This window comes from Helianthus annuus, chromosome 5, assembly GCF_002127325.2.
Source record: "Helianthus annuus cultivar XRQ/B chromosome 5, HanXRQr2.0-SUNRISE, whole genome shotgun sequence".
Lineage (NCBI taxonomy): Eukaryota > Viridiplantae > Streptophyta > Magnoliopsida > Asterales > Asteraceae > Helianthus > Helianthus annuus.
In genome coordinates this window covers 111,001,427-111,073,515 of record NC_035437.2, presented here as the reverse complement: position 1 = coordinate 111,073,515, position 72,089 = coordinate 111,001,427, and the positions used below count along the sequence as shown (strand labels likewise).

General features: G+C 36.9%; 4 protein-coding genes and 1 long non-coding RNA gene across 6 annotated transcripts; 3 read left to right on the top strand and 2 right to left on the bottom strand.

Moving 5' to 3' along the window:
• Window positions 1–14,591: 14,591 nt before the first annotated feature.
• Window positions 14,592–17,778, top strand: LOC110940944 (steroid 5-alpha-reductase DET2). Its single transcript, XM_022182514.2, has 3 exons — window positions 14,592–14,681; window positions 14,814–15,151; window positions 17,190–17,778. The coding sequence occupies exons 2-3, from the start codon at window positions 14,822–14,824 to the stop codon at window positions 17,658–17,660; spliced, it is 801 nt and encodes a 266-aa protein (XP_022038206.1). The 5' UTR covers window positions 14,592–14,681; window positions 14,814–14,821; the 3' UTR covers window positions 17,661–17,778.
• Window positions 17,779–25,368: 7,590 nt separating this feature from the next.
• On the bottom strand, window positions 25,369–31,689 carry LOC110940945 (ubiquitin carboxyl-terminal hydrolase 13). 2 transcript variants are annotated; one of them, XM_022182515.2, is made up of 10 exons: window positions 31,491–31,689; window positions 29,846–30,536; window positions 29,353–29,472; window positions 29,139–29,261; window positions 27,003–27,089; window positions 26,804–26,892; window positions 26,323–26,431; window positions 26,168–26,236; window positions 25,981–26,088; window positions 25,369–25,618 (listed from the first exon to the last, which is right to left on the bottom strand). In XM_022182515.2, exons 2-10 carry the CDS (start codon window positions 30,446–30,448, stop codon window positions 25,613–25,615), a joined length of 1,314 nt encoding a protein of 437 aa, XP_022038207.1. In that variant the 5' UTR covers window positions 30,449–30,536; window positions 31,491–31,689; the 3' UTR covers window positions 25,369–25,612. The 2 variants fall into 2 exon arrangements, with proteins under 2 accessions (XP_022038207.1, XP_022038208.1); XM_022182516.2 differs by having other exon boundaries at window positions 25,981–26,058; window positions 31,491–31,685.
• Window positions 31,690–55,685: 23,996 nt separating this feature from the next.
• On the top strand, window positions 55,686–56,783 carry LOC110943402. The gene has a single exon (XM_022185151.1). It carries the CDS (start codon window positions 55,686–55,688, stop codon window positions 56,781–56,783), a length of 1,098 nt encoding a protein of 365 aa, XP_022040843.1.
• A 39-nt stretch (window positions 56,784–56,822) lies between these two features.
• LOC110943403 lies at window positions 56,823–57,983 on the top strand. Its single transcript, XM_022185152.1, has one exon. It carries the CDS (start codon window positions 56,823–56,825, stop codon window positions 57,981–57,983), a length of 1,161 nt encoding a protein of 386 aa, XP_022040844.1.
• A 3,631-nt stretch (window positions 57,984–61,614) lies between these two features.
• Window positions 61,615–64,360, bottom strand: LOC110939000. Its single transcript, XR_004892752.1, has 3 exons — window positions 64,184–64,360; window positions 62,278–62,335; window positions 61,615–61,798 (listed from the first exon to the last, which is right to left on the bottom strand). It is a non-coding gene; the product is annotated as an uncharacterized LOC110939000 (long non-coding RNA).
• Window positions 64,361–72,089: the final 7,729 nt, after the last annotated feature.

Sequence of the window (72,089 nt, the reverse complement as noted above, 5' to 3'; positions counted from 1 at the left end):
TTCAATGTTGAAATATATTTATCTTTATGCTTCCGCTGTGCATTCATATAATTGTGTGGTTTGACTATACTGTTGCCAACTACGTCACGGTAATCCCCCACCGGGCCCACCGGTGAGACACGTGGAAATCGGGGTGTGACAGGTTGGTATCAGAGCCAACGTTGAGTGAATTAAACGCTATCCTTAAGTGTTTAATCTCAATGACACAATTGCACATACTTGAGTCTAGACAAGAACGTAAGACGAATTCGAACTTGTTATTCCAGTTTGTCTTTTATTGTTTATTGTGATTTAAAGTTTGGAAAGCAGGAAATATGCCACCAGCAATTAGAGGAGGAAGAGGCAAAGGGGCGATCACTACTCACAATGATCACGAGGCCGGACCTTCGAACATGCGAGCTCCTTCCAGTACAAGGAGTGAAGAACCTCAGAGACGTAAAAGAAACCTCTTTGAGCCTGCAAGACATTCTACCTCGCACAGTTCGACACCTTCATACCGTCACTCTTTTGGACCAAATTCGGAAAACGATCCCAGTAACCCTCAACCTTCGTTTATACCTCTCCAGCGATCTACTTCGCACCGTTCGTATGGCGATCCTACTCCTTTCTTTCAAGGCCGATTTAACCCGGCTGATTATGTCCAAGAACCAATAGGTTATAACCCATTAGGACCGGAAGACCATTTCTCCGAAGATAATGCGGTAGATATGGACGAGGATACGGATCCCATAGAACCTGCAAGAGGTACTCCCAATCATCCAATCGAGATCTCTGATGGGTCATCATTCCACGGAACACCCTATCAAGGTTCCGACAGTTATCAGGCGAGGTTTGACCAATGTAATTGGTACTTCACACCTTCTCATCATTTCTCGCCTCATGACCAACAGCAGCAACAGGATCCTTCTGAGGATTCGCGGTTCGTGGCAGTTACGCCACCGCCTCCACCGCCAACAGTTCAACCAGTACTTCCAGATCCGCCAAGGCGTAGAAGATCAGGTGCGCGGATGTCCACCCGAGGAGGGGAATTCCATTTCAGCACCCCTCGCCACTCGAGTGCGAGTCACTTTCCGTCAGTGCCTGAAGAACCACAATTAGGGGAACCTTCGGGTCATCCTGTAGAGGTGAATTCTGCACCAGTTGCACCACCTCCGCCACCTTTCAGCTATGATAACCCTATACCAGCATATGGCGGTTTCACCGCATACAACCCGTTTGAGCAGCCGACTCACACGCACTACAACTATAACTATGATGCCGATCCATACGTGGTAGCGGCTAATTACAATGCCCTTCATGGAACCTCTTGGAGACCAGATTACTCAGCTCATGGGTATCCAATACCTCCTAGACCTCCGGTTCAGCAACCGTCGCAGCAGCCACGTTTTTCTCCACCGGAGCAAGAAGAAATCCTCCACCGTCTAAACCGAGTGGAACGAGACTTCGAACAAGAACGTAAGAGTAATCGTGGATTCCTTAAAGGCCTAGCAAACCTACTAAAAGGAAGGAAGAAACGAGATCATTAGTCTCTTTATGTATTACACTATTTACTATTACAAACAAAATCCCTGCGAGGACATTTGTTTTGAGTATTTTAGTCCCTGCATAGACATTTATCGTGGTTAGTCCCTGTGTGGACAATTACATTTCAGTCCCTGCATGGACTTATCTTTTAGTCCCTGTGTGGACATCTATCTATGTATTTGGTCCCTGCGTGGACTTGTTTTCTGTAAACCTCTGCGTAGGTAATTATTTATTTAAAAGTCCCGTTTAGGGCAATGTGTAAGGCATTATTATGATTAATGGAATGTTATGTATAAATTTCATTTTTATTAGATACGTTCTTATATGAAATAAATCAAAAATCATTCATTTTAAATTAATCTGCTTAAATAAAGGATCTTAATGGTGAAACCTAGCCTGGTATCACTATAAGACCCGGCCAAGATGGTAAGACCTGATTAAAAGATTCAGATTCCTGTAACCATGTTAACGTCTTGACATCTGTGATTCGTTAAAATCGCACACGTCATTCTTATATGAGAATCCTTCTAAGGATTCTAAAGCCCAAATCAATGATTTGTAAATCATGGGTTAAATCATCAATGAAGATGATCACTTATTAAACATCCATTAGCGATGTAGTGCCTACGGGCCAAAATTATTAAACATCCGTTAGTGATGTAGTGCCTACGGGCCATACTTATTGTAATATAAGACAAAAGACAGTTGTAGTCTACGACTCCCTGTCAGAAAAGGGTAAAAGGACTACGGTTCAAACCTTCATGCCTCGATTCTCTGTAATCCCGGCTTATATTATAAAAACGTCCTTGTGACTAGGCTTTTGTGCCACTAACAATATTGTTGTAATTAGGATAAGTTATATTCAAATCCTAAATAAAAGTGAGTAACAAATTAACCAGATATGGTCTATGGTTACCATGGTTAATAAATTGCCATAAAAGACAATTCCATAATAAACTCCTAAATAAAACCTTGTCATTATCTTCTGTAGCATATTCAAGTTACAATGGCTGATCCAAATGAAGAGAATAGTCATTCAAAAGAAGATGAAAATGATAACGCCCAGATTCATCTAACGGGCGCGGAATTAAAAGCTCTTGTCGACGGTGCTGTTAAGGCAGCCTTGGATCGACAATACGAAGAGTACACCGAGTCCCGGAGCAGAACCATATCTAAACCACACTCAAAGCCGAAAACCCACTCAAAATCTCACAGCAAACCACCGTCTAATCCAAAAAAGGACGATGATAAACACTCATCCAATGAAAACAGTGTCAGTCCTAAGGAAAAAGTGTTTACTGATGCATCTCGCGCCAGGGGTTGCACCTACAAGTATTTCGTATCTTGCAAACCCCGAGATTTCACTGGGGAGAAGGGCGCGATAGATTGTAGGACTTGGTTAGACGAGATGGACACCGTGGTGGACATCAGTGGTTGTGCAGAGAAAGATGTGGTGAAGTTTGTTTCGCAGTCATTCAAGGGTGAAGCCCTTGCATGGTGGAGGTCTCTGGTTCAGGCCTCGGGGAAGGCTGTTTTGTACAGCATGACGTGGGAGGAATTTATTTCTCTCATCAAGGAAAATTTCTGCCCTCAACATGAGGTTGAAAAGATCGAGTCCGATTTCCTATCGTTGATTATGACAAACCTTGACTGTCAAGCTTACCTAACGAGTTTCAACACAATGTCCCGGTTGGTTCCGTATCTGGTAACCCCGGAACCAAAGAGAATAGCTCGTTTTATCGGTGGTTTAGCCCCCGAAATAAAGGCAAGCGTGAAGGCCTCTCGGCCAGCGACCTTTAGATCTGTAGCTGACATATCTTTATCCCTCACTTTGGATGCGGTCAGACAAAGATCGCTGAGAAACAAAGAAGCTGAGAAGAGAAAACGTGAAGATGATACTTCACGAAGGTCGAGCAAGAAGCACCGTGGAAACGGTGATAACAAGAGGGGGTCTGAGTCAAGGAGAGATGGGCAACATTCTGGTGAGAAGCCCAAGTGCAAGATTTGCAAGAAACAACACTTTGGAAAGTGCAGACTTGAATCGAACTCGCAGACTCAGTCGAAGTCATTTGCTTGCAGGATATGCAAGTCCAAGGAACACAAGACCTTGGATTGCAAAAAGCTGAAGGATGCAACTTGTTACAGTTGCAATAAGAAAGGGCACATTAAAACCAATTGCCCTAAATACGCCAAGAAGCCTGAAGAGACCAAGAAGACCAATGCAAGAGTCTTCAGGATGGATGCGAAAGAAGCGGTACTAGACGATAACGTGATCACAGGTACTTTCCTTGTAAATGATATCTTTGCAAGAGTACTTTTTGATTCAGGCGTTGATAAGTCTTTCTTAGATCATAAATTTTGCAAATTGCTGAATATGCCTGTCAAAACCTTGAGTATAAACTATGAGGTAGAGTTAGCAGATGGCACCATAGAAACCGTCTCTACTGTATTAGATGGATGTGTGATATCCATTAAGAACCACTCTTTTCCTCTGTCTCTACTTCCCTTTAAATTGGCCGGTTTTGACATAGTATTGGGTATGGACTGGTTATCTCACAACCAGGCCCAAATCGTCTGCAACAGAAAGCAAGTGGTGTTAAAGACTCCGACTGGTGAATCGCTTACCATTCGGGGAGATACCCAGTATGGATTACCTAAGCAAGTAACTATGCTCAAGGCTTCAAAATGTTTAAAGAAGGGTTGTGTCATCTACATGGCACAAGTGATTATTGATGAGCCTAAACCAAAGATAGAAGACATTCCCGTCATTTCTGAATATCCAGAAGTTTTTCCGGAAGAACTACCTGGTTTACCACCAAGTAGGCAAGTGGAATTCAGAATTGACATCATCCCTGGAGCAGCTCATGTTGCAAGAGCACCTTACAGGTTAGCACCAACCGAAATGAAGGAGTTGAGGACACAACTAGATGAACTGCTAGCTAAAGGTTTCATTAAACCTAGTTCATCTCCCTGGGGAGCACCAGTCCTGTTTGTCAAGAAGAAGGACGGATCGATGCGTCTGTGCATCGATTATCGCGAGCTTAATAAAGTCACGATAAAGAATAGGTATCCTTTGCCAAGGATCGACGATTTGTTCGATCAATTACAAGGGGCAAGTTATTTCTCGAAAATTGACTTGAGGTCAGGCTACCATCAACTGAGAGTCAGAGATGAAGACATACATAAAACCGCATTTAGGACTCGTTATGGTCATTATGAGTTCCTAGTGATGCCTTTTGGGCTCACTAATGCACCGGCTGCGTTCATGGATCTCATGAATCGCGTTTGCAAGCCATACTTAGACAAATTCGTCATCGTTTTCATCAACGATATTCTTATCTACTCTAAGAACCAAGCTGACCATGAGAAACACCTTCGCTGTATTCTCAAACTCCTACATCATGAGAAACTCTATGCCAAATTCTCTAAGTGCGAATTCTGGCTCCGAGAAGTCCAATTCCTTGGACATGTTGTTAGCGAGCGTGGTATCCAAGTGGATCCCGCTAAAGTGGAAGCTGTCATGAATTGGCAAGAGCCAAAGACGCCTACAGAGATTCGTAGTTTCCTGGGGTTAGCAGGATATTACAGGCGCTTCATCGAAAATTTTTCAAGAATTGTTGCGCCCCTAACTTCCTTGACCAAGAAGTAAAGTTCGTTTGGGGCCCTAAGCAGCAAGAGTCCTTTGATATTCTGAAACAGAAGTTGAGCAACGCTCCTGTGCTGACATTACCTGAAGGTACCGAAGAGTTCGTAGTTTACTGCGATGCATCACATACTGGCATGGGATGTGTGCTTATGCAGAAGGGCAAGGTTATTGCCTATGCTTCAAGACAGTTAAAGGTGCATGAAAAGAATTACACCACCCATGACTTGGAGTTGGGTGCTGTTGTGTTCGCACTAAAACTGTGGAGGCATTATCTGTATGGTATCAAGTTTGTGATCTATTCTGATCATAAGAGCCTTCAACATCTGTTTGATCAGAAGGATCTAAACATGAGGCAACGCCGTTGGATGGAGACTTTAAATGATTATGATTGTGAAATCAGATATCATCCCGGCAAGGCGAATGTGGTCGCTGATGCCTTGAGTAGAAAGGAAAGGGTGAAACCCATCCGAATCAATGCCAAGAGCATTGAAGTGAAGAATAATTTGATTGAAAGGTTGTTAGCTGCACAGAGGGAAGCTATGTTGGAAGCTAACTATCCCAAAGAAAAGCTAGGAGTAACTGAGGAGCAGTTAACTCTTAGCAAGGACGGAATTTTACGATTAAATGGACGAATATGGGTTCCAATTTACGGAGGACTTCGAGATGTCATCCTCCGGGAAGCCCATAGTTCTAAATACTCCGTTCATCTTGGAGCCGATAAGATGTACCAGGATCTAAAGGTAAATTATTGGTGGATAGGCTTGAAAAAGTCTGTAGCCGCTTATGTAGCCAAATGCTTGACTTGTGCGTAAGTCAAAGCTGAGCATCAAAAGCCGTCAGGCTTGCTACAACAGCCTGAACTTCCCGAATGGAAGTGGGAAATGGTAACTATGGATTTTATCACCAAGTTACCTAAGATGAGGAAAGGAAATGATACAATATGGGTTATAGTGGATAGACTGACTAAGTCAGCACATTTCTTACCCATCAAGGAGACTTATAGCTCTGACATGTTGGCCCAGTTATACGTTGATAAGATTGTAGCCTTACATGGCATACCTGTGTCTATTATCTCTGACAGAGATACTAGATACACGTCGCATTTTTGGAAAAGTTTCCAGCAATCCTTGGGCACACGTTTGAATTTTAGTACGGCTTACCATCCTCAGACAGACGGTCAGAGTGAGCGTACTATTCAGACGTTGGAAGACATGCTACGTGCATGTGCAATCGATTTGGGTGGTAGTTGGGATAAGAACCTACCATTAATCGAATTCTCCTACAACAATAGCTACCATACCAGCATTAAGGTTGCGCCCTTCGAGGCATTATACGGTAGAAAGTGTAGATCGCCCGTTTGTTGGGCGGAAGTTGGAGATGTCCAATTAACAGGACCAGAGATAGTCTTCGAAACGACGGACAAGATTGTCCAGATTCGAGACCATCTCAAGGCTGCCCGAGATAGGCAGAAAAGTTACGCAGGTCCAAAGCGTAAGGATTTTCACTTCAAAGTAGGTGATAAAGTGTTGCTTAAAGTATCACCCTGGAAGGGGTGATGCGTTTCGGTAAGAAAGGCAAACTAAGCCCGAGATACATAGGACCTTTCAAGGTTATCGAACGTGTCGGATCCGTTGCCTACAAGTTAAACTTAGCGGAGGAGCTCAGTGGAATTCACAATGTGTTCCACATCTGCAATCTGAAGAAGTGCTTCGCTGATGAATCACTGGTAATACCCCATACAGAGGTGCACATAGATGAGAGCTTAAGATTTGTGGAAAAACCTGTGTCGATTGAAGATCGACAGGTAAAGAAGCTTCGAAGGAAGCATGTACCTATTGTTAAGGTCAAATGGGATGCCCGTAGAGGTCCCGAATTCACGTGGGAGGTTGAATCCACGATGAAAGAAAAATACCCTTATTTGTTTCAGTAAATCTCGGGTCGAGATTTATTTTAAGGGGGTGAGGATGTAACACCTCGAAATTTTGTGTCCAATAATGTGTTGACACGTGTCTTAGGTTTACACGTGGTATTAAATACTAAATAAAGGACTAAAGTTGACAAACCTTGAAAGTATGTAAATTCGAGGGTTAAAAATGTCAACGAGGGGTAAATATACTGTATAGTAACCCTAAATGATGCTCGCACCTTCAAACGAATGAATCATGGATCGTACGGAGCGAAATGCGGAAGAAAGTGAGAGATTACAAACTACAGGGGTTAACTGTGTCAACATGTTTAATTTATACCTCTGAGTGACCCTTTGATGAACCCGGGACTTTGTAACAGTAAAATACGCTCACTAGAATATATGATATAAATTTCGCGAAGTTCCGTTTTAAAACGAGAAAGTTATGATCGAATTTGTATGCGAGGGGTTAAAAGCGTCAACAATAAAAGTTAAGGCTTTTCGGATAGTAATTAAACTAACCGGGGACTTAACGGCACGGGTAAAAGTCACGAGGCCCTCATTCGTAAATAACCGAGGGCCAAATCGCAAAGTTACCCCTTCGAAACAGAAAGGTCAGGCTAATCATGGCAAAAGATTTGAAAATCTTGATTTACAGGCCTCAGGCGGGCCGCGTTAATGAAACAAGCAAGCTAACGTGGGCCGCGAGCCACCTGCAGATTCGGTTACTGACATTAGGATTCAGGCGGCCCGCGTAAGCCTAGCATGAATCTTAATGCGGGCCGCGTGAGAGTGCCAGATGCAGAAAACATGGGCAGATTCACTGTTTGAGCTTGTGAACGATCTTGTGTGCATTAATTGAAGCATGGGCGCCCTCTACATGTCCCCTAGCACTATAGGACACCTGCTGATCATCCATGAGCAATTGTAGGATGAGTTGTGATGATCTTGGGCACCATATTTCACTATAAAAGGCAATGCATTGCACCAATGATCAACACACCTCAAACCTGCCTTCTAGTTCACTTCTGGAGCTCCAAAGAATTCCTCTAACATCTCTAGTCGTGCACCAAGCTTCTGTAAGTATGCCTACCCTTTTGTGGATTAGTCTTTGCATAGTTTAGCTTAAAAGTCAATCCGTCGTAATTAACGATTGACTTTGCGATAAATCACAAATGGTCTAGTGGTTTGTCGAATCAAAGGTAGTTATACGTTGCTAATCATGTGGGCTTTAAACCCCTAAAAGGGCACCCTCTGATTCCCACTCTAACTAGTCCGAATGTCGAGTCAAACGTGCTTAGAAAAAGTCAACAGAAATGCTATTTTGCGATTTCATGCATAATCAGTAATGTAGATGATACATAACCTGTTTTAACACTCATAAAACATGATAATAAGTATATTAACTAGTCTAAGCTTGTTTGATCCGGCCATTTACTGCTTTGACCCGGTTCGGAGCCGAAAGTCGCAAAACTTTGACTTTTGCTTTGACTTCAGTTCTGACCCGTTAAAGTATGATTTAGATATGCCTTAGGACTCTCTTAGGACCAGGTTACATGATGGTATAACCCTCTGTGACCGGTTCGTTGTTTGTCCGAGTCTTTTACACCTTTCCGTTAAATGCTTAAAAGTTGACCGTAACGCCCTTTTCAAATTAAAACGAGAATTTCGGACATATGAAAGGACCATAACCTTAGTTACTGATTTCTAAGCATGTCCCTGAAATTTCACGTCAATCCGAGGTCCAGAATCGGAGTTATGCTAAATAGCGCAATTACGGAAACTTTAGTAATTAAATAGCGCAATTAGCATAACGCCTATCTAAACCCAGATTTCGACACCAAACCTTTTACACACTGATGTAAAATAATATTTTGGGATTTTTAAATATTTTTAATTATTTTTAACCTGCTCATAACCTGCGCTTATGACAACGGTTCGGTAAATACCGAATATACCCTTTTCGGCCATAACTTGAGTTCTACAAGGTCTTTTGACTCGATTCCAGTTGCTACTGATTTTAAATAATAAATAAAGTATTTTGGACTTTATAAACTATTCGGGAAACTCGGATTTCCTGTAGAACTCAGAAACCTCTTTTAAACTAGCCGAAACGGGTCAAACCTTATTGTTTTGACCCCAAAATCCAGAGTGTGATTATTATACCCATATAAAACAAGTCTTCAAACTTGTTGGGTCCAAATCACATTCCATTCCCGGTTTTCGCCTTTCACGCGATTAAACCGTAGCTATCCATTGAAACTGACCGGTCTAAGCTACGGCTAAATTAAAGACCCGTTAGGATTCTAATAGGTTATTTTAAAACCTTCGTTCCAGAATAGGAGACCAGTAAAAGCTATTTGCAATTTATTTGATTAAGGATTTATACTTGCAAAGGTAAATACTTTTAACTTATTTTCCGTTATACGGGCTTGGGTTACGGTATTTAAAATACCGCTTGGTCGGGCAATTGACCCCAACTCATTAGTGGTTGGGTATTATCAATGTGACCCATTTGAAAATTTGTTTTGTTGGCTTTACGCCTTTGGGGGCTTAATGACCATGTCCCGGATATCCTTGGCAGCATTTTACGAAATGGCCACGACCTTGACATCCGGGTGTAGGCGTACACCCGGCATTATGTCCATGATTATAACGGTATAGCCGTTGGTTTTCCCGCCACGGTTTTATGCTATGTGGTGTGTCTATTAAACTTTAACCCGGCACGACCCGGGCGACCAAACGCATGTAAGCATGTAATTCTTTACAAGATTTAATTATAAATTATCCCAAGTTATAAAGAGTTTGTGCCTTGTGCATTCAAATCAATTTTATTAAACATTTTACCAAAGTGTTGGTTGAATGTATTTACCAGTGTAAACTGACGTATTTTCCCAAAAAGACTAAATGCAGGTACTAAGCGTAACTGGCTGGATATTTCTCCTTAGCATCAATAAAGAGTCTCGCAAGCTTAAGATGCCTACGTCTGTTGAACAATTATTTTTTTATCTTATTATTGATCCCCTGTGGATTTTATTTCAACAATGGTGATACTTTGATATTACATTCAATGTTGAAATATATTTATCTTTATGCTTCCGTTGTGCATTCATATAATTGTGTGGTTTGACTATATTGTTGCCAACTACGTCACGGTAATCCCCCACCGGGCCCACTGGTGAGACACGTGGAAATCAGGGTGTGACACGATCGGATTGCCATCCGATCGAACAGCCACCCGATCGGCTTACACTTGGTTCTACATTTAAACTTTTATTTCATTCATTCAAGGATCTGAACGTCGAACGGATTGTCGTCCGATCGGATTGTCGTCCGATCGAACGACCATCCGACCATGTGACATTTGGGACTTCCACATTTAAACAATTTTCAACATGTTCAATGCATAGTCAGTAACCAACAGATTGCCACCCGGTCGGATTTCTATCCGAACGAGTGACAATCCTGCTGTGAACTTGTTCTCACTAAGTGTCTTGCCAATTGGATCGTTATCTGATCGAACGACCGTTCGATCGATCGACATGAAGGGTAGAGATACTTCTCTGTTTCAAAATGCTACAACGAAAACTTCAAAGCCATCATACACAAACAGATCCTTACCAAACAAGATGTCAATCCAATCGAATGGCTATCCGATCGGATGACCATCCGAACGGATTGATATCCGATCGACTGGCCATCCGATTGGATTGCCATCCGATTGGATTACCATCCGACACTACCACCTTTACACCGTGTTACGTGTTACGTGCCGCTTATCGTTTATGCTATCGTTAACTGTTCAGACTAATCTCTCTCAGCGCTCCCTTCAATCCAAGAGAGTGTTTACTTGTTAAACACAATCTGTGAGTATACTCGATCCTTTTTTTTTTGCTTTACGCACTTTTGGGTGTTACATACGTTACTTATTCAAAGCACATCGACACAGAACCCAAACACTATTTACACGCTAACCGATATTGCATGCTACGTGTTATTCGATGAATGCTAGTATGTTATGTTAACACAGTGATTGTTGCCTGACACCTTAGCAACGATAGTACTATAGTTTGGACTCAGCACCTGTCGTGGACAGGGGTTGTTAAGGGCTTTACTTCACGTGCCCCAGTGGGGATATGTGTTGCGCATACTACAACTCGCAGTCACGTCTGTGCATATTTTTCTGTCGATAACCTACTTGCCTTCACTTTATACATGTTACATGCTGGTTATGCGTAAACTATTTTGAACTCTATTATGCTATATCAAACTTGTATGCTCACCTTTACACTATATGTATTGACTTTTATTTTAACGTATGTGACAGGTGTTTGAATGCTTAGGATGTTGTGCTTTATCTGCTTTTGTGGAAATCAAGTAGGATGGAGTCTAGAAACAAAGACAATTCATTTATTTGAATCTGAGTTGTCGGAACATGTTTTGTTTTGAGAATATCTATGTCTGTAATAATTAGATTACTTAATGGGTTATGGTATGGGACATAATATTAATTATTTGGTAACTTAGTCGTTATGGAATTTCTCTTGACAATCTGTTTCGCTCAGTGCCATGCCCCGATGTTTCCGCCATCAGTTGGGGTGTGCCATAAACATATTGAAATTTGAAACCCTATTTTTTTCTAAGTTAGCTAAAATTTGGAAATTCTAAGACATTTTTGGGGATAATTATGTCTAAGTTAGTTAAAGTTGATTCATCGTTTGGTGGTGTATTAGACTTCTTGTGTTTTGATTTATTATTTGATGGTTGTATTTAACTACTTATATCCAATGTTTAAGGATAACAATATTATTATTTTTTTATTTTCAAGTTAAATGTTCGTTTGCGTTCTTTTGTGTTCGCTTGCGTTCGTTTGTGTTCGAGACCAGTGCTCACGAACTGTTCGTGAACAACTGAATTTCTTTAACAAACGAACACGAACATAAACTTATGTTCGATATGCGTTCGTGAACAGTTCGCGAACATTTTAATTTTCTTAACGAACGAACACGAACATGGCCTTGTTCGTGTTCATTCGGTTCGTTTACAACCCTAACCACTGTGTTTTCCGACACTTGGTATAGGAATCAAAAGAGACGCACACGAGGATATCGACATGTGTTTTATATCTATCAAAAACAAGAAAACAAATATGGTACCAGTACCGATGTTGTGCGACTGATATTGGTTTGGTTACTGACATTCGCTATAGCTTACGATACAAAATAATACTCTATTGTGATACGCTGAGAAACAATAAGAAAAGAATAATGTGCCGGTACCAATATTTGGATAATATTGGTTGTGTTCGTCACGGTAAAGAACAAAAAAAGCTTATTATATTTTGACCGTGTTCGGATTATACTTATTATTGAACTATAGATAAAGAATATGCACGTCCCAATGCTATTCCAAATTTTACATGTTATATTATATTACTAAAAAATGATTAAATGACATCACTTTATAAAAAAAACTAGATGGCCAAACAAGTTTGAATACATACATATACGTTTATGCTTATCACTTGTATATCACTATTCATAACTCGATTTTGAGTAAAATTTATATCTAGACGCAGATAAGAATAACACGTCACAACGACATGCATACTTAGAATTTTTTAAAATATCTTATCTAAAAAGCTATAAATGAAAAATAAAATATTCTTAAAATAATCATAAAAACTAAATATTATAATAACTAAATAATTAAATACTCAGAATATTTTTAAACATCTTATCTAAAAAGTTATAAGCGAAAAATAAAATATTCTTAAAATAAGCATAAAAACTAAATATTAATAATTAAAAATATAATAAACAATTTAGCTACATACCAAACACATTTCATATTCGAACTCTAAATTATTGTAAGTATATAATACTAGGTTATAATCCCGTGTATTACACGGGTTGAGTAAATAAATTTTATATACTAAATAATAAAATAATATATCTTTAAAAACTTCTTTATTGCACGGGTTGAATAAATATAATTTTATATATTAAATAATAAAAATTTATATCTATAAGAACAATATTGTACGGGTTGAATAAATGTAATTTTATATACCAAATAAAAAAGTGATATCTTTAAAACACGTGTATTGCACGGGTTGAATAAATGTAATATTGTTTACCAAATAATAAGAATAATACATCATTAAAAACCTCATTTATTACACAGGTTGAATAAATATAATTTTATATACCAAATAATAAAAAAATACATCTTTAAAAATATGAGTATTACACGGTTTGAACAAATGTAATTTTCTGTACTAAATAATAAAAAAAATATATCCTTAAAAACCCCATGTATTGTACGAATTGAATAAATCTAATTTTATACATCAAATAATAAAAAGTTATATCTTAAAAACCTCATGTATTACATGGGTCGAGTAAATGTAATTTTGTAGAGTGAAAATAAAAATATTTAATATATTTACACAAAGTTTGGTTTTCGTGATTAAAATAGATTATTCTGTTATTGCAAAATTTGTTAACGAAGTATCAATAAATTTAAGTCTTTATTTAAAACTACGTAAATTTATAAATGATAAATAATATTAGTTAATTTTATATTAAGTTTCGTAAAACCTGTTTGATACCAAACTAAACAAAATATTCAAATATATAGTTAAGATCAAATTAGATAATTAAGTTTGAATTTTAAGTAAATAGATAAATATAAACGTAATAATTAATTCAAATAAATAATAGAGTAAATTACGATCTTGACCCCCATGGTTATATTACTTTTACCCTTTTAGCCCAAACAATAATTTTTTAACATCTAAACCTCCAACGTCTAGCCCAAACAATAATTTTTTAACATCTAAACCCCCAACGTCTTTTTTTCTAACCTTTTTGGCCTTTAACGTCTTTTTTTCTAACCCTCTTGGCCCCTAACATTTAATGGATGGGGTTAGTGTTAGGGGCCAAAAGGGTTAAAAAAGAAGACGTTGGGGACTCAAATGTTAAAAATAACATTTAATGGATGAGGTTAGTGTTAGGGGCCAAAAGAGCTAGAAAAGAAGACGTTGGGGGCTCGGATGTTAAAAAAAAATCTTTTTTGAGGTAAAAGGGTAAAAGTGATATAACCACATGGGCCAAAATCGTAATTTACTCAAAATAATATTATAAATTAGAAGAAGATTAAACTAAATAATAATTATCCATAACATATTAAACTAAATAATATTTAGTAGAAGGATCATTTATAACTAATTAGAAAAGATTAAATTAAAATAATAATTATCTATAATAGATGCCCTAATATGATGAAAAGTGTCCAAAATAGTTATATAGTATAGATTGTTAAAATCCAACATCCAATAAAATTATTGTTTCCTTTCATACGATCAATCCTGATAATGCCTTTTTTCGTCGTGTACGATTACGTTACGTGTGTGTCCACCGCCAAACCTCACGCGTCCACACATGCTTTTCAAAACAACATATTTATCACATGCAACCTAATCTTCATATAAATAATATGCAATATCTATAAGACAAAAGGCATCTTAAAAAGTGTGCCGAAGCTTAATTTTTCTATCCTATCACAATTCTTTCGATTAGCATATATAAAAAGAACTATACGGTCAGTAGTAATTTCTTCTACGCTACAGTAATAATTTTATTTTATCAATTATCCTCCTACTAATACATTTTGTTTACATACATAGAAATAAGTTTCTATTTTAACGGTCTCATTTTTACTTATCTTTCCTAGAAAACAAGATGGAGATTGCGGTGTTGTCGAAATTCATGTTCGATGAACCATCGGTTTGGGTGACAGTTGCGACGGTGATGACATTGTTATCTACGGTTTACTTGGGGTTTGCGGAGATTATAGGGAGTCATCTTCAGTATTCCAAATTTACAAACTCTTCAGCTAAACAAGCTGTTGCTGCTGGTACAAAGGTTTCGAGCCGAACGGGTATGCTGATGCTTTATACGCCTGCGTTTGTTGCCGGAGTTGTTTCATTCTTTGTCTTCCCGGGTGGTGGTGTTAGATTCTTCTTGCTCAAAGTTGTTGTCACCTTTCATTTCTTCAAGAGAGATTTTGAGGTAATTATTTAATTATGGTGTTTAATATTTATATAATTATATACTTTAGAGTAAACCTCAATTTTCGTCCATGTGGTTTGATGATTTTAACACTCTTAGCCTAATAGTTTAAAAATTCCATTTATCATCCACTAGTTTGCTGATTTTAACCGTTTGAGTCCACATCAGTGTTAGATTTTAACAGTTTCAATCCACACCACTAACACTGGTGTGGACTGAAACTGTTAAATTTAGCAAACTAGTGGATTGAAACTGTTAAAATCGGCAAACTAACAGACGATAAATACAACGTTCAAACTATTGGACTTATAGTGTTAAAATCACCAAACCACATGACGAAAACTCTATCTGATTAGAATATATCTAATTTAATGTAGACATACTCACATACCCATTAATTAATGTAAGGATGTTGACTATTTAATTGGTTTTTTTATATGATATATACACTTTTATAACTACTAAAAATAATATTTTATGAATTTGGTTGTTTAGATTTTTATCATAGTTAATTTTCAACATATACATTTTCAACGGAGTGATTTCCTGTCATTGGTCAAAATGGACGGTCGCCCCTCTTTTATTGGACAAATCATTTTATTATTTTATATCCAATTTAAAATTACAATTTTACCCTCAGTTTAAAATTACGCTTTGCTCCCAACTAAAAAATATAATAACCTTTTTGCCAGCAGCTCAAAATTACGATTTTACCATCGGTTCAAAAATTACGATTTTACCCTTAGCCTTTTATTTTCAATGGCAGTGAATAGTGCTTCCCTACCATTGGTCGAAATGGGCGGTCGCCCCTCTTCTATTGGACCAACCATTTTATTATTTTATATCCATTTTAAAATTACAGTTTTACCCCCATTTTAAAATTACGCTTTTCTCTCAACTAAAAAATATAATAACCCTTTTGCCAGCAGCTCAAAATTACGATTTGCCATCGGTTCAAAAATTACGATTATACCCTTAGCTTTTTATTTTATACTCGCTTTAAAATTACGGTTTTGCCCCCAGTTTAAATTACGTCTTCGCCCCCCCCAGTTCAAAATAAAAATATGTTTTTGCCCCTAACTCAAAATTACGATTTTTCCCTCGGTGCAAAATTACGATTTCACCCTCAGTTTAAATTTACTTTTTTGCCCCCAGGTAAAAATAAAATTATGGTTTTCCCCTACCTTAAAATTACGATTTTACACTCGGTTCAAAATTATGATTTTCCCCCAATTCAAAAAAAAAATATGTCTTTACACCCAGCTAAACCGAAAATACGATTTCGCCCTCGGTAAAACAATTACGCTTTTACCGTCAGTCAAAATTACGTTTTCGCCCCAGTTCAAAATAAAATTTTGTTTTTCCCCCGGCTCAAAATTACGATTTCACACCAGTTTATTATTTTATATCCACTTTAAAATTACGTTTTCGCCTCAGTTCAAAATAAAATTTTGTTTTTCCCCGGCTCAGAATTACGATTTTACACCAGTTTAAATTACGTCTTTGCCCCTAGTTCAAAATAAAATTATGCTTTTGCCCTCAGCTAAAATTTATGATTTTCCCCTCGGTTCAAAATTACGATATCACCCTCAATTCAAACTTACATTTTCTTGCCCCCGGTGCAAAATAAAAATATGGTTTTCCTAGCTAAAAATTAGGATTTTACTCTCGGGGAAAAAAAAATTGATTTTCCCCCAAGTAAAAATAAAAATATGACTTTGTCCCCAGCTAAAAATCGTGTCAATGAGCTGCTTAACACTCTTTTTACTTTTTCTTTCTAGCAAAACTATGGTACTGTTTTTTTAATTGATTGAGAGTTATTCGGCTATCGTCCCGCAACGCGGGCGGGGCAACACCTAGTTGAACTATAATATACAAGATGTTTTTTTTATTTGATATAATGTATCAAGATTTATATAAAATATAATAGATTAAAATTTAGAGAAGAAAAACAAAATTATACTTTAAATTAAAAAGATAGAAAAAATAAAATGTCATTTTTGTATTGTTAATGTTGCTTACTATTTGGAGTTTACAGGTTTTGTTTGTTCACAAGTATAGTGGAAACATGGGTTTAGGTTCAACTATCCTCATCTCTATATTCTATTTCTACGTTGCTACAAGCTTGATAGTCGTCCACTATATGAGCCTAGGGCTCCCTGAGCCACCCATCGATCTAAAATACGTCGGCGTGATCATGTTTACCGTGGGAATCATCGGAAACTTTTATCACCACAATCTCCTCGCGAAACTAAGAACAGACAAGGAAAAGGAGTACAAGATTCCTCGTGGAGGGCTGTTTAATCTCGTTATTTGCCCTCATTATTCGTTTGAAATATTGATCTTCTACGGGTTTGCCTTTATTAGTCAGACGCCATTGGCGTTTGCGTGTGCTCTTGGTGATTCTTGTTACTTGATTGCAAGGAGTTACCAGACCAGAAACTGGTATGTAAACAAGTTTGAAGATTTTCCTGCAAGCATCAAGCGTCTCATCCCATATGTTTTTTGAATAGGTTCATAGTTGGGATAGTTTAAATTCTTGAATTAATGTATGTTGTATTTGGAAATTCGGTCGATTGTAATTTCATTTTATACACATTAGTTTGAATTTCGTTTTATTTTGTATATATAACTAGTATTTTGACCCGTCACGTGTTGCTGCGGCGGCGTCAAAACTTTAAATAACTTGGATCTGTACCGTCAAATATTTGACCCGACTCTCTCTTTCTTGAACAAAGCTTACGTCAATATGTAGACCAACTGAAAAAACACAGAAAAGTATTATATTTGTTCTGACTCGTTACGAAGGAAAAAATGATTTTTAAAGTAAAGAATGATGCAACGCGTTAAATTGGATTTATACCGTGATGTACTTAAAAATAAACACGTAAGAAAATAGTTCTTTTAAGTTAAAGAATGGTACCAGTGCAGTTGCGTTGAAGCATAAAGTAACTCGAATTTACAGTGTCAAGTGAAAACGTATTATATTTGACCCGACTCGTACATAATACATAATATAAACACGAAAACATATTATATTTGACCGACGTACATAAAAGTAAAATTCATGACAAAATATAAACCAACCGAAAATGTACATAAAATAAACACATAAAGCTCAATGGGCTAAGATGACATTTTACAAAGTTTTAGATATATGAGGTGTAAGTGACAATGTTGAAAATTAAGAGGTTAAGGTTCACAAAAGACGAAAGAACAAAAATTGTTATATAATTCAATACCACTTTCATCACTGATCCCCGAATAGGGAATTGAATGTTAAAACATAAAAGATAAAAAAAAAGACCTTTCATAATTGTTATATATAATATATATATAGGGTCGGGATTTAGAGAAAACGGTAGAAAGTGTGAGAACGGTGAGAACGCTTATGGATCGTCCGATTAAAACAATCTATGGACTAGATTGGCGTGGTGGCGTTTTCGTAAATAATATCAATTTTATTACGTGGACGCGCCTCATTAAGGGTCTCTATACCAAAACGTCATACTGATGAATAAAACGTCATTACGGACCAAAACACATCGGTATATAAACAAAAATATCCCAGACATAAAAACACACCCCCCAGAACCTGAAACGCCATATTTTCTACTATATACCATTCATTTTACAAACGCCAAAATCCCCAAAACATCAAACACAACTACTAAAAAAAGCCATATTTTCTACTATATACCATTCATCTTAGAAAACGCCAAAACACTCAAACATCAAAGATTCCAAAAAAATCGACGGTTCTTTCAGATACACTATTTCCTCAGTAAAACACCAAAAATGCCAAATATCGTTTCTTGTATATTCAAATATTGTTCTACGCCAAAGTTTCGGATAATGCATTCTTCCCTGAGGTCCTGTGACTCAAATAACATTTTGCTGCATGAGATGGACAAATCATAAACAAAAAAAATGTTGGGGTCACACTTATGTCATATTCTGTGTTTTGTTCTTGATGAATATTATAATGGCATGAAAAGACGAATGACACTAATGAGTTGTTTGAAGATACATATTCAAACAAAAAACGCATGTCATTTTGTCTTTCCAAACGGCCACAAAAACACAAGCATGGCTAAGCCAAACCACCAGTGAACATGATTCAAAAGAAGAAAGAGACTGATGACAGTGAAGATTTGGAAGATGAATTGTTTTTATTTTTATTTTTTTAATTTTCTTTTTCTATTGTTTGCTATGTATTTTTCAACTTAGAATAAAAAAATACATTATATTAATAGAACACCAAACAGTCATAATGCATATGAAACGCCATAAATGGAGTAAAACGCCAAAAACTCCCAAACTATAATGAAAGTAATTTGCAGAAGTATTAATTAATAAAAGCTAAAAATGGAAAAAAAAAACCCAAAAACTACTTAAACCCGTTCAAAAACGCCAAACTTGGGAGATGGAAAGTCTATGACCCTAAAAACTCATAAAAAGCTGAACAAAAAAAAAACAGTAGAAATACACAGTAACTGAAAAGACGGCTACTTTATTAATATCATATATTATAAATAAAATCCCGCCTAAACTACGCGCCAAAAACATCCTATAAGAGAGACGTCTCTGCACAATCAACTGATCACAAACCCAGAAACAAAACGCCATATTTCCTAGAAACCATTCACTTTAAAAACGCCAAAAATAATAGTTAAAAAAACCACAGATGCAGAACCTTGATTCTTCTATATTGAGTATTGATCTGAATAAAGTTTCACTGAATGGATTCTTCTCTGAGTTGGGTATCTCTATAATCTTTTGCTGAATGAGATTGACAAATATTCAAGATAAAGAGACTGATGACACTGATATGACATCAGGTCACTTTGTTCTTGATGGATTTATTGATGGCATGAAGGGATCAATACATTAGAGCAGGTGTTGGTCTTCAACATGTCATCAAACAAGTATATATCCACCCACCATAAAGGATGCCACAAAAAATAAGCATCTTCTAAAAACGACAGTTATGTAGGAAAATAAGGATCTACATAATGTATTAAAAAATAGGTTCAAAACGTCAAAAAGGTTAAAGTAGAAGATGCTGATAACAGTGAAGATTTGGATGAGAAATTAGATTATAATTTTTTTTTTCATTTGTTGTTTATCATTTAATTCTCTACTATTTTAAAAAAAATTAAGTATAAAACACCAAAAACTACAAACACCAAAACGCCTGATAGTGTGAAAAACTGTGAGAACGAATGCTAGCAAAGCACGATGTTGCTATATAAAACACCAAAAAACGCAAACAAAGTATTACTGGAAAAATCAACACTAATTGACAGACGAAAATTGAAAGAAACAGTAAAATAAAGAGAGGGTATCATTATTGCCAAACATTATAGTTATATTAATGCCACTACATGGAAAATTGAAATTTATTTATCTTTTCAAAACGCCATAATTGTCTGTCACATTATAGACCTGTATCCTACATGGCAAAACACTTGATATAATAAAATCAAGAAAATTACTGATGTTTTTTACATTAAAGGCCTGCATCCTGATCTAAAAAACAATAAAAACGCCAAAACAATACTTAAAACGTCAAAATATTTACTATGATTCTGATCTAAAAACAATAAAAACGCCGCGTATTTATTAAACCCCAAAAAAATGGAAAGATGAAGTGACACGCGTTTAAAAAAAGAAATATGAAAGGACAAAAAAGCTCATCCGCTCTTCTCTAAGCGGCGTGACACGTGTTGGGCCAGGAAGCGTTCTCACATTTTTTAGCGTTTTCTCCTGATCCCGTTTATATATATATATATATATATATATATATATATATATATAGGGGAAGGTTCATTTGAGAAGAAATTTAATGTGAGAAGAAAAAGAAGAAAGGGCATATCAGTAAAATACTATTTCATTTATAACTTATATTATTAATTTTTAATTCTTAAATTAATTAGTCAACTAATCATTAATTATCCTACATATAATCTACAAAACCTACACATATCAAAATTTTCCTACATATACCCTACACATTAAAGAATTTTATCCTACACAGTCGAAATTTATCCTACACTCCTCGAAATATATCCTACACAACTCATAATTTCTCCTACATAACTAGTAATTTATTCTATACTTTAAATTAAGTTGTTTTTTTTTATTTGGAAAAAAGTATATATTTTGAAAAGGAGTTACAAATTTAATTTAGTTAATTATTAAAGGGAAAGAATACAAATTAATGATTTTTGTAAGTTTACTAATATACCCTTATATTAAAATTAAATGCAAATATTAAATGAAGTAAAATGAAGCATTTTTATTGGTTGAAACTTCTTCTTTTTCTTCTTACACAAAAATTCTTCTCATTTGAACCCTCCACTATATATATATATATATATATATATGGTAAGGTTCATGCGAGAACCACCTTTATTGCGAGAACCAATGTGAACACAACCTAAAATAGGTAAAAAAAAAAACCTAAAAAAACCCTAAAAAACCTGACTCCCCCCCCCCTAAGCTAAAATGCTAAAAACTAAACCCACAAGACCTTGTTAAGAATCTTGTTCGTGTTCGTTTGTTAAGAAATATATGTGTTCGCGAACCGTTCACGAACACTTATCGAACGAGATTTTATGTTCGTGTTTGTTTGTTAAAGAAATGAACTTGTTCGTGTTCATTTGTGTTTGTTTGTTAATTTTAGGCAACAAACGTTGACGACCACAAATGAGCACAAACTAATGTTCATGAACACAAGTGGAAACAAACAAACACAAACAATCGTTCATGAACATAATATATAATACACTCACACTTATTATATATTTAATTTTTCGGAATTTTAAAGTATTTAAATAAATATAAAAACTAAAAACACTAATGAACTATCAAACACAACCGAACATGTTACCGAACGTTAACGAACATAAACGAACGAACACGTTCTATGTTCATGTTCGTTCATTTAACTAAACGAACAAAATTTCTTGTTCATGTTCGTTTGTTTAATAAACGAACGAACACAAACGAACTTCCCGTCGAACGGTTCACGAACTGTTCGCCGAACGTTTAGTTCGTTTACAACCCTAGTCGGAGGTTGTGGTGTACCGGTTGTGATAGTTGTGTCTGGGGTATAGGGTTGGGTTTTGTATTTGTGGTCCATGTGTGCATCATATGACCAATCATAATAAAGAAAATTGAACAATACTAATGTGAGGGTAAGTATATTTGCTAATTAATATAGGGGAAATAAATGACCAAATAGACACCACTCCTTGGTATATTATAAATTAATATATATAATTAATTTATTGAAAATGAGACCTACTAAAGAACGAACTTTATACGATAGATCACAATAGGCAAATTATTATATATATATATATATATATATATATATATATATATATATATATATATATATATATATAGGCTAGGAGTTGGCTAGAAAGTCCAAATTTTCTAAAGGAAAATTGGTATTTAATAAACCAACCTTTGCCCAGTTGGTAAATAATAATCCAACCCACAGAATTGGTATATAATAATCCTACTTATCAACATGTTGGTACTCAATGAACTTCTGTTAGTTTTTTTTAACTGAAGTTAGTTTTTAAGCTTTATTTATTACACAAACAGTCCCTGTAGTTGTAATTTACTAGTTTTAACTATGAGTTAATAGCCAAAATGGTCCCTGAGGTTAATAGCCACAGCACCGCCACCACCGCCACCGCACCGCCACCACCACAACCACAACCACCGCCGCCACCACCACCACCGCCATAGCACCGCCACCACCACCTGTTTCCCTACATAACTCAGATCTGAGTTAAACAATATTAACCACAACAAATCAATACCATCTTCAATCATCAGAAGATAAAAGGAACCGAAGGGGGTATGTTTACCGGAAGATTTTGACGGAGCCAAGCTCCACCGCCGCTGTCACTGCCGGCCGCCGTTGCTCACCTCCGCCGCCACTGCTCACCTCCGCCGCCGCCGCCCTCCTCTCTTCTCAGCCTCTCTCTCGCCTCTCAGTCTCTTTCTCTCCCGTTTTTTCTCTGTGTCGCACCGCCGCACCATATGCCACCATCTGGTGGTGGCAGTTGTCAATCGGAAATTGGAGGGGGGGGGTGTCACTCATCGGAGGGGACCACCGGCAGTGTCGGCTGGCCGGCTCCTCTTTGGTTCGCCGGATCCTAGATCGAGAGGAGGGAATGAAGATTGAGGGTTGTTCTTTGTTGCTTGTGAAAGTAATCGAGAGAAAGAGAGGAGATAGGGTTTTGTTTGTGAGATGAAGAAGATAAAGTTTGTGTGTGTATGTACAATATGCAGACAAAGAAAACTAAGGGTTTTCTAGTTGAGAAGATTACTTCTCTGTGTTTGTTTGTGAATGAGACTAAAAGGCATTTATGTATAGAGATATTGAAGAGATCTTGTAAATCTAATGTCGCGTTAATCGCTTGTTAATCACGAAATTAAGGGTCGTAAATTACCGCCTTAATCGTGGTGGTGGCTGTGCTGTGGCGGTGGTGGTGGTGGCGGTGGTGGTGGTGGTGGCGGTGCGGTGGCGGTGGCGGTGGTGGCGGTGCTGTGGCTATTAACCTCAGGGACCATTTTGGCTATTAACTCATAGTTAAAACTATTATGGTTTGAATATGGTGTTTTAGTAATTTTCACTCTGTTATTTGTGTGTTTTAGGTGTGTTTTATGGCTGAAATTAGAGTGTTTTATACTTTTTACACTTTTTAGAAAATTTGGACTTTCTAGCCGAACCCCACCCTATATATATATATATATATATATATATATATATATATATATATATATATATCAATTATTAACGTATGTTTGCGCTAGGAGATTTCATGTTTATCTACTTTAGCCACTAACTTTCTTGCCTTCTCACTTAGGCCTACGATTTGCCTTTGAAGGCAGGTTCCACGTGCTCACTTGTCATCTTTTAGTATTATTATATGTTTGACAAAGTAACACAATATTTTAATAAAGGGTAGCCGTAGGAAGTGATTACTTCTTGCTAAGGATGAAAAATTGCAACAAATTATTTTTTTTATAATCAATTTGTAGATTAACAACTACTTTTTTTTGCAGCGTTTGTGCGATTTCTGTTGTGTTTAACTGTTTTTCTCTTCATATACCGCTATAAATTTTGTTAAAAAAGTTGTCTTTCATATAGAGTATTATCTTTCGTATCATAACCTATACGAGTGTTGTACTGGTACCGTGACGAATTAAACCGATTTCGTCCGAACAATATCGGTATACGTATAATCGGAACCGCTACCGGTATTCGTTTTTACAGTTTTCAATCGATGTAAAACACGCGTAGATATTTGACTTTATTTTCTAAGCTTTCTCTTTCGGGTGTTATTGCGAGTGTCGATGCCCTTATGATCCAAACCGATAACGACTAAATTCCCACCGCGTAGCGCGGGGATTCTACTAGTTATATAACAATTGCCAACTTAAAATAAGTTGACACACATAACCAACACCTAAGACCGTAGCTTGTCGCCACTCGCCACCACTGTTGTCACCGTCGCCACCTTCATCGACGCCTCAACTAGCACCACCACAATCACTAACGTCACCACCAGTACCACCAACGCGTACAACACCACAACCACCATCGTGCTGGCTCCACTGTTGACACCGCGTCACCAAAACCACTGCTATGGTCACTACCACCATGCCGCCTACTTTACCAACTGCCACTAAAACCCGTCACCACAAGCCGTTAAAAAAATAGAGATAGCATATGAACTAACTTCGATACTTTTCTTTTTCTAAAACGATTCCATTTAACCCAAGTTATAGTCCCAACTGGTTAAAGTGATACCTTTTACAACAACCCGTTTGGACCGGAGCTCACTTTCACCACACCTAACCCGTCCATTTTACCAAGCTTAACAATGATGTAGGTAATATTGAAGTGTGATCCATCAACCCTAGCCACGGTATAAGTAAGAAATGCTGCTTCACGAAATACCATCAAACTTGTGCCCTAAGCAACAAATTCACTTAACAAACTACATTGTCAAACATCTCGGATCTGGATGGTATGCCCGGTTTAGCTGACCCACATACTTATTCGCCTTTGTGTTTAAGACTGTTAAAACGAACATTTCAGTTTAGCTGAGATTTTATATCTTAAAACCACTCAAACCAGACCGTGAATTAATATAACCAACTTGTTAGTTTTCCTGTGCATACAGTTAAAAAAGAGGATATAATATTAATTTTAGTATCAACTAAAACCAAAAGTAAGCAATAAACAATGCGGCAGGAGAGGTAAAGGCCAACAAAGGACAAATCCTTAAAGAGTGTTTGATGAAATGCCTGAAAGACGATATTTATGTTTTTTTCATTTGGTTAATATGTACCCAAAACGCCCTTGGACATCCTCTATGAAGTCAACACTTGGCCCCATCGTAGTTAGTTGTCGATTCTAGCAACGTGTCAGTTCTGCATAAACCAATAGGTAGTCAGAAAACATTTAGTAAGCCGTACGGGTGGGAAAATAGACAAATAGTAAGCCGTACGGGTGGGAAAATAGACAAATAGTAAGCCGTACGGGTGGGAAAATAGGCGGGTTGAGTAGCGGGAAAGATACCAGACTACGCCGAAATGTGGTTCTTCTATATTAGACAAAAGCTTTTAAGGCTTAACCGATAACCTTGTATTAAAAGCAGTATATTACCGAAATCACAGACTAAAACATTACTAACATGGCTGTTTGCAGTTACTGACTGACGTATTAGCAATTGGTAGCAATCCGTATGTATGTTTGAAGATAACTTTTATTAACAAGAATGATGGATTAATACCTGATGATCATGAACATGTTTCAAAAAGGATGGAACATCAGGATAACGATAGGTTTTCGTTCCAGCCTGAGCATGTTTCTGAAAGCAAATGATGTCCCCATTTTCAATCTATAAACCAGCATAACTTAAGTCATTTCTGTGACACTCCGTTAACGAAAGGCATTGTTAAAATGATACAGAAAGATACCATACTACGCCGAAATGTGAGCTCTTTATCAACACGCTCGCACATAACATAGGGTTCAAACTGAATTTCCTGAATGAGAAAATGGTAACTCAGGATTCATACTAAATGATTCATGATAACATTATAAGAACATAATTAAAGATTAAAAGACCGACCTCAAAGAGTTCTATTTCTTGACCAGGAGCAAAGCCAGCCAGTTCATTTAGCTTTGCCAGTATTTCTTTAGGCCTTCCTTTACTATTCACCCAGAGTCGCCCGACATAACTTTGACACAAGCGTTAAAAAAATGTTAAAATGAAAATTATAATATTATTATATAAGATATAACCACAGTTATTTAAGTGGATGACATACCTTTCACAGATTGACATGAACACGACCAATTTAATCAGAATTTTGAATTAATTTCTATTTTATTTTCATACTAATACTCTAAAATTTAAGTTTACAACTAAATATACAAATGTATGTAAAAATAATTTTGTTTAAACCAAAAAATTTGATGGTGATATCTTTTATCTTTAGGTTTATGACATGAAACACATTTTCAAAAATTTTATAAAAATGAACGGCCAACTCCAACACATTTATGTGTGTGTGTGTGTGTGTGTTTATATATAGAGAGAGAATAGTTACCGAAGCTCCTCTTTTCTAGGATCATAGAGCTTGAAAAAAAGTAGAATCTCATTCTTGGTTTTGGCAGGTGGGGGAACTGGCCATGAATCCTACATCAGTTACAGAACTACTGATGTTTATAATATTTAATTGTGAATATTAATACATATAAGGAGTTGAAATGTTGAATATATGTTGATGCATATCAATGAAATTTTACCTGTCCAATTTCTACCTCAAGAAACAACTTAAGTTCAGCATATTTCGCCTTTTTATTTGATACCCCAGGCCCACACAATTGTCCGACCTAAATAAACCCATTAGATTCGGCACGTTAATGATCACCAAAACACTATGATAGATACTAGCAAAGAAAGGGCTGATTTATTGAATTGATAAATGATAAGATAGCGGGCCCGATTCGAGAGGGGCTAGCTAGTCTCCAATACAAAAAGACTCTTAATTAAAACAAACAAGACATGAAAAATAAGAACAGGAAATAAAATACTTATATGTAAAATAGAAGAGTTACTATCCCTAAATTTCAGCCCTTAAAATAAGCTTTCTGACATTGACTTTGACTGCCCTAACATTCAGCCTCCTACTAATTCTGCCCTTAACTTTTGCTCTTGATTGACTCGGTTAAGTAACTGAACCGAGACATTTAAGTTGTCCAGCTGATAAGGTGGAGTCTTATCACACTATAAATGAGTGGTTTGAGTTTCTTTTTTTTTTTTTTTTTTTGAACGGCAAATTTGGATCACTGACGGACCACTAGAGTATCATCGTGCCACCAGCGGAATCACCCGATCATATCCATCTCCACTACGCATAACATAATGTCTATACACTAATTCAGGAGGAAACCCAATAAATATGAGAAAACCCCCTTGTGGGAATCGAACCCAGAACCTACTGGTCTCAAAGTCTTATTCCACCCCCCAAGAGGCCACTAGGCTATAAAGCCATGGACAAAAGAGAACTAGCTGATGTGTAAACCTTAAAAAAAACCTCTTATTCATTTAGGAGCAACTTGAATAATTAACTTTTGGGCCATTTCTATTTTGGGTATCAACCCACAAAAGGTTCCTAAAATAATCTTCTATTTAAATAGCTTCCTAATGCCACATTGACAAAGATACAAACATGTCAGCTGCCACATCATCATTTTGACTGATGTGACCCGGTCAAATTACTTTAAATCTAAGCAGTTAAAGCGGTAAAAAAAATCGGATATCGGTCAAGGACCGAAATTTGAGATATAGGTTATCGTTGTGGGATATTGGTAATTATGCAGAATTTATATATATAGCAATTTAACACTAACAATTCAGTATACTCTCCTACCATTAATAAATTAACCTTTTGCAACTTGCAAAACACTAACAATTGTAGCAAGTAAGAACTCATTAAGACCACCCGTAGTGGGGCGTTTTTTTTAAAAAAAATTTAAAAAAAAAACGCCTTAAAACGCCCATACCCCCATTACATGGGGCGTTACTTTTTAAAAAAATTGAAAAAATTGGTGCCTGGCGTTTTAATAATAACGCTGCATGGGGTTGGAAGGAAAATGGATGTGGCCAATGGAGTGTGAGGAGTACTTTGACTAGCCAATGAGGAGGCTTTGACCTGCAGAACTAGTTTCCTTTTTTTTTTCTTAATAATTGGAAGGGGGCATTATAAGGCATTATGCCCACTACACCACTTTTGCAATAATGCCCCATGCTGACTAGGATGACACGTGTCGAATAATGCCCCATGGTGGGGGCATTATTTTGTTCCACCACTACACATGGTCTAAGACTTAAAAGTTAAAACACTAACAATTAAAACTTAAAACACTAACAACAGCAATAAGAAGAATGACGAATGGTAGAGCTAAAAAAGGTACTGATATCGAAAATCGGTGATATATCGGTCATTATCACCGATAATATCAGTAACATATTTTGACCGATATTTGACATCAATATTTTACATGGGGACCGATAACCGAGATATCACCGATATTAACTACGTAGCCTTAGATATAGTACTTTGAAAGTTACTAATCTTTTTTTGTGTGTGTGCGGTTGTGCGCTACAAAAGTGTGTTACCCAAAATATAATGAAATCTATTTTGGTTACCTTTTTACGTAATTAGCCTTTATAAACACAAAAGTAGTGGTTACTAGCTAGTTACATACTTAGTTACGTCCATTCTAAGATTGATTTCCCACTTCCCTTTTTTGTTTAAATAGTCTTTGACTTTCAGCATAGAATTTCCAACAATCCAACCCACCCCACATTGCACCAAGAATGCACATCACAAGAATATCATTAAAGTTAAAAATAATCATAAATGCTAAAATGCATACAGGTTGAGCTTCTTCTTGTGGAGTCAAAGGTTTATAAGGGCGGTAAGTTAGATTTTTGCGGTTCGTCCAATGCCAAAAACGTTGATATTGTACAGGCATCCCAAATTTTGTAGCGACTTCCTCCTGAAAAAAAAGCATTCGAATGTCACTAGAATAAGTTTCATTTTAATATAAAAGTATAATTATAAAGTGGGTCAGTAAGTAGTGATAATACCTTGAAATGGGCAAATGGGATGTGCTTTTGAATACGGAAACTAAAAAGTTTATCATGATCCACTAAATCAAAAAAAATACTTTTCCCTATTTGTTCATGAAGATCCTTATCACGAGCAACCTACTCACATTAATGCATCAGGTAAGGAGAAAATGATGTATAAAGATTTAAGTATTTGTGTAAACTTCCGTTTTGCTCCCTGTGGTTTGGTCACTTTAACGGTTTTGACCCAAACCTTTAAAAATAGCCATTTTACTCCCTGATGTTTTGGTTTTGTTGCCAGTTTGCTCCCTGCGGGGAGCAAAATGGAAAAACAAACAATTTGAATGGAGTTAGAGGCGGGGAGCAAACTGGCAAAAAAACCGAAACATCAGTGAGTAAAATGGCTATTTTTAAAGGTTTAGAGCAAAACCGTTAAAGTGACCAAACCACAGGGAGCAAAACGGAAGTTTACTCCTAAGTATTTTTTAAACCAGTCATTGTAAGTTGTAACCTTTATAACGGTATATTGATGTGCCGCTGCAACGGTTGAAGTATTTGAAGTGGATCCTTGTGACTTCCTTCTCATCTCCTCATTCAACACACTATTTTTAACCAACTCCACTGAAATAATACCATTGGGCGTCGAGTTTAACGATGGAGTTCTAAGCACATCCCATGAATCTGGTAGAGTACCAAGAAGCCACAATCCTTGAACCTCTTCATCAATTTTAATACCCGTTTCAGAAAGCCGGTTAATAATTCCTTGAAAGGTATTCAAGTGATCTGACATTGCAGTTCCATCATGGTACCTCAGACCCATCAGTTGTTTGATCAGAAACAACTTACTATGACATGTTTTTTGAGCACACATCTGTCCAAGTTTATTCCACAAGATATGTGCATCTATTTCTCCACTAACGTGATTTAACAGACGGTCATCAACCCATTGTCTAATATACGCACAAACCCGACGGTGCAACAAATTCCATTCTTCATTCGTTTTGTCTTGAGGTCTTTCAGAACAAACAATTGGTTCATGAAACCCGTTAACGTAAAGAAGATCCTCCATCCTAGTTTTCCACAGCTGATAATTAGAACCATTTAGATTAATCATTCCTGAAGTATTCGTCTCCGTTGTTAACCACTAGCCAAAGAGTTGAATGTCAGATGAACATTCTTACTTGTGATCACCTGTTAATAAACTGGTAAAAATAAAATATTTAGCAACAAATAACCCACTCAATGGAAATAAAAACACTTACTGTAACAAACACTCTCTTCCCGAGCCAAGAAAGAAATATCATGATGGAACATAAACATACCATTTGAATACAACTTATCACTAATAACTTACTCTACGGTATCACGATAAATCAATAACACGTGTTATGCAGTTGTAAATATATATATGTGTGTGTGTGTGTGTCCACACAAAACAAAATTTTTTCCCTATGGGCAATTTATCCAAAAACAGGAAACTAAAGTTCCAAGAAGTAAAGTTTAGTTTTTGAAATATATGGAATCCTTTAGCAAAATTTCAACATTCCAGGGACTATTATGAAATTTTATTATAAACTATGCAGTTCATATCACCGATATATCACCACCGATATATCGGTGATTTATCAGTTATCAGTCCCCTGGGAGATATCGGTGCAAAATACCGGTACCGATATTATCGGCCATATTGACCGATATATCACCAACATTCCCGCTATCAGTACTTCTCTTCTTAGTTCTAGCATTACTCTTTCTTCTTATTGTTGCCATTAGTGTTCCAATTGTTAATTAGTGTTCTACGTCTCAATGAGTTCCTACTTGCATTATTTAACATACGTTGGTTCGATTCTGTTGGAATAATTACACCGATAAACACATTTCAAATGATTTACGGCTTTGATTATGGTCAATATTATAAACCCTAAACTACAAAAATAAACAGTGATAATTTCAACTTAAAGTCTAAATGATAGTAGTTTGGCTTGATTCTGTTCACAGAATAAACACATTTCAAATGATTTATCAGTATAAACATAGTTAAAACGACCTAACATAAGTTTATAAACCCTAAACTTGAAATATGAAGAGCAAATCAACTCATAATCCAGTTCTGATATGTAATACAACAATGATTTCAACCTGAAATGGAGATTTACCTCGAAATCGATACAGAGTTCCTAAACCGGAACCAACTCGAACGATGATTTCTTGCTTGACGATCTTTGTGATTGCTTCTCTGGGGTTATTTTGTTTGATTTTGATTTTACTACAAAAATGTGAGTCTGGAGCCCAAGGGTTTTTTAAACATTCGTAATGATAATAAAAAAAAAAAAAAGTCATTTTCAATTTCACCTCCTATTCCTACATTTTGCGAGTCTTTTTATTCAAGGACTTTCCACTATGTCACTTTAATTTAGGGACACTATGTCGCTTTGACTTTCTCGTTTCAAAATTTCCGAATTTATTATCTTATTTACATTTTTATCGTAAAAGAAAGGCCAATTGAAAATAAACAATTCCATCTAACTCAATTTGGCCGATAATAATCCCGAATTAATTATTGGCCAATAATAATCTAAACTGGTCATTTTTTTTTGTAAAATAGTTCGCCGTTAAAATAGTTTAACGGGGTTAAGTTTTTTTTTCCGAATTACAAACCGATGTTTTAGGGCTTTTGACCAGAACGAGGATACGAGTCGATTGATGTAAAACTTACCTCGAAATTGTGCTCGAAATGACTTTATTTTTGTTAATTGTAAGTTTAAACACCCGAATTGAAACACCGTTTTCGTGGGTTAGGGCAGTATTTCGAGGTAAATTTTACATCAATCGACTTGTATCCTAGATCTGATCAAAAGCCCTAAAACATCGGTTTGTAATTCGAAAAAAAACTTAACTCCGTTAAGCATACCAACCGTAAAGAAGCGAAACCATACTAACCGAATTCTTGCCGTGCAACGCTGAGAATTTTACTAGTTTATTAGATCTACATGTGTGCAAAGTTCTATGCAAAGTTGGTATGCTTAAACAAGTATTATGCAAACACAGAAAGAAAAAAAAACTTTTAGTACAATTTTAATATCACTAATATGCAACTCATAAAACACTTGCCAACTTAAAATAGACTGAGACAGGCAACCAACACCTAAGATCATTTTTTGTCACCACTCGCTACCGCCACCACAATCACTTTCATCGACAACGATACCAATGCCGACAACCACCATCGTTGCTGCCGCCGCCCCCACCGATGACACTGTCGCTTCCAAAACCACTGTTGTGATCACCACCACCATACGCATCATCGTTGCCGACTTCTTTACCGCTGACTCTAATACTCATCGCCACTAGCCGCTTGTGAACTTATTTTGATACTTTTTTGCTTTCTGAAACGACTCCATTCAACCCAAGCTAGCTATAGTCCGGACAGGTTTACCCTCAAGCAAAGTGATACTTTTTACAACTCGTTTTGAACCAAGCTCATTTTCACTCGCACCTGACCGGTCCATTTTGTCAAGCTTAACAAGGATCAATCAACCCTAGCTACAGTATAAGTAAGAAAAACTGCTTCATTACATACCATTGAATTAGTGCATTAGTGCCCTAAGCAACAAATTCACTAACAAACTAAATTGTCAAACACCTCAAATCTGGATGAAATGTCGGGTTTAACTGAACCACATACTTATTCGCTTTTGTGTTTAAGACTGCTAAAACGAACATTTCAGTTCAGCTGCGATTTTATACCTTAAACCGTTCGTTCCTCCACCATGAATTAAAAAACTCAACTTGTTAGATTTTCTATGCAAACATTTAAAAAAGAGGACGTAATATTAATTTTAGTAATAACTAAACCAAAAGTAAGCAATAAACAATGCAGCAGAGGAGTTACAAGCCAACGAAGGACAAATTCTTAAAAGTGTTTGATGAAATGCCTGAAAGATGATAATTATGTTTTTTTCATTTGGTTAACATGTCCCCAAAACGCCCTTGGACATCCTTCAAAATATCAACACTCTGTCCCATCGTAGTTAGTTGTAGATTCTATCTTCTGCATAAACCAATAGGCAGTCGGAAAACATTCAGTAAGCCGTACGGGTGGGAAAATAGGTGGGTTGAGTAGCGGGTCAAAACATGTACAGTTTGTACAGATAAATTTTCTTCTAATATATTAGATAGTGTCAAATATGTTTACAATATTACATTATTTGAATAATGGTAAGTTAAACATAAATCCTACTTTATATAAGATATCACATGTTTAAGACTAAAACCGATAAACCATGTTTAGCAGCGGTACTTTACCAAGATCACAGACTAGAACATTATGGACATGACTGTTTGCGGTTACAATACTAACTGACAAATTAGCAATGGGTCCCTTGTCCGATGTATTAGAAAAGTAACTATAATTTGGTAGCGATCCGTTGGTATATTAAAGGAAATTTTTACTAAGGCTATGCGGTATGGTTGAGAATCATCTTTGGAGGATGACCCGCCACGTAAGCGCCACGTAGGATGGGTGTGAGGATGGGGCAAAGGGGATGAAACTAAGGAAATAAAGATGGGCCTAAAATATATATATATATATATATATATATATATATATATATATATATAGATAGGGGTCAAGTTATTCTACAAAGGCTTCTAATTGTAAGGGGACTAGGGGTGGAATCACTAGTGATGGATTCTATCACTCCCACTCTCCAATCAAATCATGACATGTCATCAACCATATTTCTATCACTAGTGATAGAAATGGACTATGGGTGGAATCACTAGTGATGGATTCTATCCCTCTCATTTTTTTTAATTTTCATTTTAAAATTAGAAAATAAAAATAAAACACTAAATTATAAATTTCATTAAACTTTAAAAAAAATTACATAACCAAATAAAAAAAACAACTAAACCGATGGCATCTCCCAACCCCACTTTGCGCAAATCGCGCGCTTTTGTTCGATGACAATTGACTTGAACGGTTCGTCGAGATGGGCGTGTTTTTCACACAAGATTTTTAAATCATTTTGTCTTTCGATCGTTTTCAAGTGTTCCTTGTACGCCTGCTCCCGTTCAACTTTTAGGGTCATCATTGTTTCTTTTCTTTGTTCGGCCATCTTGTATTGGGTCATTTTCTCCTCTTCGATTCTAAAAATCGACTCCGCCACCGCCTCCTTCCCTTTGCTTGACGAATCACCACCTCGTCTGCGTCGTGGCCTTGTGGGTGTATCTTCCTCAACGGGCTCGTCAAGGGGTTCGTCTAGAGGCTCGTCGTTTAAGTTCATTTGGGGCAAGTTATCCGACGCGGAAGTCGTGTAGTTCCCCGAATCGGATGTCTTTGATCTTTTCGAACCGCCTCGATTTTTTGGAGCCGTAGGACCACGCGTGTCAACCAACTCAACGGGGACCCACTTCGGGTGATGTCTCGCAACTTCCCATGCCGCCACGTGTGGAAAAGTTCTCTTATGGTACGTTGTGCAATACATTTCGGTGGCTTGTTGCATGATCGTCGCCTCGCTCGCTCCACTTTGTGGGTTTCGGCTCTACAAAAAAAATAAAATATTAAAAAACTGTTTTCTACAAAAAAACTGTTTTTTTTATAAAACTGTTTTTTTAATAATCTGTTTTTTTATAAAAAAACTGTTTTTTTTAATAAACTGTTTTTTATAAACTGTTTTTTATGAAAAAAACTGTTTTTTTATAAAAAACTGTTTTTTTTATAAACTGTTTTTTATAAACTGTTATTTATATAAAAACTGTTTTTTTTATAAAAACTGTTTTTTTAATAAACTGTTTTTTTAATAAAAAACTGTTTTTTTTTATAAACTGTTTTTAATAAACTGTTTTTTTATAAAAAAACTGTTTTTTTTATAAAAAACTGTTTTTTTTATAAAAAACTGTTTTTTTTTATAAACTGTTTTTAATAAAAAAAACATACCTTTTGAATGAAACAAGCGTTGAACTGGCTAATTTTCCGGTTCAAATCCGTCCACTTCGACGTCATTTTGTCCATGTTTCGGACATTTGCACCGGGAAGTTTCATAAAATGATTAATAACCCGTCTCCAAAACGCATCCCTTCGTTGCTCGTTCCCGTGTTTCCTACTCTCCGAGATGTGCAAATACGCCTTCGTTAACGACACCTCCTCCTCGCTCGTCCAAGGTTGTCGGCCGATTGGAGCGATTTCTTGAACCTCAACATTTTGTTCTTCTTCCTCTTCCTCTTCCTCCGCTTCTTCTTCCTCTTCCTCTTCCTCGTCCTCGTCAACACTTTGTTGTGGTCACGTGGTTCATGCCACGCTTTTGCAAAATGATGAAGGAGGGTGTTGTCTTCTAGTAGTGGGTCGAGTGCGTGGGGTTGGGTTTGATACGTTTGCGATTGAAATTGGTGAGGTTGAAACGGTGGAACGAACGGTTGGTTATGGTACGTTTGCGATTGAAAGGGTGGATATTGTTGGGTTTGAAAGGGTGGATATTGTTGGGTTTGAAAGGGTGGGACTTGGTCGGGTTCGTCTTGCAACCTAAATCGATCGGGCTCACCAAGATTCGCTCGAACCTTGGGCCTTATTTTCTTCGTACCCGAACCGCCACCTCTTTTTTTCGATCCACCACCTCTCTTGCTTGAACCTTCCATATTTCTTGTAAAATAGTTGAGAGTTTTTTGAATTTTTGTATTGAGTGTGAGAATTGTTGAGAGGTTTTTTGTATTGATTGTATTGAAAATGTGGGTATTTATATAAAAACATCAATATTCAAACGGTCAAAAAATTGGAAAAAACGGTAAAAAGGCAACGTTAAAAAAAACGGTCAAAAAAAGAAAAGTTTCACGCGTGCTCAGGTTAACGCGTTTACATTTCCACGCGTTATAAATGGAGTGGCGGCGATGTAGCGTTATTGTTTAACGCGTTATAAATGGCGATCACGGGACCGCCCCGTCCCCTCTAAGAAGTGTAAGAAGGATTTATAGAGTGACAAGTGTCCAATAACCTAAAACTAAACCCACTACATTACCACCAAAAACCTAAACACCCACCCCCACCCCACCACCCAAAAACCTAAACCCCCCCCCCCACCCACCCCACACCCCACACCCAAAAACCTAAACGCCCCCACCCCCCACCCATCCCCCCACCCCCACCCCCAAAAATCTAAAAAAAACCTAACCCCACCCCACCCCACAAAAACCTAACCCCCCCACCCCCAAAAACCTAACCCCCCCCCCACCCCCAAAAACCTAAAAAAAACTAAACACCCACCCCCACCCAAAAACCTAAACCCCACCCCCCACCCCCCACCCCTCACCCCCTCGGCAAAAAAAAAAAAAAAAGAAATTTTTCTTTTTTGTAGGGTGGGTGATGTGGGGGGGGAGTGGGGGTTTAGGTTTTTGGTGGTGGTGGATGTTTAAGGTTTTTTTTTTTTTTTTTTTTGTAATGGGGTTTTTTTGTGTAGTGGGTTTTTTTAGGTTATTGGACACTTGTCACTCTATAAATCCTTCTTACACTTCTTACAATTAGGATCCTTTGTATTTGATCCTAATCCATATAGATAGATAGAAAAAGTATATCGTACATTACGACTTAACGTACTTCACGTACAACAACGTGCGTGATTTGTTCTATAACATGCGTGATTAATGTTTTCAATACGCGTGATTATTGTGTTCAACATGCGTGATTTTGGATTTTTGAATTATAACGTGCGTGAATTTAAAATGAACGTGCGTAATTACTTGTCGTACGTGATGTACGTTAAGCCGTAATGTATGTTAACCTTCCTATATATATATATATGAGTTGTATGTATATGTGTGTGTGAGGGAGAATGCATCAATTTTTGTCTTGTAGTGGCCGTCTCCAAACGTCGGGAGGGCAACGATCAGGACGACGCCGGAGGGAGGGGGGGATGGTGTTGGCGTGTTGCCACTGGCGACAGGCCTCGACGGAGGTGGGACGAGCCCCACACCGTCTAGCCTAACAAGTTGATAAATTAATACCTGACGATCACGAACATGTTCCAAAAAAGAAGGAACATCAGGATAACGATAGGTCGCCGTATCAGCCTGAATATGTTTCTGAAAGCAAATGATGTCCCCATCTTGAAGCTATAAACCAACATAAGCAAACAAAAAACTGTTACTTTTTGTGACACTCTATTAAAGGAAGAAACTGTTATAATAATGATATGGAAACACACCTCACTAGCCCGAAATGTTCGCTCTTTATCGACATGTTCACACATAACACGGGGTTCAAACTCAATTTCCTGAATGGAAAAATGGTTACTCGGGATTCATACTAAATGCTTCATGATAACATTACAATTTATAAGAACATATTTAAGGAATAAAAGACTGACCTCAAAGAGTTGTATTTCTTGACCAGGAGCAAAGCCAGCCAGCTCATTTAGCTTTGTCAGTATTTCTTTAGGCTTTCCTGCATGCTTCACGAAGAGTCGCCCGACATACTGATAGGAATCCGATTCTGATTAATAGGAATATAGATTGGAATTGAAATACAAATCGAAGATAAACAATCACCGAAGTGATCCCAGGGCTACGCCCTCTCTCACTGCACAATCGCAGGAGCCCTAATCGATCTAACAAACTCAATCCTATCCCTAACATGCCTTATTTCTCTATTACTTATACTACCCTCCATATTACACTATAGCCCCTTAAGAATACCTATACATCACTTCCACCTCATAGCTCATTCCTATCATTACTCCCCCTTTCAAAACAGTCTTGTCCTCAAGACTGGGATCGACTACAAACGTCCGGTGGCCGAGGCTGCCCATGTACGACCCATAAATGTGATGTAGCCGAAAACGTCAATCGCGTTCCAATGAGAGGACGGTGAGACAATGAATTCTTTCCCCTATCAAATGGAGCTTTTCCATTCTCACACAAGTCCAAATCGGAAAAAATCAGGCCCACAACCATTTGCTCCACACCTTGGCCCGGATCTGGATAATCCAAATCCACAACTGTTTGCAGCTCCCCATTGTGGCCCACCAGTGGTTCTGAGCCCAACATCCCTTGTAGGTTGTCCAATAGGAGTCCATTAACTCTATGCGACATCAAAAGGCCATCGCCAAGTGAGTTTTCTCCAGATCTGGACATTATATTCTTCAATTGAATGCATAATGACGGAGAAGAAGGAAGAGACGGAGATCTGAACAAAGGATCTGCAGAACCGCCTGAAAAACTTGAATCCGAATGAATATTCCTTAGCAAATGGCCACGGTCGGCTGAAGCTTCTTCAAATCGGTCATGAACAAACGTGTTTTCAGCAGTTGATAAGGCCCAATTAACACTCTCTGGCCTAGATTTGGAGCCACATCCAGTATGCAGTAACGATTTCCCCAAGCGTTCTTCAGATCTGGCAATGAACGCCTCCAATTGTGCTGAGAAAGAAGAAGGTGGAGAAACAGAACCTGAAGACGTGTCTGAAAATTGTGAAATCGATCTGAAATTAGATCTCGAATCCTGATGGTGCATCCAATTGAGAACCACCTTTCGAAACTCCCTGGATTCAACAAGTTCCTCTTCTAACAATTTCAAAGAGGTTTTGATTTTAGCAACATCACCTTGAAGTTGTTTGATCTGCTGTTCCTGAGCATCCAATCGATAGGTTTGAACTAGGGTTTCCATGATAGAATGAAACGGCAGGACACAGATCCGAAAATTGGATCAGAGAGCAGAGGTGAAATTGTGACCGGAATTTGATGGAATTGAAGCAGCGAAGAGAGGCAGGCAAGCAGATTGAAACACAGAGCCGAAAATGGAAGATAGATCTGAAATTGAAGATGAAGGAGAGCAGAGTAGGCAGGTCGGACCAATGATAGGAATCCGATTCTGATTAATAGGAATATAGATTGGAATTGAAATACAAATCGAAGATAAACAATCACCGAAGTGATCCCAGGGCTACGCCCTCTCTCACTGCACAATCGCAGGAGCCCTAATCGATCTAACAAACTCAATCCTATCCCTAACATGCCTTGTTTCTCTATTACTTATACTACCCTCCATATTACACTATAGCCCCTTAAGAATACCTATACATCATTTCCACCTCATAGCTCATTCCTATCACATACCTTTGACACGGACGTTAAAAAATGTTAAAAATGAAAATAATAGTATAAATATTTAAAGAGGTAAGCACACTTATACGGAAATGCTCTATATGATGTGTGTGCAAAGAGAGATAAGATACCGAAGCTCCTCTGTGTAAGGATCATAGAGCTTGAAAAAAAGTAGAATCTCATCATTAGTTTTCACAGGAAGGGGAACTGGCCATGAATCCTACATCAATTAAAGAACCAATGATGTTTATTATATTTTACTTTAAATATTAATATATAATAAGGAGTTGAAATGTTGAATATGGGTATGTTTGGCAAAAGTAGCTAGTGGTTGGTGGCTGAAAGCTGGTGGCTGTTGGCTGGTAGCCGGAGCTTTTTAGATATATTTAGGTGTTTGGCAAAGTAGCTAAAACTTTTAATAAAATGTATAAAATGACCAAAATGGACATAACTAAAAAAACATAACTAAAAAGTTCATTATCTTTAGAGGTTTAAATAGTCATTTTTTCCCTAAAAACTTGTAGCTCCTTCTAAACGCTACTAGTAGGAGCGTTCAAGCTCCTAACCTAAAAGCTTCAAGCTCCTTCAACCAAACAAAGCTTTTTATTGAGTAGGAACTTTTTCTTAAAAGCTTAAAGCTAGAAGCTCCTAAAAGTTCCATGCCAAACATACCCTATATATGAATGCATATCAATGAAATGTTACCTGTCCAATTTCTACCTCCAGAAACAACCAAAATTCAGCATTCTTAGCCGTATTTGGTACCTTAGGGATCTCTCCAACCTAAAAAACACATTAGATTCAGCACGTTAATGATCGCCAAAACACCATATAAATAATCTTATATGTAAATAGTTTCCTAAAGCCACATCGCCAAAGATGCAAACATGTCAGCTGCCACGTCATCATTTTGACCTGGTCAGATTACCTTAGATATCTCTTCAGAAAAGATTACCTTAGATCTAATAGTTTGAAAGTTACAAATCTTTTTTTGTCTGCGCTACAAAAGTATGTCACCCAAAATAAAATGAAATCAGTTTCAGTTACCTTTTTACGTAGTTAGGCTTATGGCTAGTTACATCCATTTGAAGATTTGCTACCCCCTTTTTTGTTTGAATAGTCTTTGCCCCCCCCTCCCCCCCCCCCCCCCCACACACACACACACACACGTACACACACTGCCCCAAGAATGCACTTCACAACAATATCACTAAAATCATTAAATAAAAATATGATAAATACATACAGGCAGAGCTTCTTCTAGTTGAGTCAAAGGTCTATGAGGGCGGTAAGTTAGATTTCCACGCTTGCCCCAAAGCCAAAAACGTTGATACTGTACAGGTATCCCAAATTTTCTAGATACTTCCTCCTGAAAAAAACAACATTCGAGTGCTACTAGAATAAGTTTCATTTTAATATTCTTAAAGTATAATTATAAAGTGGAGTAACTAGTCATAATACCTTGAAAAGGGCAAACGAGATTTGCTCTCGAATACGGAAACTAAAAACTTTATCATGATCCACTAAATCAAAAAATATATTTTTCCCTATTTGTTCATAAAGATCCTCATCACCAGCAACCTACTCACATTAATTAATCAGGTAAGAAAAGAAGACGTATAAAGATTTCAGTAATTTTCAAAAGGGTCATTGTAAGTTGCACCTTTATAACGGTATATTGATGTGCCGCTGCAACAGTTTTATTATTTGAAAATAAAGTGGATCCTTGTGACTTCCTTTTCATCTCCTCATTCAGAACGCTACTTTTAGCCGATTCCACTGAAATAACACCATTTGATGTCGAGTTTAATAACGAAGTTCTAAGCACATCCCATGAATCTGGTAGAGTACCAAGAAGCCACAATCCTTGAACCTCTTCATCAATTTTAATACCCGTTTCAGAAAGCCGGTTAATAATTCCTTGAAAAGTATTCAAGTGATCTGACATTGCAGTTTCATCATGGTACCTCAAACTCATCAGTTGTTTGATCAGAAACAACTTACTATGACATGTCTTTTGAGCACACAGCTGTCCAAGTTTCTTCCACAAGGTACGGGCATTTATCTCCACACTAACATGATTTAACAGGCCGTCATCTACCCATTGTCTAACATACCCACAAACTCGACGGTGTAACAAGTCCCATTCATCATTGGTCTTGCCATCGGGTTTTTCAGAACAGATTATCGGTTCATGAAACCCGTTAAGGTAAAGAAGATCCTCCATCCTAGTTTTCCACAGCTGATAATTCGAACCATTTAGATTAATCATTCCTGAAGTATTCGTCTCCATTGTGATCACCTGTTAATAAGACATGTACTTTTGCATTATAAGCATTAGAAGTTTGATTTAATCTTCATAATCTAGCTTCCTGAAACCATTTAGGGCGAGAGAGGTTAATGTAAAAATGGTTTCTTAGTTTAGCTTCCTAAATTAATGCATGATACTCATCTTTGTTAGAAATGTTAATTATTAAACTTTAGTTATGTTTTTTCTATTATTCGAACCGATATGTTTATGATATATATTTAGAATACCCGTTATGTAGATAGGATGATATGCGGATCAAAATGATAAGCGGGTTATTAAACCGTCAAGGGAGTTACCCGCTTAAATTTTAACCGCCAATATTGTATGTTTAAATACTGATTTGCCGGGAACTATTCCGGTTACCAAGACAATTTTTATGTAACAGAATTGTCCTTTCAATCCTCCATATTTTTTCTCTGCAAATTCGACATTCGTTTGCTATTTGATATTCACTGCAAAATGTCTGTTTTCCATTCAAACACTTCCGCTGCAAATGATGTTGGTAATCCGGTTATTCAACACAATGTTAATTCGGATTTCCAACATAGTGGTATCAGAGCCACTTATGGAAAACGATCCGAAATTAATGAAACCTCTACCACTCTTCCTTGTCAACATTGTACAGATGAAATTAATGAAAGGAACAAGCGAATTCCTCGTGTTCGACTTTGTTACTATTGTCACTTACCAGGCCATCAGATCTACAACTGCATGGCAAAAGATAATGATGAAACAACCCAACTGTTAAAACAGGCTATCAATGTTGGGATCAGACGGAAGGAAGAAGATGTTCACTGCAATGATGAGATGATTGTCTCCGGCACTGATGGCGGACAATGGGCAGGAATATGGTACGTTAATCCGACGTTCAATCATCATTTTTCTGGCAATATAAATGTTTTCAAAAGGGTGAAACACATGATGGGTGTAGAGACAAGATCGGGTATGAACAACTTTTTGTTTATAAGAGGGGTAGGATCGGTTGATTTGAAAACAGGGAATGAAACACTGAATATACAAAGTGTTTATTATTCACCGGAAATTGATCGAAATGTTTTAAGCCTTGATCAACTTACATTACAAGGTTTTACGGTCAAAAGATCCGGTGATAAATGCAAAATATACCCCATGTTTTCAATCCCGGTAATAAACTCAATAAATGATAAAACCGGTCTGACGAAGGAGGAAGAGTTGGGTGCAAATGAGAAACGAAGATTGCAGGAACTGGGAACTGTCGATGAACAATTCAAAGAAGAATATCTGAATTCTTATTTTGAAACACTAAATCTTTCGGATTAGAATGAAAATGACTGGAATCTGCTTATCTTAAGGGCATTAGAATTTAACGAATTTGCAGACTGCAAAGCGTTAATAGATATGCTTGATGATAGAGAATATGTTTTCAAGTACAAAGTAGTCCTTCAAAAGAAATTTGAAGAAATGGTTCGTTGGTTCTTGAGTGTATACATGGGGATAACGTCCAGGCCAATTCTTCCTTATTCTCCGAGTCAAAAGAAAATTGACTTGTTAAGTTTGTTTATCTTGGTCATAAGAGACGGAGGATACCGAGAGATTACTACCGATAACACATGGCCGATTATCGCAAAAGACTTAGGATTTGAATATCAAGATGGAGATTACATAAGGATTATATATGCTATGTATCTCGATGTTCTGGAGTATTATTATAAATTCAAATCAGTACAAGAGGACGTGCATGTAAAGGAGATGGTGAATGATGAAGCAGAATTCAAGGGGGGCCATCACAGGAGGACGAAAAGTGCAGAAGTTGCAGCAGTCAATGATCATGACATTGGTGACACAACACAATTTGCGCTGTTTACTCGGAAGGGCAGTGAAGATGACTGGAATGTTCACAAGAAGAGGAAGCGTTTTAACTTTGATCATGTGAGGAAGGCAGTAGATGATGCTAATCGCAGCGTCATGCAACACAGTTATAACATAACCAAAGTTTAAGGGGGTTGTGTTAGAAATGTTAATTATTAAACTTTAGTTATGTTTTTTCTATTATTCGAACCGATATGTTTATGATATGTATTTAGAATACCCGTTATGTAGATAGGATGATATGCGGATCAAAATGATAAGCGGGTATGTTTAAATACTGATTTGCCAGGAACTATTCCGGTTACCAAGACAATTTTTATGTAACAGAATTGTCCTTTCAATCCTCCATATTTTTTCTCTGCAAATTCGACATTCGTTTGCTATTTGATATTCACTGCAAAATGTCTGTTTTCCATTCAAACACTTCCGCTGCAAATGATGTTGGTAATCCGGTTATTCAACACAATGTTAATTCGGATTTCCAACAATCTTCACTTTCTTTTGCTTTTAAAAACTTCCATAACAAACACATGTTTTTGCATACATCACATTTATACGATGGACGCATATACGTTGCAGCTGAAAAGTGCAAAAGAACATGTGTCGTACCCATGCGTCTTTCTACATTTATAACTACCAAGTTGAACGCATCATTGTAAATACGTGTATCAAAACTCATTGTTATACACGTGTCGAAATTCACTACAACAAGAAATCAAACCTCGAAAGTGGATAAACCGTTAGTAACAAGTCAGACACACCATTATATACAAGTGCGTCAAAATTCATTACACAACAAATCAAAGCTCCAAAGTTGGACAGATCCTTGTAAGGGATTAGACGCATCGGAATCAATGGTACAATTTAAAAAGGAAAACAAAAGAAAATCATGAGATTAAAAAAAACAATGAAAACTCTTTTTTTTATTGCATTTCTTCATTTTCCCTTCCAAGCATGTCTAACTTTGTTATTTGACAAAGCATATGCATTTCCTTCCTATATCTTATATGACTTTAATTCATTTCTAAACCATTCTCTTTGTGAGAACTGCAAGAACCATTTTAATCCTTGTACTATTTATATATATATATGTGTGTGAAAACTGCATTGTTACATAAAAATCTTGCTGTAAAAAAATGTAACATGATTTCTACACACATTACAAAATAAAAACTTTATAAATTATAAGTTCTAAAATCCATACACTTTATATTATCTAAAAAACTGTTGTCAAAACACAATAAAAATGTGTTACATATGAGTTACAAAAAAAGTGAACAACTAAAAAAATGTAACATATTCTCACTCACTCCTCTCTCCACTGTTACGAAAACTGTTTCAGTGTCAGAAAATGTTGCATGTGTCAGCAAAAATGTTGCAGTGAAAAAGTGTAACACATGGCAATATTATGTCCATCCATTAGATTTTCAGAGTTTTTGCAACTCACATGGGTTTCTCCCTATATATATATATTGATTAGAAAGAATACATGTAAATTTCAATATGAGTTAAGATTTATGCAGTAAATGCATATGTGTTCGTTTTAGTAGTTATTTTTTAACCAGCCAACGACTTGATTGAGAATTGAACCTTTTTTCAACTTTAGGATTTTCTTTGTAGCGCTATGCACTCGTGTTATGTGGTTGTTCTCAACATAACATTATCACGCGAATACATATAATTATATATACATATACACACACACGAACATACAAAACAAAATATTTTCTCTAGAGCCAATTTATCCAAAAACAGGAAACTAAATTTCCAACAAGTATAGTTTCGTTTTTGAAATATTTGGAATCCTCTAGCAAAACTTCAACATTCCAGGGACTATTATAAAAAAAATTATATAAAAAATAGAGAAAGTAGTCAGTTGGTCACTTGGTCCCCTCTTTCAACCTATTTCTTGACCCAAACCCATTTGTTTTCACCCAACTTGCTTTATTATTTTATATATTTTGGCGCCATTTTGTGAGAATATTCACACCGACAAACACATTTCAATTGATTTATGGCTATAACTATAGTTAAAACGACCTAACTTAAGATTTTAAACCCTGAACTTGAAAAATAAACAGCAAATCAACGGATAATACAACAATGATTTCAACTTGAAATCAAGATTTACCTCAAAATCGATACAGAGTTCCTAAACCGGAACCAACTCGAACGATGATTGCTTGCTTCAAAACTCCACGATCTTTGTGATTACTTTTAGGTTTTGTTTGATTTTTACTATCGTCTAAAACTACTAATGCGAGTCTGGAGCCCAAGGGTTTTTTAAACACTTCGTAATGATGACAATAAATTTGAACCGAAAAATAACAAAAAAAAAAAAGGAAAAAAAAGCCATTTTAGTTCGTGTGATTTGGATCATTTTGACACTTTAGTCTAAAGGTTTGAAACGTTGTCATTTTAATTCAAATAGTTTCAAACGTTACTATTTTAGTTCACTGAGTTAACTTCTCTCTTTATTATGTTAACTAAAAGGGCATTTTGGTCGTTTTATATGTAATTTTGTTAAATAGAAGGACAATTAAACCATATAAAATAATCGAATTTCCCTTCTATCTAACAAAAAAAAATGGACGGAGTTAATCTAGTTGACTAAAATGGCAATTGCTTGAAACTATTTGGACTAAAATGACAACGTTTCAAACCTTTGGACTAAATTAGTAAAATGGCCCAAATCACAAGGACTAAAATGGCATTTAACTCCAAATAATAATAATAATAATAATAATAATAATAATAATAATAATAATAATAATAATAATAATAATAATAATAATAATAATAATAATAATAATAATAATAATAATAATAAGGGTGAGGATCAAATAGGAAGTTTATTTTAACTAGGAAGGATAGGAAGCAATAGAATTATGACATGTGGCAAAAATTAAAATAAGATAAAAGGGTATTTTAGTCAGTTTCTTATTTTCTCAAAACCCACGTCTGAGTTCTTTCCTCCTCCCCCAAACCCTATGCTACAGCCACCATGTCCTCCACTTCCACACCACCAACTCCACCGCCACCTCCTAAACCACCGCCACCACTACCGTACACCACAATTCCGGGTCCTGCCGCCCGCTGCCGGAATAGTTCAGGTCGTTTCTGCGATAGAAATGTTGAATTTGTTCATTGCGTTTTTGATGCCTGAGACATCTACTTCTTGAAAATGGCCCTAAGTTTATATTGAGTCACAACAGAGTAATAATGTACATCAATATATTAAATTTTCCTAAAAGAAAATGTTGGTAATGAAAGATCTCAATGAGCAAATGACATGGTTATTACGAAAGCATCATTCTGAGAAAGCATAAGTTTACCTGAGGTATGTCTTCTTCAATACTTTTTTGAATGTTTTTGCTTTTTATCCTGGTATATCACTGTATTTCTTTTGTCACCATGTTTGGTGAAAGGCAAAATGGGTTTTTTTATGATTAAAATATTATTTTTATAATGCTATTAGATTCCAATGCAACACTTTCTTAATTTGTGTAAGAAGTAACAAATTACAATTTCTTTGGTGGCAATTTCTTTGAATGCATATTACTGTTGTGAAAGAAATTTGTAAAACGCAATGATTTTCTAAAATGCAATTGCATTTTTCATCTCAATATTTTGCGTTTTTTATCTTAATTTGTCTGTGTTGTTTTAGAATATAATGGAAAACACATTTTTATGTGTTTTTTGGTCCATTGCGTTTTATAAAAACACATTTTGAAGTGTTTTTAGTCCATTGCGTTTTAGGTAAAACACATTTTTATGTGTTTTCAATCCATTGCGTTTTAGAAAGAACACTTTCTTTTGTTTTTTTAGGCCATTTCGTTTTAGAAATGAGACATTTTTAAGTGTTTTCTGGCCATTGCGTTTTATAAATAAGACATTTCTTTGTGTTTTTGGTGCATTGCGTTTTAGGTAAAACACATTTTTATGTGTTTTCAGTCCATTGCGTTTTAGAAAACAGACAATTTAAGTTTTTTCTGGCCATTGCGTTTTAGAAATAAGACATGTGTTTGTGTTTTTGGTGCATTGCGTTTTAGGTAAAACACATTTTTATGTGTTTTCAGTCCATTGCGTTTTAGAAACTACACTTTCTTTTGAGTTTTTAGGCTATTGCGTTTTAGAAATAACACATTTCTTTGTGTTTTCTGGCCATTGCGTTTTACAAATAAGACATTTCTTTGTATTTTTTGTGCATTGCGTTTTAGAAAAATGTCATTTTTTAGGTTTTTTTTTCCATTGCGTTTTACGCAACTCGGTTTTTTCCATTGCGTTTTACGCAACTGGGTTTTCAAATTTTTTTTCGAAAATATAACAATAGTATACTCGTTTTAAAGATAAAAAAACGCTCATTTTTTTGGTGCAATTTTTATAAAAAAATAATGTCGTATGAAATAGTTATTAACGTTTAAAAAATGGGGGGGGGAATTGGAGGAGAGAGAAACTATTTTGCCTTGGATTGACTAGAATGCCCCTAAACAAACGCGCCTCTTTTCTTCCCTTTAATTTCCATCATTTAATCTTAGCCCTTGATTAACTAAATGGATGGTCAAGATCACTTCCTAGCCTTCTTAGCCAAATAAACTTCCTATTGTATCTCCACACATAATAATAATAATAATAATAATAATAATAATAATAATAATAATAATAATAATAATAATAATAATAATAATAATAATAATAATAATAATAATAATAATAATAATTACTTTGAATATTATGAATAAAAATGTTATTGATTTATTTACCTGTATATTAAAAACATAATTGAATGAATAGTAATAAAAATAGAATTGAATGAATAGTATCGGGTATCGGTACCGGTATCAAGTTTATAAAACTGGGTGTATTTTCGATACCGGTATTCATCGGTTTTTACCCTCAAATATGGTGTCGTACCAGTAGCGACCGTATTGAGCCGTACCGTACCAGGTATATTCAGTACCGGTACCCACTTTTGGGGATTTCGGTAACGGTATTTTAGGTACCAGTTGGACCGAGCTCATCAAATCCTGTAGCAACGTAGCAATGCAAGTAATTGCACAGTTTAGATTACTTTTCATACACACAGTAAGTAAATTGTATTCCGTTTGAATGAATTGTTATATACACAACAACTTATTTTGCTTTATTTTTTGTCTTTCTCTGTAATAAATGAATTGTAGCATGTAAAATTAACTTGAATTTACCTATATATTAAAAACAGAATTGAATGAACAGTAATAAAAATAGAATTGAATGAATAGTATCGGGTACCGGTACCGGTATCAAATTTACCAAACCGGATGTATTTTCGGTACAGGTTTGGCACCGGTATTCATCGGTTTTTACCCTCAAATACCGGTGCCGTACCAGTACCGACCGTATCGAGCCATACCGTACCAGGTATATTCGGTACCGGTACCCACTGTTGGGGATTTCGGCAACGGTATTTTCGGTACCGAGCTCATCAAATTCTGTAGCAACGTGGCAATGCAAGTAATTGCATAGTTTAGATTACTTTTCATACACACAGTAAGAAAACAGTATTTCGTTTGAATGAGGTTTTATATACACAAGAATTTATTTTGCTTTATTTTTTTGTCTTTTTCTGTAATGAATGAATTGTAGCATGTAAAATTAACTTGGATATTTAGATTATTGATGAGCAAATCGTATCAAATCCTGTAATCAAATTGGTATCGTATCGGTACCAAATTTACTATACCAAATCATTATCGGTACCAATTTGATACCTACCTTTTGGCGTTTTCAGAATCGTTACTTTTGGTTCGACACCGGTCTAGCACCATACCTATATTTATTGATTTTTACCTTCAAATACCATACCGTATTGTACCGAGCATTTTCGGTGCCGGTACCTAGTTTTGATGATTTTCTTGATCGGTACTTTCGGTTCCGTTACCGGTACCGAGCTCATCCATATTTTAACGTGTTAGCACCGTAATAACTGAACTGAAAACAACCGAATTTCCAACGTGTAGGACATGTGGGGTCCTATTATTATATATTAGGTTATTTAAAATCGTTTTTTAGGACGGAGTGACTATCCTTTTCACGATAATTTTATTTATGTTTTGATATTCGGTATCTACTTATCGTTACTGACAAGCGTTTTGCAGTCATTAGGTCCCCGCCGCAACGCGCGGGCGGAAAATCAACTAGTTATTTTAAAATACAATAAGTTGTATTATATTGTATATTTTCTTAAAAGCAAAAGAACCGACTAAAACAACCCTAAACTTAGTGTACACTTGCCATGTTGGATTTGAGACTTTTTATTAGATGCTGTGTAAACCAAACTTGTATGCTAACCGACCATTATGTGTTGACAAATTATTTTAATACATGTTGCAAGAAATTAGCCTCGATGATTCGAAGAAATTGGTTAGGGTGAACTAGAAACACACCCAATTTTCATGTTGTGTATTTCTTTGCCTTGTTATGTTCAAGTTGCAATGTTATACTTTTCCTTTTCAAGACAATGTATTTTCCATTTAGTATGAAATGAAATACTGTTATTTAAATTATTGTCAAATTTAGCAAGTTATGAAGTCTCAAGCAATCATGTTTCGTCTCACTCCGATATTTACGCCATCGGTTAGGTGTGACAACTTTATTAGTTTTGAAATAAGCACATCCTTTCATTTCAAATTCTCGGTCCTTTGGGACGAATATGGGGGGTTTGGGGAAGATTGTTATGGGTATTCTCAGAATCAACATGTTCAATCCTTCGTTACCATTTCACATGCTACGTCAAATGGATAGTGAAAAGAATCCATTGTAAAAAACGATACATGGGAACTTGTAGATCTTCCATAAGCCTATCGGAGTGAAATGGATTTACAGGAGGAAATATGATGAACAATGCAAAGTTGACAAGTATAAAGCCAGACTAGTTGTAAAAGGTTACAAACAAAAGTATGGGATAGATTGTCAAGAAGTCTTCACACCAGTGATAAGGGTAGAAACCATACAACTTGTACTAGCACTTGCTACTTATTTTAGTTGGCACTTGCATTTAAATGGATGTTAAGTCTGCTTTCTTAAATGTGTGGATAACTAAACAAGATGGTTATGTTGCAAAAGGAAATGAACACAAAGTTAGTCGACTAAAGAAGGCTCTTTAAGGTCATAAATAAGCACCAAGGGCATGGTATATTAGAATTGATACATACTTTATTGATAATGGGTTTACAAAGTGCACCTTTGAACATACACTGTTTGTCAAGCATGAAAAATTTAGTCGTTTGTTGATATACTTATATGTGTATGACCTGATTATCAGTGGCGGAGTCAGAAATTTTTTCTTATGGTGTCTTTTTCTTATGGATACCTTGGTTTATAGTAACCCGGAGTCGAACTTTTGGATCGGTTCGGATCTAGTCGGGTCAAATCACATAATAACAGCAAATATCACAGTAAAACTACAATGTTAATGAATTAAAACACATAATAAAATTACAAAGCCATTTGAAATATGTAAAAAATGCATTTAATAGTTGCCATGTACATGTTTTCATGTTTTGAAACGATTCATTATGTTTTCAATGGCAACTTGCAAAAAAAACCCCTCTTTTTCATGATAACAAACAAGTGCACGCATCATTCAAATGATCATCAAACATCCTGTTAGGTTAAACAATTGAACAAAACCAACTAGACATGTAGCTATAATGCTTAATGTATTAGAAAAAAATAAAAATTAAGCATGGACCTTTATTGATTTAAAGTATACTAATTCAATTCAAGTAAATAGGCTTAAATTTTGAAATGTAAATTTGTTTATTATGTAATTCTTTTAGAAGAAAACAAAACAATGGTGGCGTATGTAAAAAGACAAAGGTGTCGCTTGTAAAAAAACAATAGTGTCGCTTGGATTTTTCCTATTATACGTTGTATTTGCTACACAAAATTCAATGGTGTCGGACGACACCGTTGTTCAAAGTGTGGCTCCGCCACTGCTGATTATTGCAAGTGACTCACTTGAAAAGATTGAAAGCTTTAAGAATTCCATGAAGTATGAATTTGATATGACAGATCTAGGAAAGTTACATTATTTCCTAGGTATGGGAATTTCATATGATCGGGGAAGTGTTAATCTTTCTCAACAAAGATACGGTGAGAATTTATTGAAGTGTTTCAACATGGAAAAATGTAAAGATGTGTCCACTCCTATGGAATATGGCCTAAAACTATTAAAAATGATCAAGAGGAGAAGTAAATGCTAGCATATTTAGGAGTTTGGTTGGAAGCCTCATGTATTTAACTAATACATGCCCTTGTTGGTTTGGTTCAGACCAAAAACTACACACAAAACTCACCAAAAACTACACACAAAACTCACATACAGAAGTATATATACTTGCTGCAACTCTATATGTAAGTGAACAATGAAAAATGAAAGTGGTGATTCACAATAAGTAATAAAGTTGAATGGAAAAGCTGCACTTCTCATTAAACAAAGACCTTGGCTTTTATAGCCTTACAATGACCTGCCACATGATACGAATAAAAACAGAATATAAAAGATGCTCTCCTAAAGATTTGGTAAACCATGACTTCTTCTACCAAACGTGCCACATGATACGAATAAAAACATAATATAAAAGATGCCAGTGGAGGAGCTTGACCAAAAGTTTCGAGGGGGCGTAAAGTGATGGGACCCAAATTCTTTTTTCCTATCGTTATGTTTTAGGTCGGGTCGGCTATCGATTCGGGTCAGGTCAAATAATAATAGTTCCAAATAAAACTAAAAAAATTCATTCATTCAAAGGACCCGTTCTTACACATAAAAACTTGCGATTAAGTTTATTGTGTGGTGGGTAATCTAGGGTTAAACAAATAAGAGTTAAAATATATTTACAAAACTACCCATCACTTATATACAAAGTGGTAACAAACTTTACTTTAATTTATATATTGTATAAATATTTAGGATATACAAAGTGGTAACAAACTTTACTTTAATTTATATATTGTATAAATATTTAGGAAAAATAATTGGGGAGAGGCGATCCTATATAATTTTTAAAATTTCCGGATGAAAAATCGGAACCTATATATACACTTCTAACCGAAACATTGGGGTGGGCGGGTGCACCCCCAGACACCAACTAACCTTCGCCCCTGAAAGATGCTCTCCTAAAGATTTGGTAAATCATGACTTCTTCTACCAAACGTGCATAAAACCCAACGGTGATCTACACATACTTGGTCAAACCAAGTTACGAACTCTTTAACTTATTAACGCTATTAAATAAAACACAGTATAATAATTGCCATGTGCTTTTTAGTCTTGAACTTCATGCAACATGTACGTGAAGTCTTGAACCAATATTATTCCATGCACTTCGAACGAACTACTAACGAATTGTGACCCGCAACCCATGAACAAACCCGAATAAAACCAACAATCACCCCCTTAATTGGTGTTTGTTCGTACTGCTTTCTTCACAACAACGTCGGTTCATCGTTTTCGCATCGGTTCAAGTTGAGCTCCTCCTTTTTATCCCACATTGGACACTCCAATATGTAATGCCCGAATTGGTTGCACTTGTAGCACTTAACACGGCTCTTGTCCTGTTGTAATCGACCGTCACCTCGACCTCTCCCGGACTCCCGACCTCCGCCTCGGCCACATCCATAGTCTTCGCGGTTTGATTTACTACAACCACAATGCTCACACTTGGCTCCTTTTCTTTTGCCTTCTCTTCCGAACTTGCAAACAAGAGTTGGTTTTGATGCTCGGCTTGAGTCTCCTCATCCTTGACCCGTTCCTTATATGCCTTTAGCCGACCCACAACATCATCAAAGCCAATGGTCTTCAAGTTTACAAGTTGCTCTATAGATGCCACCATATGAATGAAGCGTTTAGGTAACCCCATAAGAAATCTCTTCACCAACTTTGTTTCTTCTATTTCCGGGCCGAGTGCGGCGGGTCGTGAAGCATATCTCAACAACCTATTAGCAAAGTCATCAATAACTTCTGGATCCTTTATTTTCAGATTATCAAACTCTCCCATAAGAGTTTGAAGTCTTGCTTCTCGAATCCGTTCCGCACCCAAATGACGGGTTTTGATAACACCCCACATCTCCTTCGCGGTTTTGAGATTTCCCAATTTGTTCCTCGGGAATAAATTGAAACAAAAGAGCGATTGCAACATGATTCTTCTTCGCATCCACATTGGTTCCTGATTCGATTTGCTCTCACACCCCATGAACATTGAAGATAACCCGCATCTTCATGGCCCATACTGTGTCGTGGATGACAACACCAGGCATTGAAGAGAAAGGGTGTTGTTCTCCTTAACGGGGACCAAAGCTTGATTCTCCGTATTAGCCATAGTTATAAAATCCTGCTCTAACAAAGATTAATTGTTAGTTGCATTTTTAGGCACATTTTTATAGCATATTTATGTTAAAATTCACCACATATCATGCATATTTCATAATAATACATCATTATTTTGCGAAACACTTGTTTTTGTGGAATGGAATCTACTTTGGTTGGTTTTTGGTTGATATTGTAGGCGCAGAACGCTTGCTAAGGACGACATAGGAGTTGGAAAGGACTGGACGGGATCATAAAGGCAAAAGTTTCGAGACGAGAACGTGCTAAAACAATTAAAATGATGGTATTCAGCTTCTTGTGCAAATTGGAGGAGCAATTACGAAGAAAAAAAATCGAAAAGTATATATGAAAGTTGATACTATACTCGATCAAAAGAATGAAAGTTGGAAATTAACTCATGAAAGTCAAGACTTTCTATCAAGTTGGAGGTAATTTAATTTCCAGGTGATTGAATTTTGAGATACCATACCAGTACACTATATGGGCCAAATTGAATCTTTTACAACTTTACAAGACCAATTATATGGGCTCATATTTAATCAAGTGGGAAAATTAGAGGAGCCCAGTGAAATATTGTTGCAAGGTTTGAAAAAAAAAAAGGAAAGAGATATAGAAAAAACAATCTGAACGAATTTTGGGGGGAATCCATCTTTGGACGGCAGCAACAAGTCGAAAGAAAAAGAAAAGCAATTCTCTGGGTCTTTGAGTGATATTCTAGAAGAACAAAGTTTGTTTTTGGTTTTCGTAAGTTTTAATTTCTTTTGGATGTTTTGTTTCATACTTGCATTCATTGTTATATCCACCATGTCCGGCTAGACTTTTATAGTTTCGACATCGGGGCGTATTTTCTTTGATTTGGTTCATAAACTTGTGTGAAACGATCACGTTAGATCCAATTATTTTAGTGGTTTGTTTATATGATTCTTGTTTTTACTACGGATTCGATCCGGAAAATATTAGATTGTTAATAAACTTGATCAACTTATTAATTTTTCTAATAAAGTTCAATCAATTTTTAGAACCCTAACAAAGTTTTAATTTTTGAGACTAGGAACAAAATAATATTTTGAGTTTTTCTATGAACCCAAAATTATTATAGAATCATACAATATAGTTAAACACTCCGAACGGCGTGAGTGTTTGATTGTAATTGATACTTCTATCCCGCAACCCGCACGCTAAAATCCGAACGACGTGAGTTTAGAGTAGCGGGTTGACTCTAATCAACGAATGGTGTTTGATTAGACAATAAATAGAGTGGAGGTCCGAACTGCGTGACGTCTAGTGTCGATACAAACTCCTATTTAAAAAGGATCATTGCACCGTGACCGTTAATGATCGTAAGTCGAGCCGAATCAAGAAATTGCCCTGGTGTTGAAATTAGTTTTTTAACATCTGAATTTTTTTCAACCCCTCTCAATAGCTTTTCTTTTTAGTCTAAAGATTATAAATTGTTTTTACATTTTAGTTAAACTAAAAACCCTCCTTTCGAAACAACCGTATCTGTGTTTAAAACGTTTTGGCATAATTTGTTAATCTGTATCCCTGTGGACACGAACTCTACTTCCACTCATACTAATAGTTTTCTTATTATTTTATTTGCTGGATTCGACACCCAACAAATTGGCGCCGTTGCCGGGGATACGGCAAATCTAACTGTTTTGTGCCAAGATTTCTTTTAGTACAGGTACATCACCATTCTTCCCACGAATCTCCAATCTCTACTGTTACAATGGCAGCTGAACAAACCCTTAGACAGTGGGCGACTCGTGATGTCCCACAACAACCACTTTGCATTAACTACCCTGCCATGGAGAATTTTGAACTCAAGTCCGGTCTTATCCATTTGCTACCTAACTTCCGAGGTCTTGAGAATGAAGATCCTCACAAATTCCTAAAAGAATTTCACGTTGTTTGCTCTGGGATGAAGCCACACAATGTTACTGAGGATCAAATCAAGCTAAGGGCATTCCCCTTCGCTCTGCAAGATTTAGCAAAAGAATGGCTATATTACCTACCACCGGGGTCGGTAAACACTTGGAATGATCTAGCAAAGAAGTTCTTAGACAAATATTTTCCCGAAGTAAAAGCCTCCATTCTACGAAAGGAAATCATTGGGATTAAGCAAGCTAAAAGGGAAGCTTTACACACTTACTGGGAAAGGTTTAAGAAACTGTGTGCCCGTTGTCCACAACATGGAATATCTGAGCATCAACTCCTTCAATACCTTTGTGAAGGGTTGTCACCATTGGAGAGGCGTTTGATTAATGCCTCAAGTGGAGGAGCTTTAATTGATAAGACACCAACTCAGATTAGAACTTTGATTACCTCCATAGCTGAAGACACCAAACACTCAGCACAAGATGAAGAGTGGTACACCGATGTGCCACGCGCAGTCAAGGAAGTGAGGACTCCTCACATTGAAACTCAACTCGCTGAGCTGACAAAAGCGGTCATGCAACTCACCAAGGATAAGAGTGCTGAGCCACAAGCACGAGCTTGTGGAATTTGTCTACAATTTGGACACCCCACTGATATGTGTCCCACACTGCAAGAAGATGTTGAACAAGCACAAGCACTTGGAAGCTACCAGGAGCAAAATTCAAGGCAATATGAACAATATCAAGGCAATCAAAATTGGGGACCTCCTAACATGAGTTATCAGCAAAGATCCCCACAATATCAGCAACGCCCGCCCTTCCAAGGTAATCAACAACAACAAAACTATCAGTCTAGACAACAACCACCCGCACAACAACAAGCGGGAAGCTCGGGAATGTCTTTAGAGGACATTGTGAAAAGTTTAGCTACTAGCACTCACTCATTCTAACAGGAGACTAAAGCTAGCATCAAGAACTTGGAACAACAAATGGCTCAACTTGCTAGCTCGGTGAGTAAATTAGAGTCTCAAGGTAAATTACCCGCACAAACAGAGAATAACACAAAGCACAACGTGAGTGCCATTACCTTGAGGAGTGGAAAGAGCTATGATGGTCCGAGTATGCAAGAAGAAGAGGAAATTGTTGTTGAGAAGAAGGACCGTGATAAGATGAAAGTACAAGAGCCGGTTAGAAGTGAAATGAAATTTAATCCTATAGCTCCATTCCCATCAAGGCTACGAAGCACAAAGAAAGAAAGGGAAGAACAAGAGATCATGGAGACATTCCGTAAGGTTGAGGTAAACATTCCACTTCTTGATGCCATTAAACAAGTTCCACGATATGCAAAATTCTTAAAGGAACTTTGTACATCAAAGAAAAAGCTAAAAGGTAACGAAACTGTCAAGGTAGGTGAAAACATATCGGCCGTTTTACAAAAAAGACTACCACAAAAGTGCAAGGATCCGGGTGTTTTCATGGTTCCTTGTAAATTGGGAAATCTTAGCATACCACGAGCCATGCTCGACCTTGGGGCCTTTATTAATGTCCTACCAAATTCTATTTTCAAAACACTTAATGTAGGACCGTTAAAAAGAACCGGGGTGGTCATTCAATTGGCCGATCGATCCTTAGTATACCCAAAAGGTGTATTAGAGGATGTTTTGGTCCAAGTGAATGAATTGGTATTCCCGGCTGATTTTTATGTTTTAGATATGGAGGATGATGATACTCCACACTCAAGTTCCATTTTGTTAGGGAGGCCATTTTTAAAAACCGCAAGGACAAAAATCGATGTTTATAGCGGCACCCTTTCTATGGAATTTGATGGGGAGGTAATCAATTTTAATATAGATGATGCTATGCGTTACCCAAGTGATGTCTCGTCTTTGAATTATATAGATGTCATTGAACCACTAATTGATGAATGTTTTGAGGTGTCTAACCATGATGTTCAAGCATTAATGTCAAATGGAAGTATTGATGAAGCATCGACAAAAGAACTTACTGAAAAGTTCAAGCTTGGGGAGAATCTAAGGGATGTCACGACCCTCATGGACGAACGGAAGAAAGCAAAGCACAAAGCACCAAAATTTAAATCACCAAGTATTATCCAAAAGCTTCTTCTGTGTATTGAGCAAGCTCCAGATTAACAAAACAGGGTCAAAGTCTAGCCAAAGACAAGAAAGAAAGGCGCTTCGCGGGAGGCAACCCGTGATTTCGTATTGTTCTCTTTTATTTTAATTCCATTAAAAAAAACAAAAAAAATATATATAAAAACAAAAGGAAAAAAATTGTTTCTTTTTAGTCAAAAGTTTAACCTGGTGGCGTTGGATATTCTTAAAAAATGGCCCGGCCGTGTGAAAGTGAGTTTTTGTTTCAGAATCTTGCCCCGACCGTGTTGAAAAGTGACCCGGTCGTGTTAAATTTTATAAAAAAACATCCAGGTCCTTGACCCGGGCGTGTCAAACCTTCACCCGGCCGGGTGAACATTCTGTGAAAAAAAAGGGTGGGATGGCAAGTTAGAGTTAGAGCTGATGATAATAATAACATGAAATTATAAAATTAAAAGATTATCATCTTCTATACCCTAATACCCAAATTCTTATTCACTTCATCATCATCCATTAATCACACCTGTCACCACCGTCCATCTCCGTTCTGAACCAACCTTCTTCGCCACTCATCCCTTCCGACCCACACCCACCACCGGCGGTCGTCTTAACCTCCGGCTCCAACCTCAAACCCAACTTCTCCGCCGACCGCTGCTTACATCGCCAGTTCAGATCATCGTCCACCGGCCATCATCTTCAGTTGTTATCACCCAACAATCGGTGTTCCTTCGCTTCTAAACTCAATTTGTTGAACTCAGGGCTGTGCATATCACGACCACTTTGAGGTATGTTACTTGATTTGTGAGAACACCAGGAAATGCTTCATCTCATGTATGCTCATCAGCGTGAGACGGGTCGCACCATCGTCTCTCTCCGTAATCACAGAGATCGACTTAGATGTCCGCCGCCTTTGTAGATGCCTTCCACATATTTCTCCGAGCCTCGAGGACGATGCTACATCTTAAGCTTGGGGAGATTAGAGGTAATTTTTATGTTTTCATCATAGCATGCATTACTTAGTTTGTAAATAGTTGCATTTTTCATGTTCATTGCATTTAGGGTGTATATACATGCATTAAAAAAAAAACCCGTTTCTGTTCCGCTGAGAATGATTTGTGAAAAAATGAGATATGATATGATTGCTGGCATGTGAAAGCTTATGCGTGAAATGGTAACTTTGGGGAAGAAAACATAGATAATTTGGGATATGTTGATAGGCTCGGCCCTAACTTAGAAACGCCAATGTTGTATGCAATAACCTTAATTATATATGTGTTTAGTTTCCCATCTTGATGTTTGTGGTCAAAGATTGATCCCGACCAAAAATCGGTTGAGTTGCATATCCTCTATCACACACCATGTTCCCCATATCATGACACCTCCGTAATTTCATTGAAAAAAAATAAAGAGGTGAAAAATTGACCTCGTAGGTTATTATAGTTGAAAAAAAAAAAGAAAAAAAGAGAAAAAAGGAAGGGGTAAAAGAGCACAATGTATGCCAAAAATTTGAAAAAAAAAATCGAAATCGAAATAAAGAAAAAAATATTTGAGCAAATTAGGGAGAAAAGTCCCGACCCCTTGAAAAACGGAAAAAAAAGATAATAACTATCGTGTCATGGTTTGGATGCATGGTCGCATCAAATGTGGTTTTGGATATCTTCAAAAAGTCGTGAGGCTGGGTAGATGTTGCCATAGGTGTTGGGCGTGGGGACGATTGAACCATGTTGGTAAATTTGTATATTATTAAGCAGAAAGCATTTGGTCGTGATTAAGCGGGTTTGAGTTTAAAGGGACACAAAATATCAATAATCGCAGTTACACGTGTAAGTATTTCCCGGGTTCGAATGAATGTAATAGGAGTTGATATTGTTAGATGTGATCTCATTACAAGTTTATTTTCCGGAATAAAAGAAGCGGGTAGAAAAAAAATATATTAAGTATGTATATGTGTATTATTTTTCGTGTTTATTTCTCGGTCTATTCTTATTCTTGACTTCCTTGAGGACAAGGAAATGTTTAAGCTTGGGGAGATTTGTTAGTTGCATTTTTAGGCACATTTTTATAGCATATTTATGTTAAAATTCACCACATATCATGCATATTTCATAATAATACATCATTATTTTGCGAAACACTTGTTTTTGTGGAATGGAATCTACTTTGGTTGGTTTTTGGTTGATATTGTAGGCGCAGAACGCTTGCTAAGGACGACATAGGAGTTGGAAAGGACTGGACGGGATCATAAAGGCAAAAGTTTCGAGACGAGAACGTGCTAAAACAATTAAAATTATGGTATTCAGCTTCTTGTGCAAAGTGGAGGAGCGATTACGAAGAAAAAAAATTGAAAAGTATATATGAAAGTTGATACTATACTCGATCAAAAGAATGAAAGTTGGAAATTAACTCATGAAAGTCAAGACTTTCTATCAAGTTGGAGGTAATTTAATTTCCAGGTGATTGAATTTTGAGATACCATACCAGTACACTACATGGGCCAAATTGAATCATTTACAACTTTACAAGACCAATTATATGGGCTCATATTTAATCAAGTGGGCAAATTAGAGGAGCCCAGTGAAATATTGTAGCAAGGTTTGAAAAAAAAAAGGAAAGAGATATAGAAAAAACAATCTGAACGAATTTTGGGGGAATCCATCTTTGGACGGCAGCAAGAAGTCGAAAGAAAAAGAAAAGCAATTCTCTGGGTCTTTGAGTGATATTCTAGAAGAACAAAGTTTGTTTTTGGTTTTCGTAAGTTTTAATTTCTTTTGGATGTTTTGTTTCACACTTGCATTCATTGTTATAGCCACCATGTCCGGCTAGACTTTTATAGTTTCGATATCGGGGCGTATTTTTTCTTTGATTTGGTTCATAAACTTGTGTGAAACGATCACGTTAGATCCAATTATTTTAGTGGTTTGTTTATATGATTCTTGTTTTTACTACGGATTCGATCCGGAAAATATTAGATTGTTAATAAACTTGATCAACTTATTAATTTTTCTAATAAAGTTCAATCAATTTTTAGAACCCTAACAAAGTTTTAATTTTTGAGACTAGGAACAAAATAATATTTTGAGTTTGTCTATGAACCCAAAATTATTATAGAATCATACAATATAGTTAAACACTCCGAACGGCGTGAGTGTTTGATTGTAATTGATACTTCTATCCCGCAACCCGCACGCTAAAATCCGAACGGCGTGAGTTTAGAGTAGCGGGTTGGCTCTAATCAACGAACGGTGTTTGATTAGACAATAAATAGAGTGGAGGTCCGAACTGCGTGACGTCTAGTGTCGATACAAACTACTATTATATTTAAAAAGGATCATTGCACCGTGACCGTTAATGATCGTAAGTCGAGCCGAATCAAGAAATTGCCCTGGTATTGAAATTAGTTTTTTAACATCTGAATTTTTTTCAACCCCTCTCAATAGCTTTTCTTTTTAGTCTAAAGATTATAAATTGTTTTTACATTTTAGTTAAACTAAAAACCCCCCTTTCGAAACAACCGTATCTGTGTTTAAAACGTTTTGGCATAATTTGTTAATCTGTATCTGTCACACCCCGATTTTCGGTTTGTGCGGAAGCGTATGGCGAGGTGTGACGAGAGCGGCAATCGTTACAATCAATCGAGTAAACAATATATTTGAAACATAAAAGATGTTCATCCATACATTTGATTCAAAACCATAATTTATATTACATATGTCTTGTTTGAAACTTGAAACAACAACAACTTTAACTACATTATTCAAAGTTCAAAACATAACACTAAAAACGGATGACATCACAAAAGCTTGCGTTCTTGATAACCACTTGAACATATTTTCCCAAAGCCGCCCACTAATCTCCTGTAATACATGTTAATTTTGAAAACGTCAACAAAAGTTGAGTGAATTCATGTTATTTTGTTTTTGCATCAAATGAGTCTCCAAAACATTTGAAGTAATAAAATTCGTTTTTGTATAGTATGATAAAAAAAAATTGTATGATCATTAGTGTGTTGCAAGGACACTAATATGTATGCCGAATAGGAGGCAACCAAACCTTGACAATTTATCGTGTGTGTCAACGACACTAGTTTGGACACAAAGGCACTCTTGACGATCGTGGTTATCGTTGTCGTTAAGAGTGGGGCTTGCCAAAACCCAAATAGATCTATCCGTTTGTTCCTCGGTACTTGTTTATTCATTAATGGCCCCTTTATTTTAACACCTATCCGCATGTGATCAAAATAGTTTCATCGTATTATCATACTATTTGTAACATGTATACATCCCGAAGTTTAAAACTATAAACATTCAAAGTAAAAGGGGAAGCATGAACTCACAGATTTGCGTTCCGTGCAAATCTCTATTCGATTCCTTGTTCGCGGTTCGTTTCTCGACCTACAAGTGTTCTAATCTAGTTAGACACTTAGGTTTGTTTTTGTGTATCATACAAATATTCTATCTTGTATTTTGTTTTTGTGTTTTCATATATATATATATATAACTTCCTTGTATATATACATTTATTTTATTTTATTTGTGTTTGAATGGGCTTAATTTATGTTTTAGAATTTAAGTCCATTTTGGGTATTTGGTGCTTATGGGCCTCGCCTAAATAACTTTGTTTAAAAATATGGGTCAAACCCAAATTAATTTATAGGAGTGGGCCTTAGCCCAAAACATTTTATAAAGGTAGGCCTAGCCCAATTTAGTTTATAGTTGTGGACTTAGCCCAAATAATTTGTGTAAGAATGGGCCTAGCCCAAATTGTTTTCTAAAAATATATCTAGTCCATAATAATTGTAAAGATTGGGTTTTTAGCCCAAGTACTTTGTAAAGTGGGCTTTATCCCAAATTTGACTAAAAATATATTTATAGTCCATTGTTTTATAAAAGTAGGCCTAGCCCAAATTTTATTTATGAGAAATGGACCTTAGCCCATTTTTAACTTATGGACTATTTTCTTTATTTACAAGACTTTGGGCTAGTCAAAATAATAATAGTAATACTTGTATTCTTATAAAAATCTAGTTTTTATAAAAATTATTACTTATGCCATAATTAAACCTTTTTAGTGCATAAGCTTTTGTGACGGCTTGTAATTTGTTATAGTCGTTTACTACATGTCGGTTTGATTTATTCGTATCGTTTGTCCCGTTTGTGTCGTCCGTTACGTTTTACCATTTGCTTTGTTTGTGCCATTTTTGTTTGTCCAAAAGTCCATATAGTCCAATAGTGTCCGAATTTGTCCATTTGTGTTTTCGTGTCCAAGGATGGACATTTTATTTCGTTTTTCAAGTTCATATATATATTTTTGTAATTTTTATGGATGTGTATCAATTTTTCGTTTGTTCCTACTTGAACTAACATATGATGTACACATCAAAAATATATATACTTATGATACTTGATGAATATTTTTGTAAGTACACATTTTATCCAAAAATATATACTTGTCATTTTTATTTAGAAATTTTTTTATAAAACATGGATTTATGTCTTTGTCCAAAATTTGTTTAACCATGTTCAAGACTTGTTTTAGTTACATACTTCCTTGTTTAACAACTTTTAAAACATAACAAAATTTATAAAAATTTTGCCATATTTTGTTTGAAATATGGATTTTTCCCCAAGTTTATACAAAACTTGTTTTCAAATTATTTCAATACAAAACACCATCAAGTATCGATATCTATCGAAATTTGTCAACAAAAGTAGCATGAACATGATATTGTTCTTAACTTTTCCAAAAAGGAAACTTTATTCCTTATTTTTTCTAAAAATTTGTAGAACGAGATTTTATGAAAAACTCTTGTTCTAGATGTCTTGCAAGGTCATTTGAAGCATAAATATGTATTCAAAATGTTTACTACCAACATATTTCTTGATTATGATCCTTTCCAGAAATGGAAACTTTATCCAAGAAATATTTTGAAAATTTATTTTCTTAGTTTTGAATAGTTTCTCATATTTTACTAACATGCAAGTTCGTAAAAATTCATGTTCATTCCTTTGTTGATGAATCTTGGTTGATCCTACATGCATGTATGTAGATCATATTTTTGAGTAGAAATAACCAAGATTCAAATTTGTTAGGCTTGATTCTCCAAGTTCATCTCTTAATCATAGAAAAATCATGTTTAAAAATAATGATTTTTAGTTGTTTCTTGTTATTTTTCAAGTGGGTTTATAATGAACTTGTAAAAGAAATCAAGAATAAAAGTAAGACTAGTGTAATGTTCTTACAATTTTTGCTAGGAAATAAGGATGAAGATAAGAAAAATCTTGATGATCTAGGGCTTCTAGTTCCACCAAAAATGCTCCAAATAGCTTTACTAAACTCCCTAGTATCTTGTTTCATCCATGAACTTCCATATGAGCATGTGTTCTTGAGTTTGAATATTGAAATGAAAGTGATGTTGGTGGTGCTTGGCCTTGAACGAATTTTAGGAGAGAGAGAGAGGTAAGAAGATGGTAAATCTTGATGGTTTTGGGGATTATGGAAAAGTGGTGGAGTGTTAGAAGGTTTACTTGGATTTAGATCTTACACTAATCATGTTTTCCTAGTTCCAACACAACAAATTGAAAATAGGTGGCAAGTGGGAAAGCCCACCAACCGTGAATCATCATGGGGAGGGGGTATTTACTTATTATTTTTTTTTTTTATAAAAATCTTGTTTAATTTATAAACCTTAAGAACTTTGACATTTTATATAAAAATATCTACAAGGTTTTATGCTTTCATATTTTAAGGTAGTGTGACACTAGGTAAAACTAGTTCACCAAAATTTTTAGTTTGTAATTCGGGTGAAAAAGTCGGTTCGGGTCCTGTACCGGGTTAAATACTGACATCGTGTTTTGTTTAGATAAATACATGACAAAAATTATTTTTGCACATGTTTTATCATCCGAATAATTAATACAACTTTTTGGACTAAAAATTTTATTATTTTTGGCAGGTTCCAGTACCGGCTTTACTGACTGGCAGTTTACTGAACTAGCCGTACAGCTTAACGCAATAAGATTCGATTGCGGATTTTGTGTCATTTTTAATACCCATTATATTATTTATGTAAAATAATATTTATTTTTGGGTTTTCGGACTGTTACTGTTTCGTTCTGCGGAATTCTGTACATTTCCGCAGGATTGCTGTATTTTTCTGCGGACTTGGACAATTTGGTTTTTAATTGGAATCTTGTAAATAATAAGGCACATATTATTTTTGGACAAAGTTTTTGTAGAATATTTGTGTAGACATATTGGCATGTCTTGTTTTTTTTTTATCGTGTCAGACTGTATCGCGACTAGTACTGTCAAGTATCTTTTATTCGCATTCCTATTGTTAGTCTAGGATATTGTTTCCAACCGCAACGGATTTGTTATCATATTTCACTATGATCTTTGTAATTCCTAGACTTTTAAGACTTTAATTAATTAAAATCAAGTCGTATACGCAAAAATAAAAATTGAAATAGTTGTTCAGGTTGTACAGAATTACCGGAATTTTGCCGATTGTCACATTCTCCCCCTGTTAAAGAAAATTTCGTCCCAAAATTTTAAGCTGCGTCACTTCTTTGTTGGGATTTTCTTAAACAAATGAGGGTACTTCTTTTTGATTTCGTCTTTTCGTTCCCATGTGAACTCGGGTCCTCGTTTCGAGTTCCATCGGACTTTGATTAGTTTGATTCGACTTCTCCTTGTTTTGTGAATCTTTGAATCTAGAACCTCAACAGGTTCTTCGATGAAATGGAGTTTGTCATCTACATGGATTTCGTCCGGGGGAATAATAAGTGATTCATCCGAAAGACACTTTTTCAAATTCGACACATGAAAAGTGTCATGAACGCTACTTAGTGTTTCTGGCAGTTTTAACTTGTAGGCGACGTTTCCAATTTTTTTCCAAGATTTCGTATGGTCTTATGTATCTCGGGCTAAGCTTCCCTTGCTTACCGAATCTAGCTACGCCTTTCCACGACGAGACTTTTAGCAACACCTTGTCTCCAACCTCAAAAGACAATGGTTTACGACGTCTATCCGCGTAGCTTTTCTGTCTGTCTCGAGCCGCCTTGATACGGTCTCGAATCTTGAATATCAGTAGTTTCTAGAACTAACTCAGGACCTAACATTTGTTTGTCGCCTAGTTCCGCCCAACATAGCGGAGATCGACACTTACGGCCATATAACTCTTCGAATGGTGTGGCTTTAATACTCGTGTGATAACTGTTATTGTATGAGAACTCCACTAAAGGCAAGTGAGTATCCCAATTTCCACCTAAATCCATCACACAAGCGCGCAACATATCTTCTAGAGTTTGAATTGTGCGTTCACTTTGGCCGTCAGTTTGGGGATGAAAGGCCGTGCTCAAATTTAATTGGGATCCAAAGGCCTTTTGAAAAGAATGCCAAATCCTTGATAAAAGACGACCGTCTCGGTCAGAGATGATTGACACAGGTACACCATGTCTTGCTACAATTTCTTTGAGATAGATTTCGGCTAACTTCTCAGTACTATCTTTCTCACGGATAGGCAAGAAGTGAGCTGACTTGGTTAATCGGTCGACGATTACCCAAATCATGTCATGACCACGAGAAGTCCTGGGTAATTTAGTTACGAAATCCATAGAAATATGTTCCCATTTCCAAGTAGGGATTTCGGGTTGTTGTAGCAAACCAGAAGGTTTTTGGTACTCGGCCTTAACTTTAGCACATGTTAGACATTTTCCAACATATGTCGCAATATCACGTTTGATATTAGGCCACCAATAAAATTCCTTGAGATCGTGATACATCTTATCTACGCCAGGATGTATCGAATATTTGGAATTATGAGCCTCGTCAAGTATTAGGCCTCGAAGACCACTAAAACGAGGAATCCAAATTCTATTCGTGAAATATAAGGCTCCGTTTTCTTTCAACTCTAATTGTTTTTCCATACCTCTAAGCATTTCTGCTTTAAAGTTTTCTTCTTTCATTGCTTCTTGCTGAGCATCGCGAATTCGAGAGGTAAGGTTGTTATGAATTGTGAGCCTTAAAGATCGCACACGCAAAGGTTTAACTCTTTCTTTTCGACTTAGAGCATCCGCGACAACGTTCGCTTTGCCCGGATGATATTTGATCTCACAATCATAGTCATTCAACAATTCGACCCATCGTCTTTGGTGCATATTTAACTCTTTCTGGTTAAATATATGTTGAAGACTCTTGTGATCCGTGAATATCGTGCATTTGGTACCATAAAGGTAATGACGGCAAATTTTTAGTTCAAATACGACTGCACCTAACTCTAGGTCATGGGTGGTATAGTTCCTTTCGTGTATCTTTAGTTGGCGTGATGCATATGCAATAACTTTTTCCCTTTGCATTAACATGCATCCTAACCCTTGTCGTGAGGCGTCACAATAGACTATGAAATCATCCGTACCGTCCGAGAGTGACAGAATTGGAGCATTACAGAATTTGTCTTTAAGCAGTTGAAAAGCTGCTTCTTGTTTCTCTCCCCATTCAAATTTCTTATCTTTTTGAGTGACAGAAGTGAGTGATTGAGCAATCTTCGAAAAATTCTAAATGAATCTTCGATAATATCTGGCCAATCCTAGAAATTAACGTATTTCGGTCGGCGTCTTTGGTGCACTCCAATTCTTTATGGCCTCAATTTTCGATGGATCAACATGTATGCCTTTCTCGTTAACTACGTGTCCGAGAAATTGAACTTCGCGAAGCCAAAATTCGCATTTGGAAAATTTCGCATACAGTTTCTCCTTTTTCAACAACTCAAGAATAATTCTAAGATGGTGGTCGTGTTCACTCTTGTTTCGTGAATATATCAATATATCATCGATAAACACTATCACGAATTTGTCAAGGTAAGGCTTGCACAAGCGGTTCATTAAGTCCATGAACACCGCTGGTGCATTTGTTAAGCCAAAAGGCATAACAAGGAACTCGTAATGTCCGTAGCGAGTTCGGAATGCCGTTTTTGGAACACTTTCTTCTTGAACTCTGAGTTGATGGTATCCTGATCTCAAATCGATCTTCAAATAATAGCTCGATCCTTGAATTGATCGAATAGATCGTTAATCCTCGGTAATGGATACCGATTCTTGATTGTGAGTTTATTCAACTCTCGATAGTCTATGCACATCCTAAAACTTCCATTCTTCTTCACGAACAGCACTGGAGCTCCCCAAGGTGAGTGGCTTGGTCTGATGAAAACCTTATCTGTCACACCCCCAAAATCCACACGCGGAGTACCACCGCTTGGAGGCGTGACATGACCAGGATCAAGCCATCAATCATATCAAACATAGCATTTAATAATAATAAAAGTAGTTAAGGTAGTTCATCATGACATGATTGATGTTTCAAAACCAAACATTGTTTAAGTAGCGGAAGCATAGTAATGTAAACTCGAAATAGTTATAAGTTCAAATATCGTTCATGACCCGTATCCCACAACGACCCGCTCCTCCTTGTGCAAGCTCCAAGAATGCCTAAGGTCCTGCAAGGCATGCAGCAAATAATCAACAAACTAGTTGAGCGAGTTCACAGAAAGTAAGTTTGTAACAGTAATGCGTAAGTTCATCTAGTGGGGGCTTCCCATACATGTATTTACTACTGGTGAGGGATTCTCACATTTATCCTTTATAATGGGGGTTTCCCATTATGGTACTTACTAGACTAGTGCAACCATGTGTTCTTCTTAAACCGAGAACAGGAATACGTACTGGGTCACGTAGGCTTTACGTGACGTGCCCTTCCCCGAGGACAGTGGTACGCGTGGGTGGCTACGTAGGCTTTACGCAGCGTGTCCTTCCGACCCGGAAGACAGTAGAAGGTATTGGGTTACGTAGGCTTTACGTAACGTGTCCTCCCGACCCGGGAGACAAATGGTAATTACTGGGTTACGTAGGCTTTACGTAACGTGTCCTGACTATCCTGAGGACGATGGTCTATAGTCTAGTGATTGCGTAAGTACGAGTAACTCTTTCAATATCAACATATCCAACCCAATTCCCAACCCGGGAATCCCATGCCTTGGCTGTGTGAACTCACCTTGGTTTGCTCGGCAGATACACAAAGAGTACAGGTAAGCTAGTAAATGGTCAACCACGTCCTATCACGGTTTATATACAAGTCAGGTTTTGACTTCGAATGATACACGAATACATCATAGCAAACACGTATACATTATATGCACGTAAACAGATAAGGGCATAGTATTAACATTCATGTCCGATCCAATGTCTAAGCCCAAAAGACAATCAGCCCAAATACATATCGGCCCAACCAGATAAGCAGTCCAATAACATACAGTCATAAGTCCAAATTATTTGGCCCAACTGATTTGGCTCGTGACAGGCAGGTCCAATACAGTGTACGTGCAATACCGGTCTCGAGTCGCAACAGGGGGTTACGAGTCGCAACGGTGGTTTCGATTTGACATGGTCCGGTTACGAGTCGCAACGGGACTCGCAACCTCGGTCTCGGCTTGTCATGGTCTGGTTACGAGTCGCAACGGGACTCATAACTGTGGTTTCGGCTGATGCTGTTGTGGTCTCGAGTCGAGACTGTGGGTTCCCGACTCGCAATCTGGGTCGCAACCAAGTGTGTAACTGATTTCCATAATTCATGCAATGATTTATCCGTGATTCTAGCAAACATCTAAGGCAGTTTCGGAAATCAGATCAAACAACAGTTTCAAACAATTCAAAGTATATTCATATCATCATCATCAAGAACAACAATCATCAATTAATCAAGCACAGAATCGGATCATCATTCAAACCAAATCGACTCCTTTATCTAACATGCAACCTAATTCTTTAATCACAGCCGGTTATCAAACAATATCCGAACCAATTTAACATGTTACCAACACCAATTTAATTCAATAATCATGCAGCCGGTTAACAAGAGTATTATCACTAATATCACCATCATGAACCCTAGTGTAAACGTATTCAATCCTCATAACCAAACATAACATCGGTAAACATATACTAACCGGTTGAGATGGAACGAAACCGAGGAGAGGATGAGGGGATCGCCGGCTTCGAGAAGAGGGTTGTCTTCGATTCCGATTCCGGTCGCAATAGAGAGAGAGACGAGAGAGAAGTAGGGTTGTGTGTGTGAGTGTTTTGGTAACAATGAGAGAACAAAACCTCCTAACTTGGTTTAGTGTTTGCGAGTGGAGAATGGGCCGAGCCCAACTCGGCTGCCTATGGTGTCCGATTACAAGGAGTGGCCCGAAATGGGCTTGTGTGACCAGTTAGCCTTGTGCGATCGGGTTTTAGTGTGTGGTTTGGGCTCGTGCAACACATAACATACATACACACATAATGCACATAAACATAACATATCAAGTATTCATTCAATTAATAACGTTCTCGTAAACACGTATCGTTACACAAAGTAAGTCTAAGGTTCGAGTTGTCACATTATCCCCAACTAATTGGAAATTTCGTCCCGAAATTTGGTATGCACTCACTGAGGAAGCTAGGTAAGTTCAAACGTTCACCGGTTTTTCCTGGGGTGTCACATCCTCCCCCCGTTGATCTGGAATTTCGTCCCGAAATTCCGAAGTAGTAGCTTCATCCTCAGCAGTGGTTGCATTGGTTTCGAATAACTGGGGGTACTTTTCTGTCATCCTGTCCTCGCGTTCCCAGGTGTACTCTGGGCCACGTTTGGAGTTCCAACGTACTCGAACAAGAGGGATTCTCTTGTTTTTGAGGACCTTCACATCCCGGTCCGTGATTTCTACTGGTTTCTCGACGAACTGCAACCGCTCGTCGATAGTGAGTTCTTTAAAAGGAATGATGAGGGTTTCATCTGATAGGCACTTCTTTAGGTTCGACACATGAAAGACATTGTGAACTGCCCCGAGTTCAGCTGGTAGGTTCAACTTGTAGGCTACTTTGCCTATCTTCTCAATGATTTCGAACGGTCCGACGTACCGCGGATTCAGTTTGCCCCTTTTGCCAAAACGTACCACACCCTTCCAGGGTGAGACTTTCAATAATACCCGGTCCCCGACCTGAAATTCCAAAGGCTTTCTACGCTTGTCCGCGTAGGCTTTCTGACGGTCGCGTGCTACCGCCATGCGTTGTCGTATCTGTGCTATCTTTTCTGTGGCGTCCACTACAATCTCTGGACCCGTAATCTGACTATCCCCCACCTCTGCCCAACAGAGAGGTGACCGGCATTTACGTCCGTACAATGCCTCGAATGGAGCGGCTTGTATGCTGGTGTGATAACTATTATTATACAAGAACTCCACCAAAGGGAGGTGCTTTTCCCAGCCGTTGCCGAAGTCTATTACGCATGCCCTAAGCATGTCTTCAAGTGTTTGAATCGTTCGTTCAGACTGCCCATCCGTCTGAGGGTGATATGCTGTGCTCATGTCTAATCTTGAGCTGAATGATTTATGCATCGCTTGCCATAGCTCTGACGTGAAGCGTGCATCCCGATCCGAAATGATGGAAGTGGGCACTCCGTGCCTCGAAACAACTTCTTTAAGATAGACGTCTGCGAGGGTGGAGAACTTATCCGTTTCCTTTATAGGTAGGAAGTGTGCAGACTTGGTGAGTCGATCCACGATCACCCATATGGTATCATTCCCCCGCTGGGATCTAGGTAGGCCTGTAACAAAATCCATGGAAATTTCTTCCCATTTCCATTGAGGTATCTTAGGCTGCTGAAGTAGGCCAGCTGGTTTCTGATACTCGACCTTGACTCTCGCACAGGTCAAGCATTTTCCAACGTACATAGCGATGTGGGCCTTCATGCTAGGCCGCCAATAAGTAGTTTTGATGTCGTGGTACATTTTGTCCGACCCTGGATGTACCGAGTAGCGAGACTTGTGGGCTTCGTCCATTACAAGTTCGCGTAGACCGCCATAAAGTGGGACCCAAATACGCCCCGTTACATAGTAGGCGCCGTCTGCCTTCTGTTCTAATCGTTGTCGTGAGCCGCGTAAGGCTTCAGCCTTGACGTTTTCGGGTTTCAATGCTTCCACCTGAGCATCTCGTATCTGTGCAGGAAGGCTAGACTGAATCGTAAGCTGTAGCGCTCGCACGCGCCGAGGTAAAGTGTCTTTCCGACTGAGAGCGTCAGCCACAACATTGGCCTTGCCTGGATGGTATTTGATAGCGC

What these genes read in the sequence shown, in the direction of transcription:
- LOC110943402 (XM_022185151.1), top strand. Translation starts at nt 55,686, where the DNA reads ATGGCAGCTGAACAAACCCTTAGACAGTGGGCGACTCGTGATGTCCCA.
- LOC110940944 (XM_022182514.2), top strand. Translation starts at nt 14,822, where the DNA reads ATGGAGATTGCGGTGTTGTCGAAATTCATGTTCGATGAACCATCGGTT. An exon ending in TCTTCAAGAGAGATTTTGAG is followed by an intron (nt 15,152 to 17,189) that starts GTAATTATTTAA and finishes TGGAGTTTACAG; the next exon opens with GTTTTGTTTGTTCACAAGTA.
- LOC110940945 (XM_022182515.2), bottom strand. Translation starts at nt 30,448, where the DNA reads ATGATTAATCTAAATGGTTCTAATTATCAGCTGTGGAAAACTAGGATG. An exon ending in CACAAGAAGAAGCTCAACCT is followed by an intron (nt 27,090 to 29,138) that starts GTATGCATTTTA and finishes GGGTTTATTTAG; the next exon opens with GTCGGACAATTGTGTGGGCC. An exon ending in AAGAAATAGAACTCTTTGAG is followed by an intron (nt 26,237 to 26,322) that starts GTCGGTCTTTTA and finishes TTTCTCATTCAG; the next exon opens with GAAATTCAGTTTGAACCCTA.
- LOC110943403 (XM_022185152.1), top strand. Translation starts at nt 56,823, where the DNA reads ATGGCTCAACTTGCTAGCTCGGTGAGTAAATTAGAGTCTCAAGGTAAA.